We start from the raw sequence: 61,772 nt of genomic DNA on the forward strand, positions 1-61,772 counted from the left end.
GTATTTGTTCTTTTGTGACTGGCTTGTTTCACTTAGAAAAATGTCCTCAAGGGTAGTCCATGTTGTAGCATATGTCAGAATTTCCTTCCTTTTTAAGGTTAAATAATATTCAATTGTATGTATATACCATATTTTGTTTGTCCATTTATCTGTCCATAGACATTTGGGTTGCTTTTACCTCTTAACTATTGTGAATAATACTGCTTCGATATGAGTGTGCAAATATTTCAAGAGCCTGTTTTCAATTTTTTTGCACATTGTACCAGTCTGTTCTCACATTGCTATAAAGAAATACCTGAGACTGGGTCATTTATAAAGAAAAGAGTTTTAACTGGCTCACAGTTCTGCAGGCTGTACAGGAAGCACAGTGGTTTCTGCTTCTGGGGAGGCCTCAGGGAGCTTCCAGTCATGGCAGAAGGCAATGGGGGGGGCAAGGCCAGGTGACTTGCTCTGGCCAGTGAAAGGTGAGTGAAGGGACAAGTCTTAGGAGCCATGTGCACTGTTTACCATGTCCCTTCCACCTGCCTGGACGATGAGGTTCTCAAACTCCAGGGAACACTAGAATCACTCTAAGGGTTTGTTAAACAGATGCTGGGGTCCACTCCAGGAATTTCTAATGCAGTATTGCTGTGGGCAGAGGAGTGGAGGTGGGGGGGCTGAGAATTTGCATTTCTAACAAGTTCCAGGTGATGTTTATATTGTTGATCTCAAGAACACATTTTAGGAACTAGAGTCATAGAAGGATCCTCTCTAGGCCAGGGTCTCTGAGTGATGCCTTCCTATTGAACCATGTTTAAGATGAAGGTTGGGTGGGAAATAAACATTTTTTCTATCCCCATTTCATTGTGGGATTTTGATGTTTATAGGTGAAAGAACATATCCCACACAGAAGCATAAATCTCTCACAACCAGCCGGTCCTCAAGAAAGCAACACCATTTTGATTCGAGTGGCTTTAGTTTACCCCATGCTTTAGTAATCCCCATGGAATTAATGGTGCAGAGCTGCAGAGAGGCTCTCAGCCATATCCCAAGGCATAGTCTCCTCAGTCTTCTCCCACCTGGCACATAGGATACCTACTTCCCAGGGGAAATTCAAGGATTTCCTAGGAGTTCCTAGGTGAACTCCTTTCCCCTGCGCTTTCCATGGGTCCTGCCTAGAGCTTGAGCTGACTCACAGCATCTGGTTTCCTGTTGCTGGATGTCAAACACTGTTGGAGCCAACAGAGGGTGGGACGTGCTGAAACAAGACTCATCAGTGAGCTTCCTGATATCAGAGTCATAAACCTCTGGCCGGCAGTCAGCTGAAGGATTCAGGTAGCGCTGGGAATGGCCACTTCACCTAGGAACTTGGAGACAGGTCAAGATAAGGAGGGCTGTAAATCTAACCTGGGCTCAGTTAGAGTCCTGGCACGTATGAGTATCATTTGTGCTACCAGCTCGGTCACCTGCCAAGGCTTTCCTCTTCTTATCTCTGATGTCCCTCCCTCCAGCATGAATTTTCACGTCTCTCTTCTCTGCTGCTTCACTTTTTCTACTTTCTCCAATTCTTTTGGGTTTGTCTAGCTGTAGTTTTCTCTCATTCTCATCATTTATGGTTCCAGGTCAATTTTCCTGTCGTTCTTATTCTGCCTTTATCTCTGTCACATCCTCTCTGAATGTGTTGGTAAATATATATATATATATATGTGTGTGTGTGTGTGTGTGTATATATATATATATATTTTGGAGACGGAGTCTCGCTCTGTCACCCAGGCTGGAGTGCAGTGGCGTGATCTCAGCTCACTGCAACCTCTGCCTCCCGGGTTCATGCCATTCTCCTCCCTCAGCCTCCTGAGTAGCTGGGACTACAGGTGCCCACCACCACGCCCAGTTAATTTTTTGTATTTTAGTAGAGAAGGGGTTTCGCCGTGTTTCCCAGGCTGGTTGCCAACTCCTGAGCTCAGGCAATCCACCCGCCTCAGCCTCCCAAAGTGCTGGGATTACAGGCGTGAGCCACCGCGCCTGGCCCTAAATATATTTTTAACCAACTCAGAAAAAATTAAAAAGTATATCCCAGGTGGCAGGTGAACTAAATACTTGGTTCACTTTCTTTAACCTTGGGTTTGTTTTTGTTAGTGTTATGAAGACGTAGCTCCCCTCCTCCTAAGGGAGACCATCCTAAGGCCTCATGCCCTTTTCTGTTAACAGTCCCTTCCAATGGGGCAGCCATGGTAGCTATTGCCAAATGCAACTGTTTGAAGGGAGAGGATTGTAATCTGAGGCTTCTGAAATTCTACCCAAAGTGAGAGAGGGGATCTGGTAAAAGGGGTGAAGATCAGTTGGAGACAGGTCAGATGGGAGTACAGTAGGAACTGTTATATTCCCACCCTGGGCTGCAGAGGCAGGTGGGCTCCTGGCCACTCTTTCCAAGTTGAGTGGGAGGCTGAAACCATAGCAACACTGAGGTTAGCACAGAAGGGATGTGACATTAAGCAACATCCTCTCCTTCTTCCCTAAACCGCAGCAGCCCCTGAGAACCTGTACAGCTCCATAAGCCTCCTCCAGCCTTCATTCCTGCCCCAGGCCCCCAGTCCCTTAAGACTTCCTGCTGGAAAAAAGCAGGCCCTGGCACAACTTAGATTTCCTTGTGTCGATGGGAAGAGGATCCAGCCCTTCTGCATGTTATTGCAGAAATCACAAAGAGAGAGGAAGCAGGACGGGGTAGCCTAGAAGGAGCATGTAAGATGAAGCAGCAGCTGAGGAAGAAGGCAGCCCTGCTCCTCCACTCTATCCTAGACCAAGAAGGTTCCTCTTTTCTAAATGCAGAAGAAACTCATTTTGACACTCCCTTCCTCCTATGTTTGAATAAGTCAGCAAGTTTATCTGCACTGTGTAGCGAAAGCCACCTGCCTGCCTGGAGAAGGAGAAACTACTGCCCAGCACTCTGAGCTCTTCGACCTCAGTGGATGATCATCATCTCACACCCAAGCAGAAACATCCAGCAGCCCTCTGCTGCCTCCAGCCTGGGTCCTAACCAACTCTGGACTTGCTCAGGTTTCTCATGCTCCAACCCCTAACCCTCTCTGCAAACACATGCACCATTTCACATCATCCATCGAAACTCCTCGCATGGCCCAGCCTCCACTGCCCGCTGTATCATTTTAGGGCTTTAGATAACCTTAGAGATTATCTACTGAGGCTGGCCACACTTCTGGCAGATTGGAACAGTGAGGCCCAGAGGAGCTGAGTGAACTTTCCCTGTGCACACAACCCCTTGTGGCAGGGGCAGGCCAAGGACAACCCTCTCTGAAGAGTGTGGTCGGTGTTTTTAACACCTAAGCTCTCAAATGAACTAATGTTCACTGAGTCCCTAGAATGAGGGTGACCCTATATCCTAGATCACCCAAGCCAGTCCCAGGTTACACCTGTCCCCTTTCACACTCAGCTGTCCCAGTTTAGACTATACATCACGTATGGTCCCTGTGCATATGTCTATTGTGTTATGTGTTGAGTGAGACGGAGTCAGGGATGATACTGACCCCTTCTTCTGAGGACTCAGGACCAACAAGAGACATGTCTACAACATCGGGCCCATTCTTCAGTAAGTCAAAAGAGCCATGGGGAACTTGAGAGTAATAAGGATTAACTCGGACTACGCTAGAGAGCTGCCTGTGGTTGAATCCCAGCTCATGTGGACTTTTGACCACATGATCTGGTCCTCAAACCACAGGCAGCAGTTTGACAGGTTGAGACTTGTGCCAAGGGTAGCACAAGCAGAAGTCAGTCAGTAGACAGCTGTTCGGTGAAAATTTCCACATTCCAGGTCCTGAGAACACCAAGATGGGTGAGACACAGGCCCTGGGAGCTCAAGACAGATTTAGGAAGAACAAGGACTGGAGCTAGGGGCCACCCCTCCAGTCTGAGACCAAGGGGTTGCTTCAGAGCTTCGGAGAGCAATGCCCGGCTGTAACCTCCCGGATTTCTCCTTGACTGCAGCCCTCAGTAGTTATCTACTTATTTTTAGAAATAGGTTCTCCCTCTGTCACCCAGGCTGGAATAGTGGTGTGATCATAGCTCACTGCAGCCTCAAACTCCTGGGCTCAGGAGATCCTCCCACCAGCCTCAGGAGTAGCTAGGACCACAGGTGCATGCCAACACGCCTGGCTAATTTTTTTACTTTTCGTAGAGTCGGGTTCTCACTATGATGTTGAGGCTGGCCTCAAACTTGGGCCTCAAGTGATCCTCCCACCTTGGCCTCCCAAAGCATTGGGATTACAGCTGTGAGCCATCATTCCTGGTCTGGTTATCTATTTTTCACTGCCTTGCACCACCTGTGCACATCTGCATTCCTTACCTGGAAGACCCACTGTGGCATTATAGTTTATAGTGTTCCTAACAAGACCTACCACAGTGTTTGTACACTGAACCATCCTGGTGAACATTTCTTAGTAAACTACACATACCCATTTGCCAACCAGTGTATGGTCTCCTGGTTCCCTTATCCCAGGGCATGAGCAACGCGGTGCAGCCTGGGGCTCAAGAATGGTGAGCAGGCATGGGTGGAGAAATTTATAAAGAGGCTGTGGAAAGGGAGAGGGAAAAGACACTAGGGAGGCCCAGGAAGGAAGTGAGCTCTGAGGAGAACAGGCCGCATCTGCAGATGTGGAACATCTTACCTCCAAAGACCAGCTGCGCTGCAGACTCCAGCCAGCTCTCACACACAGTAGGCGAATCCGAGGACACATGGGAATGCAAGAGGCCCCTGAGAAGTACACATGGGGTTCCATTCTGATGTATACACACCCCCACCCTTCTATGTGCAGTTTTTCAGGCCCTTCTGCAAAGTGCCCATGAGGCTGACCACGCAGGCTTGGAGGGTCAACGCGCAGCGCGAGCAGAGAAACGCAGCGCAAGGCTCGGCGCACTTCCTGGCAGCTGCTGCCCCCTGCCGACACTGCAAGACCTTGACAGCCCAGGAAGGCCACCGGCCGCTCTTTCTGCCAGGCGGAGTAGGATCCTCTACAGGTGGGTTCATTCCACACCCCACAAACACGTGCAACTACAATATGTCAATCTTAAAAGATGTCTAAAGGCCGGGAGCATAACCAGGCATGGTGGCTCATGCCTGTAATCCCAGCAATTTGGGAGGCCGAGGTAGGTGGATGGTTTGAGCCCAGGAGTTTAAGACCACCCTGGGCAACACAGGGAAACCCCGCCTCCAAAAGAATACAAAACTTAGCTGGGCATGGTGGGAGGGACATACCTGTAGTCCCAGCTACTTGGTAGGCTGAGGTGGGAGGATCTCCTGAGCTGGGAAGGTCGGGGTTGCAGTGAGCCAAGATCACATCACTGCACTCCAGCCTGGGCTAGAACGAGTGTCACACACACACACACACACACACACACACACACACACACAGGCAAAGAACAGGGGTTCGCGCCTCTAATCCCAGCACTTTAAGAGGTCAAGGTGGGAGGACTGCTTAAGCCCAAGAGCTCAAAACCATTTTGGGCAACATTGCAATACGTCTCTACAGAAAAAAAAAAAAAAAATTAAGTTAAAAATTAGCGGGGTATGGTGGTGTGCATCTGTGGTCGTAGCTACTAGGGAAGCTGAGGCAGAAAGATTGCTTGAGCCCAGGAGTTCCACGCCACAGTGAGTTATGATTGCACCACTGCACTCCAGTCTGAGCAACAGTGCAAAACGCTGTCTCATAATAAAATAAAAATTAAAAATTAAATTTTTTAAAAAGGCAGTGGGGTTGTCATGCTTGTCAAAAATCACATCCAGACAAGGAGGGAAACACAACCCTTTTATAGAGTCCACGTGCCTAGGGCAAGATGGGATGAAGCCTCCGTAAGTTAAGCGCCCTGAGGCTGCAAAGAGTTGCTGCACCTCAGATCCACTGACGCAGCACGTGCCACAGGTGCCTCCGTGCTCCCATTTTATAGGCGATAAAATTGCAGGGTCACGAAATGTGAGAATTCCCGTAGAGATGTGACCCTGGGATTGTACATCACCAGGTCCTGACCTCCGAACTGCTGTGCTGATTAACTCACCTGATACAGCTGTGGGCTAAGAGAAGGGGCAAGAAGCCAAAGCACATTTCCTGAGCATCTGTTGGTGCAGGGCCTGTGTCAGGTGTTGGATAGACTGAGGCCCCAGCCCCACACTTAAGGAAGATGAAGATCAGAACAATTCATTACCAACCAGCCAATATGACATGTAACAGGACACGGTACAGGAATGGGGCATGAGGCCCTACGTCCCCTACACCTTGACCATCTCTTCCTCACCTTAAACAAAATTTCTGGACCCTCTTTGCTGGGAGAAGGAGCTAAGAAACAGTACTCCCACTTCTCAGCTCTTCTTCCCAGCAGAACCTCCTCGGAGATGACACCCACTTCCCCACCTCCTGTTCCTGTGAGCTCAAGGGCTCAACTGTTTGGACTCTAGAATCCAAGCGCCTAGAGCAGCTGCCTCCGTCACCTTCAGCAAGGCTGAGTACCCCCACTGTGCCTTATTTTCTCACTGTGGAAAGGAAATCATAGTGTTTATCTGTTCCATAACAGTCTTGTGGAGATTAATTAGGGGTGTCCCTGGTACGTGAAATGTATTGGGTGAGTACAAGCTACTATGACGAGGATGGGAGCAAGGGAGCACTGTGGCTTCTGTTTTCTTCTCCTTAGAAGGTTACCATTGGCTGTAACCTTCCTGGTCTCTCTTCCCGCCTGCCTTATCTTGTAGGTGGTTTTGTGAGGAGAAACAGCATGTGCATGGCACAGCCCTTCTTTTCTGGGGCTCTTCTGCACCAGGAGCCTCACAGGTCCTGCCTGCCAGACTGGGTAGGGAAGTCCAGCACTGTGTGTCATCTCAGAAAGCCCCTCATTAGGACTATACATTATCATAGACTGAAAATTAGCTGAGAGTAGATTTTAGGTGGTTTTACAACAAAAAAAAGGGGGAAGGTAACTGTGCAAAATGATGTGTCAATTCGATACCTATTTCATTACGTACATCAAAATACCATGGTGTACATCTCCTATACATACAATTAAAAAAATTTAAAGCCCACTCACCCAAAAACATAAGCCATGCATTTTCATAGCAGCTTCTCTAGTAATAAAATATTATGATACCCATCTGCCAAGTCAGGGAAGGCAGGCTCAAACTCCCGGACAGCACCCGTTCGAGGGCTCAGTGAGTGCTCAGTACACGGTGGCCCAGATGGCCCCTTGGATGGCGTCCACAGCCACCAGGGTCACTGCTCTGATGGTGTGCCTCCAATTCTTGGCCTTCATCCTGCCCCCTGACCTCCATGGTTTCCGGTCTTCCTCCCTGCCAGCACCTTCTTCTTCACTTGGCTGACCTCTTCTCAACAAAACTCCAAACACTGGCACACCCTAAGTGCAGCTCAGGCTAAACAAAGCCTTTGGCTCTTCCTCAAAGCTCCTGAAGTTCACATCCCTATCCGATCTCCCACCTGTGAGTTCAAGTGCCCTCAAACCCCTCCCACCCCTCAGCCAGTCAAGTCCTGACTTGGAAGTCACCTTTTATCTAGGTTTTAATTTCAGAGAAACAATGGATAATTCATAATGTCACTTACATCCTAAACACTGCAGTGGACAAAAATACCACCTACCTGAAATTTAAGTGGATACACTATATTGATAAATCTGGCATCACTACTTTTGTCCTTCCTCTGTCTTCATGCTCACATCCAGACACATCTAAGATTCCATCCCTCTGGCACTCTCATCTCTTAGCTCAGAGCCCACTCCACCCTGCAGGCCCCTTTCTACCAAACCCTCTCCTGGCACCCGTCACCTCACACAGCATGGCCCCACCAGGCACCAACTCCTCCCCTGCTTGTCTACACTTGCCCTGTACATGACCACCCTGGCCATGGGGCCTTGCACGCCCCCAAGAGCATGCATAGCGTGGCTCACTCAATCTGGTCCTTCACTTCCCTTCCCTGACCACACCATCTAAAGAGCCTGTCGCCTCACCCTGCTCTTTCCTCCCCCAACCCTTGCCTCATCTTTGCGCCTTTTCTCTTCCTCCAGCAAGGACAGTAGAAGTTAACTGTTACATAAACTACTTTATTTAAATAAAACCAGTAAAGACCCTTTCCCCCTTACACACCAGCACATGCACGCACGCACACCCACACCCTCCCTCCCTTTCTGCTCTCTGCCCATGGCCACCTCAAACCCCGAGGTTCTCATCGTGACCAACCTCCCTCGACCTGTAGACCCCGTGTGGAGTCCAGATGCCCACTCATCCCGGTCGCTGGCAGAACATGGGCCTAGACAAGAGCTCTCCACTATCCTGGGGTGGGTCAAAAGGAAGGACCGGTTCTCCCAAGGCACCCAGATCTGGTGTGGCTTCCCTACAAACGGGGAGCACGGTCCCAGGCAGCTGGAGCTGCTCCCCACGGACGGCAGGACTTTTCACCCCAAGCCAACCCCTCCCTGTAACAAAGGAAGTGAAGAGGGTTGGCAGCCAAGCTTGAGTGTGCCCCGAGGGATCCTGCGGTAGGTATTGAGTTTGGGTAAGAGCAAGGGAGAGCAATTGAGCACCAAATTCCCTAACCCCGCCCTGCAGGTGGGTGCTAAGTCAGTTCAGCATCCTCTGCCCAGAAAAAGTAAACACAACTGTGCAGCAAGTGAGGGTGGGAATGACGGGCCTAAGCCTTCAGGACCTCGTGACTTCACCCCCACCACGGGCCCTCTTAGGGACCCACTAGCACCTTGGCAATGTTGAGGACCCAGCCCAGCGGAAACACCGCACCCACAGGAGCCAGTCTGGAGTGGGTGATGTTCCCTATGTTGACAGTGGGGTTGGGTTTCTCTCCCTGACACCAGCTTCCTGCAGGTTCTGTAAGCTCTGCTTTGGGGCACACATTGCAGAGCGCCTCGGCTCATGAAAGGGAACGCTGAAGGGAAAGGTGGTGTCTTCCAGAGGCACACAGCACGTCTTACAGGTTACACACGCGCCGGCTGGAACAGGACGGGGGTGCAGGGCGCAGCAGCATATCCAGGGTGCCCTCCAGAGTTGCCTTGGGAAGGGGGGCGGGGCCAGAAAACCAACGGGAGGGGTGCTTGTCTGTCCCCTCCGACCGGAGTACGCAGGCCCAGCACCCATTTTCTCTGATGAGCTTCCCAGTGCCTTCCAGACCCAGTTCCCTGAGGGAAAAAGCCAAACAGATGGAAAGAGAGGGAGCAGAAAGGGAAAGCAAAGGGTCAATGCCCTGCAGATTGTGATGAGCCAGCAGCAGGGGCAGGCAGAGCGCCGAGGGCAAGCCTTCCGGACGGGTAAGGCAAACAGAGCTACCTGCTGAAGGGAAGGGGGAGGCTGTGAGAACGCCAGGGCAGGCACAGAGGACTCGACACAGCTGGCCTCTCCAGGGAAGCACTGGAGAAGGGGACCTCCGGGAAGCCAAGGCCCCAGAGGAGAGGGCGTGAGAAGCCTGGGGGCCCCAACCGGCCCAGGACAGCAGATTCAAGCCAGGAACGCCGGTCCCTCCACTACAGGCTGACACTGCGCTGGTGCCGACCCCCACGGACTCCGCCGTCGCTGCCCCGGCGCCCTCCACTCCGGGTTCCCAGCTCTTGGCCGTCCAGACTGACGTGGTCCGAGAGGCCTCGCAAGTGCTCCACGGAGTCGCACTTCTGCAGGTCCGAAGCCACCGTACGCAGGCTCAGCAGACTCAGGGTGTCGGTGTCGGGGGCGGGGCCGGGCCCCAGGCTGCTGCCCTCCTCCAGCCCCGCGCCCTCGGCCCCCTCAATCCCGCTGTCTCCGTCCTCTATGTCCTCAGGTCCTGCTTCAGCCCCCACGGGGGAGGAGCGCCGAGGGCCCAGCGGGTGGGGAGGCAGACCCCCGCGGCGCCGCGCGTGAATCTGCTCGCTGATCTGCTCCAGGTTGCGAAGGGCCACTGAGTAGCGCGTCTTGGCCTGAGCGACCTGCTGCTCCAGTTCTGTTACCTTGGCCTTGTGCTCCTGCAGAGGACAGAACAGAGTCAGGCGACCCGTGGTGCACGCCCCACCTTACCCAGCACTCTGCACTGAGGTCTGAGGGCCTGCTCCCCCCCACCCCGAGTACCTGGACAGCTGGCTCAGCACCCACCACAGACCCACCACACCCTTCCCAGCTCCACTGGCTCTCTGGGCTGTTCTTCCCAGCAATCCTGCTCCTGACCTGGGCCCCACCTTCCAGGGCCTTCCTCTCCACCAGCTCCTGCTCCTCATCCTCTCCCCACTGTTCCCCTTCACCCCAGGGCTGGTTCTTCTTCCCCATCCCTGGGTTTCTACCAGTTCTTTTCCTCGTTTACCTCCCTTCTTCCAACTACGTTCGCGCCGTCACCAGCCCCCATCCCTGCCTCCCACTCCTGCAAGGTCATCTGGAATATGTGTGCCACCACCCTTCCCCACCACTGGCCGCTGGCCTCACCTTGGCCACTTCACCAAGATGGCCCAGAGAGGCCGACCAGCATCCCCTCCAGCTGCCCTCACTTTCCATGCCTGCCCCTGCCTGCACCCCTACCTAGCCATTCCTCCTCCCCCTCACCCACTCAGCTACCTCCAGGATCTGGCTGAACTGGGCCTTGAGCTCAAAGTAGGGGCGGCTCTTGCCGATGGCCCTCCGGAGCGTCTTCTGCAGGGCTTGGACCCGAGCCTCAGCCTGTTGGCACAGCCGAGTCACTCGCTGGTGCTCCCGCTCACCTCGAAGCCGTTCTTCCTCCGCCTCGTTCACCTGGCCCAGAGGGACACATCACTGAGCCGGGACCCAGGCTTCAGTCTCTGGCATCTGCCCCAGGCTGCCAACCTGAACAATGCCCTGGGGGGAACCCAAACAGGAACATCCTCTGCAAACCCTCAACTGTGTACAGAGCCCGAGACACGCAGGGGAACAGAGCGTCTGTGAGCCTCCAGAGAGCTTATTTCTGTGTCTCTTGGATCTGCTGCCTGACCACTGAGGACCACATCACAGGCACATGCCTCTGAGCCACCTCTTCCCATGTTCTTGCCTCCTGTCACCTGCACCACTGGCTACTCAGCTTTGCTGCTGCCAGGAAAGGGACACTGGCGCCCACTCAACCACTTGAGCATCAAGGGAATGTGCCAGCACATCACACATCTGCAGCAGCCACTCTCTTCAGGGAGCCCTCAGTGCCAACGGTTAGGGATCTGGGAATGAGAAGAGCCCGTGTGGGGAGCCACAGCTGTACACTGGGTTCTCCAGGTTTCCACACCCTATGTGGGCACCGTCCAGGACACGTGGGCCAAGGCTGGATGGGGCTCTGGGGTGCTTCTGCTCAGGGTGTTCGACAGTTGGCCCACTTGTCCTGGTAGACAGGGTGGCTGGAGCCCTCACCTGCTCCCTGTTCCAGGGTAGCTCTAGACTGTACACCATCCCCTAACCCCTCCCCCAGTGCTGTGTGCTCTCATTTGCATGAGCTCTAGAGTAGAAGTGAGGTGCCTGTTCTGTGCGAGGGGCAGATGAAGAATCACAAGCCACAAACACCCCCTGAGGAGCTGACACCTGCCCTGTGCAAGCTGAAGGTGGCAGACAGGGCCAATGGCAGAGATCCTTCCGCTCCCCAGTTCCCTTTCAGGAGCTTGGAAATGATACATAAATTATACTTCAAAACTCGAAGTGTATTGTCAGAGCTCAAAAGCAGGAAAGGGAGCAGATTCTGAAAACAGACGCGAGGAGTCACACAGCTAAACATAACAAAATGTGAATGTTGAATCCAGAGTATCCACCAGGGATGAATTGTTTGGGTTAGTCCCACACCTGGAGGCGAACGTTCGAGAGCCCAGGATGACATTCTAAGTAAGAGGGAGATGGAATATGGGAGGCACTGGAGGCCAAACAGGACAGAAAACGAGGACCAGGTTTTGCCTGAAACAGAATCAAAGTTGAAAGAAGGCGAGAGTGGAGGAAAGAGTGAGGAGGTGAGGTGATAAAGACATAGCACAGAATGGATGAGAACCAGCGAAGGGGACCTGCCGGCACCGCCCACCTCACCTTGCAGGTGGCATGGTTCAGCATCTCCTGCCACGTGGGGTCCAGTCGGTTCTTGTCGGCCATGACGCCCTGCTCAGCCACAAACACCATTTCCCGAGCAGCGTTGTGCATGCTCACGGCTCGCTCATACCGCAGCGCTGCCTTCTGTGTCTCCTGCTGAGCCTGGGGGGAGAGGGATATCAGGACGGGGAATCCCGAGGGACCCCAGCTGCCCATGGAGACCCGTAATAGATGTGAGGATAAGAGAAGGAGGAAGGCCTACTAGCAATGTCGGCTTCATTTCCCAAACTGTGCTGAGGATAAATGCCAAGGAAGCAACATTCTATAAAGAATATTTCATAAGGATATGGACTAGAAGAAATAAAAAATTTGCCAGTGGAGGGTAGGTGTGTGAAATCCAGCACTCCCAAAGGCTGCTAGCCTTTTGCCTAGGGAAAACAAAGGAAAATACAAACCATTTTAGTGTAAGGTGGTTAGCAACATGGACAGAGTCTTACAGAAAAGATGACCTTGAGACCATCAATTCCATGTTCAGCAGGCAAGCTGAAGGAAATAATCGGACAAGTTCAGAGACAGTCATCACAGCCACACCAACCCAGCAAAAACCGAAACAAACCTAACTTTTCAGTTACAGGACATTGGTTAAATAAATAACAGTACATCTAATATAAGAAAATAAGCTGGGCGCAGTGGCTTCTGCCTGTGAGCCCATCTACTTGTGAGGCTGAGGGAGGAGGATTATTGAGCCTAGGAGTTTGAGGTTACAGTGAGCTATGATCACACCACTGTACTCCAGTCTGGGCAACAGAGCAAGACCCCATCTCTTAAAAAAATGAAATATTCACTAATCAGTCCTTTAAAATGACAGCATGGATGTACAGTGATTGACCTGGAACCATGTGATAATGCTAGTAAAAGAACGAAACAGCACACACCGTGTAATCTCATTTTGGCGGATATATATATATATATATACACACACACACACACACACACACACACGGACACAAGACATGAGCACATGGTTATCTGTGCTCTGTTAATCGTACTTTTATTTTCTACACTTTACGACGCGTTGATGTCTGGGGGACCTTGCTGGCCAAGGAGAAAAGGCCCCTTCCAGGGCTACTTTCTAGAGACAGCAAACCCCCCTGTAAGTGTGTCTTTCACATGCAAACCAACCAACCAATCCAAAGCCTGGATCCCCAACTAGCTCCTTTACCTACTTCTCACCCACCAAGCCAATATTTCCTCTGCCCTGAGTCATCCCAGGGCCAGGTACTAGACAATTAGAGGCCACCCCTATAGCCCAGGGCCTAGCAAAATTATTCCAACTATCCACTCCTAAGCTTATCCAAACTTGTCTACCCTGCCTCACCTACTCCTTTCCACAAAAATCACAATAAGGCTCCACGCTATGCTTTCTCCTTCACTTCTTCCGCCTCCTGAAGGACCCCAGTTGCTTCCCAGTGTGGCCCTGCATGGCATGGTATGTCCCCTCCTCTTGGGAACAAACTCTTCTTCCAAGGCAGTTGTCTCTGTATCTGTCACCTCAACATGCAGGATGAAAACAAATCCCAGGAAACAAAATGCATAAAACGTGCATGGTAGGATTTTGGGTGGTTTTTGTTTCCTTCTTATTTTATTATGTTTTTCCAAAGGTGAACACACACTACTTGTTAAAAATAATTTGTTACAGAAAAAAGGGGTGTGGGATGGGGAAAAGAGTGAGGAGAAAGCAAAGCAAAGATTCAGAAGAGAGACATGAACCAAAGGGAAGAGGAAATGGCAGTAGATGAAAACAGTAGGATGTTAGAACTGACATATCTGATATACCCTAAAGCCTGGTTCCTGATACGCAGAAGGCACTTAAATATTAGCAGGGCTGAACTAAATGTTCTCCCACACCCTCCCTCACCATTTTATAGACCATGAGCCCAGGGCCCACGGTGGTAAAGGAACCTCTGAGCCCACAGAGCTTGTTCCGACCAGCAGGTCTAGCCCAGGGTTCTGCCCTCAGGTCTGGTGCTTTGTCTCTCAGTTCACATAGAGACAGAAGAATCCACGGACAGGCTCAGCATGTAGCCTTCCGCAAACATGGGTCAGCCAGCCATACCTCCTTAGCCAGCCGCCGAGCCTCATAGTAGGGCCGGGCTTTCTCGATGCAGCTTCCCAAGTGGGAACCCTGTGTATTCAGTTTCCTCGCCGACTCCTGCAGGATCCTCCGATAGGTGGTCCTGGCCTCCTGGAAAGGAACAAGGCAAAGGAAAGGCACATGTTTGGGTCCCAGCTCCTCTCGTTTCTCAGACACACCCCTCCCACTGCCACTGCCTCAATCTGGGAAAGAGACAGAGATGCTTCCAAGGACCAGCCCAAGCACACAAGGAAGAAAACACTCACATCCAGCTGAAGTTCCACCTGGTTGATCTCCTCGCTGGCCTGGTTCAGGTGCTCCAGCTCCTCCTGCCACAGAGAGGGGTGGCAAATTAGTGCGGTGGAAGGAAGTAGCCTTGAGTGAACCGTGCAAGGCAGGAGCAATACAGAGAGAGAGCGCCCCACTTGCCCAGGGAAAGGAGGTGAGGCACTCAGGAAAGGAGAGAAGACATGGAGATTGCCACATACTTTCTTGTCTATCTGGGAGCTGACATATACAATCTCACGTAATCCTCACAACTCTACCTTGTTTTGGGTAGTAAAACCCCACTTTGCAGGATGAAGAAATTGAGGTTTGGAGAATGCAACACCAATATGCACAGCGTGCAGTTGTGGTGAGTCCTGACGCTCTCCATCAGATTGCGGCACTTCCTCAAATGGAGGGGTCTTCTTGGACCTGAGGGCTCTCTCTCTGCGAGAGGATGGCCACCTGGACCAGGGCAGGGCCACTCAGTCAGCACATGTCTACTGCATACTTATCACCTCTCGGGACCCTGACACCTGAGAATTCAGGACATAGAGGTGGCAGCTTACAGCCTGTGAGGAAACCCAGCAAGTCAGCCGCAGGCCCTGGGCAGTATGTGCAGCCTTGTGAGGGGTGGGTGTGGGTGCCCTCTGGGCAGCAAGGTCACCCACCTGGGTGGCAGCAGGTCAGGGTAGGATGCCTGGAACACTTGCTCCCCAGCTGGGAGGGCTTCATAGACACAAAAGTGCCAGTGGATGGCTGGGCGCGGTGGCTCACGCCTGTAATCCCAGCACTTTGGGAGGCCGAGGCAGGCAGATCACCTGAGGTCAGGAGTTCGAGACCAGCCTGAGCAACATGGTGAAACCCCGTCTCTACTAAAAATACAAAAATTAGCTGGGCGTGGCAGCGTGCACCTTTAGTCCCAGCTACTCGGGAGGCAGAGGCAGGAGAATCACTTGAACCTGGGAGGCAGAGGCTGCAGTGAGCCGAGATCGTGCCACTGCACTCCAGCCTGGGCAACACAGCGAGACTGTCTAAAAAAATTAAGTGCCAGTGAAGAACAAAGGGCCAAGGAACCAAAGGGGAGCAGGTACCCTGGGCAGACAAGTTGGCAGCTGAGAAGGTCAGTGAGGCTACAGCACCATGGGAGGTAGTACCAGGCGTTTTTGCAATGGCAAAAGGGTCTCTCAGAGCCTGGTGCCAATGTAACAAAAGCCTGGGGGAGCCAGGGAGAAAAAAGTGGAGGCTGGGACGGGCGTGGTGGCTCACACCTGTAATCCCAGCACTTTGGGAGGCAGAGATAGGCGGATCACTTGAGGCCAGGAGTTCAAGACTGGCCTGGCCAACAGGGTGAAGCCCTGTCTCTAGTAAAAATACAAAAATTAGCTGGGCGTGATGGCACACACCTATAATCCCAGCTACTTGGGAGGCTGAGGCATGAGAGTCACTTGAACCTGGGGGGCAGGGGTTGCAGCAAGCCCAGATCGTGCCACCGCACTCCAGCCTAGGTGACACAGTGAGACTCCATCTCAAAGAAAAAAAAAAATAGGTGGAGGCTGTCTGTAGTATTCCAGGTGGCAGAGGAGAGGGCAGATCCCAAGGAAACGCAGGACGCAGAATCACAAGGGCTTGGTGGATGACTAAGGTCAAGATTAGGAAAGTGTATAGAGTCCAAGAAGCCTTTGGCCTGCTTGGGCAATGGGTGACCATGACCACAGGTCCCCGCGGAGCAGATCCTGTGGGAGGGAGAGACCTGGGGAGAAGTCGCTGGACAAGCTGGTTTGAGTGTCTCCCTGGCCCCTGGAAGGACTGAAGAGAGAAGCAATAGAACCATCCAGGGCTTTCCATGAAATGGCAGAGAGCTGAAAGGGGTTCTGGCCTCAAGTCATCCTCCCTTGCCCGAGAAAACACAAAAGTTCCCAGAGCCCCTGGTGAGCCAAGGACACTACTGAGGAGCAGTGCTGGTCTGTGCCAAGGGCCTTGTGCCAGGAAATACCTGGTGCCGAGCTACAGGATTTGCCTTCACCAGCCCCTGCTGTCTCTGGACAGGAGGCTAGACAGGCCAGAGGGACCCAGCCCAGCAAGTGCCTGCTGCCCAGACCCATGACCTGCACTTGGCAGCAATCCCACAATCACTTCCCATTCACATGGCCGTGATGTTGGCCCCCACTCACCTCATTCAGGCCTTTCAGCAACCCAGTGCGGGAGTCAGGCTGACACGTGCAATCTTCCTTTTAGTCCCTTCTATCCCTTCTATCCTCCCCCCATCCCCTGCCTTGATCCTGCAAAGATTTGGGTCAGCAGGTAAGAATACAGGAAACCAGTGTAACATGTTAATTACAGGAAAAGGAAGAACACAAAGGTAGAAACCTGTCATGGAATGAGGATGAGGATATGAAACGCACACACCTGCAACAGTGTAGACCCTGCCTAAGGAGGGCCACAAATCTGGCTCTAAACTAGGGGTATCCAATCTTTTTGCTTCCCTGGAACACACTGAAAGAAGAACTGTCCTGGGCTACACATAAAATACACTAACACTAGCTATAGCTGATGAACTAAAAAAAAAAAAAAATCGTGGGCTGGCACAGTGGCTCACACCTGTAATCCTAGCACTTCAGGAGGCCGAGGTGGGCAGACTGCCTGAGCTCAGGAGTTTGAGACCAGCCTGGGCAACATGATGCAAAGCCCATCTCTACTAAAATACAAAAACAATAGCTGGGTGTGGTGGTGCACACCTGTAGTCCCAGCTACTGGGATGGCTGAGGCAGGAGAATCACTTGAATCTGGGAGGCGGAGGTTGCAGTGGTCCGAGATTGTGCCACTGCATTCCAGCCTGGGTGAGAGAGCAAGACTGTCTCCAAAAAAAAAATCGCAAAAAAATCTCATCATGTTTTAAGAAAAGTTTACAAATTTGTATTGGGCGGTGTTCAAAGCCATCCTGGGCTGCATGCAGCCCGCAGGCCACTGGTTGAACAAGCTTGCTCTCGACTCTCTTGAAGAGACCTACTCAACAGAAATGTAACAGGAGCTGCATGTGGAATTTTTAATTCTAGAAGCCACATTTTTTAAAAGTAAAAAATAAAAACAAAATGAGTGAAATTATAAAAATACATTTAACCCAATATATCCAAAATATCATTTCGACTTGTGATCAGCATAAAATAATATTATTATCCATACTTACACTTTTTTAAACTAAGTCTTCAAAATCCATATGCACTTGACTCTTAGGACACATCTCAACCTAGACCGTGGCATGTGGCTCCTGTGTTGGATGGCGAAGGTCTAGAAGTTGTTGTATTTGGGTAGATGCATCTACAGTGTCACACAACGCAGTGTCCATAAAATAACTATTCTGGAAGAACAGGCAGCCAACACAGCTCAGGACCCCAGAGGAGGCATAGGGTCAGCACCAGCACTACCAGACACATAGAACTCCAGGTTTCACTGTGCCTTCCTAACAGAGACACCACCATCCACTGACATGGTCACCCTAACTGGCCCTAAAAACGCAACGTCTGTCAAGGTGAAAGGCAACCTATCTCCCTGGGGGCCCAGCTTCCTGTGGCTTGACGTGGCCTACAGGGGCTTTTAGGCTATCTGGGAGACGAGTGACCAGTTCTTTCAGCACCTCCTCTGGAATATTCTTTCTCAGCTCCTTCGCATTTGATAGATGAGAAACAATCAGGCAGAAAATTAGTGACAGACTTGGGTCTGGATCCAGGACCAACCTTTGATCTCACTTTCCTTCCACTGTGACCACCGTCCTGGGACTGAGGACACCGTTGGAAGGACATCTCAGTACAGAAGGAAGTGCTGTCATCTAGGAAAACCACAGCCTGGGTAGGAAAAGGGCAGGGCTTGGAAATGCAGCAAACATTGACTGCGGGAGTTCAGTTGGTAAAGGCCACCCTGCAATGTTCATGTGGCAAATCAAAGTCCAAGACTGGACCCTCACTGGATTCCATGGCCTAAAACGCTCCCAGTCACCAACTTCCAGCTCCTGACAAGACAATCAACGCACCGGACGGCTCAGCATCGGCTGTGACTACTGGAAAAAGGACAGGAAGAGCTGTTGCTGTTTGCAAGTGGCAGCAATGGGCATTATCTTTCCATATGGGAACTAGCATCCCAACAGCACCTCCAACAATTTACAAAAAGCCATCTGCTGATGGGATCTGTCCCCTCAGAGTCACAAAGCTCTATCTAACAGGACAAGAAGATGCCTGGGGAGCAAAGCAGCCTGGAGGGCAAGGTCAGCACGGGAGGGAGGGGGAGAGCCCGCCTTGGGGATACCCAGGGAAAGGCTGAGCAGGAATCCACGGAGGACCTGGGACGGTTTTGGGCAGTCAGCAACACATTCCATTTGGCCTGCTTCACCAGGGACTCCTGGCACTCAGCTGAAATGGAATTCGAGGAGGACAAAGTCTGAATCAGCATGCATTATCCATCAGTGAGCCAGCAGCCAGCAGGGAGGGTGACCTTCCCAGGGCACAGCAGTCAAATTCCCAGGATGCCAGGACACTGAATCAAAGGCATGGGGACTCAGGCTGCAGATGCTCCCACCCCACCTCGTCTTTTGTGCAGACCATCAAAAGACTCAAGCTAATGGTAACTGGGGCCAGGGTGATGACTGTCCTGTGAAAGCTAAATCCATACTTCTAGATGAGGTCACAGAGGTTGCCAAGTCACCCTAAAGAGTTTGGAAAGGAGCAGGTAAACGAGTGCACTCACAGCTGAGGAAAGAACACTAAGAGGAGGCTCAAAAGTCACAGAACAGACCCAGGTCCATCCTAGATCCACGCTCCTTTCCTCTTCCCTCCACTGGAGCCCTCTCGGAAGTCTGAGGATGAGCCTGGAGGACTCAAAAGAACTCCACTAAGATCGTGACATGCAGACACAGTCAGCAGCCTTCCCTGGAGGGACAGCACACTCCAGGTAGGCACCAGCTGACTTTCTTCCAACTTCCAGAGGAATTCCACCATAAATGGCCATGGAGTTGCCTGCCTGCGAAGGATCCCCAGCCCCAGGTCAGAGAGGGCCTCATCCTAAGGACAGCCTTTCTGGGAGGTTCAGAAAATATCGAAACAGGTGCCCTACCTTTGGGATATACCTGGCCCAGTGGATTTGGCTCTGACTGCAACATTAGAATCCCTTCTCACCCCACCCAGACTAAGAGAATCCACGTGTCTAGAAAGGCTCAGGTAAGGGTATTTTGGAAGCTCCCTGGTGACTTTTTATGGACTCTGGATGGAAATCCAGTAAACGCACTGAGAATCCAGAGAAATGAACACCCACTTAAAGCACTGAAACACGTGATCAGAGCAATGTGCACGGTCTGGTGAACTGTCAACACTAAAAGGGACCTCGAAAGACGAACACCCCAATCTCCTCCTCATCTTGAAAGCCCAACCACAGAAAGGCAAAATGCCACCGGCCTCCTCCAGGAAGGGCTACCTCTCTCTTACAGCAAGAAGACACTAACTCCCTGCTGAGGTCAGAGCACTGGCCTAGCCACACCTGTGTCATCAAATGAGGGAAGCTATTACTAGACCTTCCCTTCCTATACAACCTACAACACTCCACAACGTGCTGTGCCGTTTAGGAAGAGAGACCAGGGTCTGGTTTACCCTCCTTGCACCAGTGACACCACAAGCTCAATGGAGGCAAAGTAAACCTTACGCCAGCTCAGTGTACTCCAACTCTCACAGAGCGCATCTGATACAAGAGTCAGTGATGACAGAATGTTCTATTTCTGCACTGTCAGTATAGCATTGAGGAACTGCTTTTTTTTTTTTCCTGAGACGGAGTTTCGCTCTTGTCACCCAGGCTGGAGTGCAGTGGCACAATCTCAGCTCACTGCAACCTCTGCCTCCTGGGTTCAAGTGATTCTCCTGCCTCAACCTCCCAAGTAGCTGGGATGACAGGCACCCGCCACAACACCCGGCTAATTGTTTTTATTTTTAGTAGATACAGGGTTTCACCATGTTGGCCAGGCTGGTCTCGAACTCCTGACCTCAACTGATCCACCTGCCTCTGCCTCCCAAAGTGCTGGGATTATAGGTGTGAGCCACCACGTCCGGCCGAGGAACTGCATTTTTACATGTTAATTTTAATCGATCGTGTTTCAGTAGCCACATGCAGCTAGTCCACCCTATTAAACAGCACGGTGCAAGTATGACTCTTCCCACTACTACCATTGCGGACACTGGAAAAATACACAGGAGTAGCAGAGGCCAAGTAAAGAGACCACAGTGGATTCTCCTCTGCAGAAACCGCCTCTGGAGCAGGGCAAGGAAGGCTGCAGGGAGGCACATAATGCACGTTACACAGCCCTCCTCCGCAAGCAACAGAGAGAGTCTTTCCCAAAGTGGTATCTACAAACTATCACCAAGGAACAAGCAAAAAGAGTTTGAGAAAGAACTGTAGACTTGTGTCAGAGCAGAGCAAGAATGAGTTGTGCAAATCAGCTAGACCAACTGCTCACTTTACAGATGAAGAAACTGAGGCTCACAAATGTAAAGAAACTTCCATAAAAATCATAAATCATGGGGTTGGAGGTAGCATGAAACTCAGCCCAAGGCTTTTTTCACTACAACTGATTTCCTCAGAGGATGATAAATCTGTAGAATTAGCAAAAGAAACTGGCTGTTTTCAATGCAATGTCAGGCACAGCAGAAATAAATTACTGACTCATGCCAGAAACGAATGGCTCACCACTGCTCCATTATAAGCATGGACACAGCAGAAGAGGAACCCACACACACACACATATCCCAGGAACCCACACAGAGAGAGAAGGAAGAATGCCAGGACTGGCTTTGATTTCTTCCCAACTCACTGGAGTAATCCCATAAAGGTTTGCTGACAGGTAAGCCTAGGAATTTGAGCCTTCGTACGTTCTTGCTCACCCATGGAAGAGTCACCTCCACAACATGAGAGTCTTGGAGATGTGACCGGACCAAATGGCAGACTCAAGCCCCAAACATGCAGAAGCATCCTCGTCATCACCTGCCCAAGCAGCTTCCTCAGGAAGTCCTTCTCAGCCAATCTCCTGAAACACTAACCCAGCTTTGACTGGCCAGGCATCTCTTCCACATGGAGTTGGTCTTCCTCACTTCCTCACCTTCCCCAGGTCTCCTACACAAAGATCTGCCTGTCCTACTAACTAGACTGTAGACACTCCAAGGCAATAAACTGCTCTTCCATTCCTTTAGGAGACCCACCATCCTGAGGGCCAGGTGTGTATGTTACTAAGGATTGGCCACAACAAAAGTTACAAATCCTTGAACATATGGGGTTTCTTTATAGATCTCAAGTTGATGCTACCTTTATAACACTGGAAAGGTCTGTTTACCAGAGTGAAACACATTATCAGAGCAATGTGGGCTGCACATCCCTGGAAGGTACTGCTGAGAAGGTGAGAAAGGGGAAAAGATTCTCTCACGCAGCCTCAAAACTGCCTCCCAATATCAAAGTCATCTCCTCTCACACAGCATCCCTAACTAAGGTGGCAGCCCCTCTGCTTCTCTGCAAAGTACAACACTCCTACCCTCCACTGACCTAAAGTGTGCCTCCCCCGTCTGCTGCCAAGTGACACTTTGCTCCTTCAGTGAAGCTTTCAGCAATGCCTGCCAAGCACTCAGGCCAGGCCTTTCTCTGCACTCCCTCAGCACTTCAGACACACAACTCTTTTGGAACTTGTCACATTACTCTGCAATGATTTGTTGACAAACTTGTTCTCCTTTCCTGCCCCAGCTGACTGGGGACAGAATAAGTCTAAGCTCTCATTCATCCGACACTCTTCAGGGAGGCTGGAATCAGGGCTCTCCTCCTCTCCCTGCTCTCAGTGTTCTCACCTGTATTCTAGGATCCAGTTCTTCCTCCTCTCTTGGGGACAATTTGGCCTCACTGCTGCTGCTTCCACCTCCTCCTGGCTCTTCTGCGACTGGGCTCCTAGGGACTTCATCCTCTGCCACTTCAGGCCGCAGTTCCCCCTGTGGGGTTTCCCGCCCTCCTGGAACCTGTCTGAGCTCAGCCATGCTGACAGGGAGAGGGCAGAGCCCTATGCACAAGAGAGGACTGACATGCTGGGACCAGGGCCCCAGCTTGGGGCTTCCTGGGTTCTAGATGGCCAGGAGAAGGGTTTCTCTCCTCAAAAGGCAGAAAACGTGGGCACAGGAAGAACCTCACACTAGGTTAGAGGTTGACATTCAAGTTGTCAGTGGGGTTCTTAGAGCTGAAGCCTTGTCTGTGCAAAAGTTCTTCCCTTCCCGCCACAGGGAGTCCACTATGAGAAACCCGGAGCAACAGCTCCAAGGCGGGGGGCAAAGGGGGCTTGGATCCTGGGCCGAGGCCTGCTAGGAGGAGCACCATTCGGGAGGGTGGAGGCAGGCGCCTCCAGGCTGTGGTGGCAGCTGGAGAGAGAAGGTTGGGCCCGAACTGAGGCTGTAGGATGAGCGTCTCTGGCGAGCTGCAGAGAAACAAAGGCCAGGTCATGTCAGCATCAAAACCGCGGCCACCAGCCCCTTCCAACTCTACATAGCCTCCCAAAAGCTACACTCTCACCACGCCCCCACCCATGTATTCCGACCAGTCCCTACCTCAACTTCTCTCCTTAGCCTTCAAGGACTTCAGATTCTACTCTTCCTCCATCCCAGCTCCTCTCGACCCAGCGCCTCCCCAGCCAGCGCCTTCGAGACTTTCCTCTGCACCCCTAGGCTTTCCTCCATCTCCTGCGGTCCCCCGCTCTTCCCACTCCACCCCCGCCCGGCTTTGCGATTCACCTTGTAACCCCGAGCCCCACCCCACCTTTTCTGTCCAACCCCAGCGACGATCTAAGCCTCCCGTCTCCAATTCCACACTCTTCTGCAATCCCAAGGACCCTACTCCCGGCCATTCTACCCAGCCATGCGCAAAACCCCCCTCACAGCCTTACCTCAGTTTACATTCCCGTCCGCGGAGCTTCTAGGCAGCAAACAATCTTCCCCCTCCCTCCCCGCAACAAGCCGATCCAACCACAAACGACCAGGCAGACCAGAAGCGGAAATACGTCATCGGTGAACAACGCCCTCCCCCCCACGCTCTCGCTCAAGCCAGGCCTCCTCGGGAGGCCTCACACGTCCCCGCCCTGCCTTCGGTTTCCGTACAAAATGGCGCCCCCCGCTGCTCAGGCTGGTCCTAGGTTGCCTCCAGACCATCCTCTACCAAGGCTGAATGAAAGAAAAACATGAATGTGGCGCTGACGAAAATTCAGGCGCGGGATGGAAGTCGAGAGTAACTGGTGAGAAGAGGAATACTAGCTATAAAATGGAGATAATAGCCTCAGAGAGAAGTGCCATCTTGCTTTACGGAGCTGCGGCGGCGGCTGTCCGGAAGCCACTTCCGGCCTGGTCCGGGAAGGCGGGCGCGGCGCCGAAAGGGAGCTGGTCAAGTTCCGGTGGCGGCTCCTGAGGCGACTCCAGTCCGGACCCTGGCGGACTTCGCCGGCGAAGCAAAGTCGATTTCCAAAAGTGACTTTCCTCCCTCCAGTGAAGGCGGCGGAACCCTGACTAACGGCGTGTGAGCGGACGGCTCCGATGGGTAAATTCCAGCCCTCGAGGCCTCTGGACCTCGCACTTGAACGACATTTTGGTGTGGTCACCAATTACTCCGTGAATACTCATCAGGAACGTAGTCAACGTTAACTCAGTTAATTCACTCGTGCACCCAGGGTCGGATGCCCGCGATGAGCAGGAGTTTGTTCCATGGCATTGTGTGTCGTTACCTGGGTCCATGAACGAGCGACCCGGTTGTCACCTCTACCTGTCGCTTGGTGAGGCGGGGGCCTAGGCCTAAGGGGAAGGGCTTCAGCGTGGCATGCTTTGTTTTTACAAAAGGCGTTAACTTCCTCGGAGTCAACTCAAAGTTTGCCCTACAGATGGAAAAGGCAAATGGGCTGAGTTCCCCTTCTTTTTGGATCCTGGCAAAGATAACCCAGCTAGACACTGAAGCAGTGGAAAAGACTTTATTCAGTAACCGCTTACAGAAAGGGAAAGAACTGACCTCTGTTCCGATTTCTACAGAAGTGATTGGGCATGTCAAAGGGAGAATGAAGGAAGGAAGGTGATCAGGGCCCAACAGTGTCAGAGAAGTGAAAAGTTACAGAGTTGATTGGCATAGATGCGATTAGGCCAGATGTGTCTGCTGGCTAGCAGCTGTAGAAGTTAGAGCGCTACTCTTATTTATTTATTTTGAGACGGAGTTTCACTCTTGTTGTCCAGGCTGGAGTGTGATGGCGCGATCTTGGCTCACTCCAACCCCCACCCCCGCAAGTACAAGAGATTCTCCTGCCTCAGTCTCCCGAGTAGCTGGGATTACAAGTGCATGGCAACACCTCTGGCTAATTTTTCTATTTTTAGTAGAGATGGGGTTTCCCCGCGTTGGCCAGGTTGGTCTCAAACTCCTGACCTCAGGTGATGCACCCGCCTAGGCATCCCAAAGTGCTAGGATTACAGGCGTGAGCCACCACGCCCAGCCTAGAGTGCTATTGTTGCACTGATATTGGGAGGTAGAGGCTCTGCCCTTCTTGACGATCCATTTCAGAGGAATGGCTCTCAGGTCCTTTAAAAGGACCTCTTGAGTTGTAGCAGACACATAAAACACCTTAAAGAGAAGAAAGAAGGATTCATAATTGTAAGCCCTTAATAAACGCCCTGAGAAAGGGAGATCACGAGCCTATCATCAGGTGTTGGCTAGAACAAACAGTAAATTCTCCTGTCTTAGCCTTGAGCTCTCTCAGGCAGGCATTTTCATGGGGGAGCTGGGGTTATCCTAGGGACGTGATCTTATACTGCTAGAAGGCATGCTAAAGTTTGTCTCTTAGTAACTCAGAGGTTTGGATGGAGTCATGTGCCAAGAGTTCTACAGTTCTCAGTCCATTTCTTCTATCCCTTCATCCCATGAATAACGATTTTTTTAACTGAGTAGAGCAAAATATATTCCTTTAAAAGAGGTGATTGAAAACAGAGATTTTCCATTAAATTGGAGGTTTTGTTTTTAAAATTACAAAAGTGATTTTTCTAATTTCAGTAAGTCAGCAGGACCTTGAGTAACATTGTCTAAGTGGACAGCTTTGATGGATAATAATGCCTCAGTCTTCTACTACAGTCCTTTTTGTTATTAAAGTGCCATACAGAAACCATAAAAATTAAATATAAGGTGATAAACATGATTTATTTGTTTTCTACCAGTCACTTTAATTTTGTAGAACTAGAATTTCACTGTAATAACCTCATTTTATCTAAGATGTTCTGTTTACCCTAGCCTGAATTCTCCAACCTTTCTTATTCAGCACTATTCCAGTACCTGTCATTCTTATACCCCACCGCATAGCTCCTTTTCTCTGTGTAATGCTTAGCAATCACAAACTGCTGCCACTTGTTACAGATCTTTGGTGGGAAAACATTATGAATACATAGAATGCCCAGACCTCTAGATCATGTCCTGAGCTTTAGCATCCCCTTTAAAGTCTCCACTGGCCTCTTCCAAGGTTGACTCTCACCCACTGAGACCAGATGTGAATCTATCATGTATAGATTGTAATATAATCCCACAAGAGTTTTTCTGCTGGGTTTGGATAATGGTTTAGGTAGGAAGAGATTGGGCGATGCTGTGCATTGATTTAACCTAAACTTGTTTATTGAAGCCAGCCACAAACATGATGAATTAAAACTTTTGTCTAGAGCTGCACTGTCCGAAAGAGCTTTAGGCAAAGAAGGAAATGTTAATCAGCTCTGCACAGTATGGTAGTCTCTAGATACATGTGGCCATTTAGAACTTGAAATGAAGCTAGTGTGATTAAGAAATTGTATTTTTTATTTTAATTTAAATAGCTATGTGTAGCTAGTGGCTCCTTTCCTGGGCAGCACGTTTGTAGAACCTACCTTTTCTATATAATTTCTTCAGAATACATACTGAACTTTCACATCTTCAATACAAAACAGCCTCTCAGTCTCCACTCTCATTTGTCTTTTCTCCACTTCCTGTCCCTTCCCATTCACCTCTACAGTCTGGCTCCGGATGCTGCCAATACATAGGAATTACAAAGATAAGGTGATCCATGCTCTCAATATTGTCACATCACTGACATCTGACACTGGGTTATTTCTCTCTTTTTTCTTGTTATTTAACTTCTGAGTCACCCTTATACTGGGTTTCCTCTTCTCTGGCTTGTTGATTCATTCCTTTATGCAATATGTCTTTACTGAGTGCCTAGTATGTGCCAGAATTTCAGGCAGTGTTGAGAAAAAGGACACTATCTCAGTTCCCATGTAGCTGATAGTCTATGGTGCTCATTTTATTTTTATTTATTTACTTACTTACTTATTTGTTTGAGATGGAGTCTCACTCTGTCGCCAGGATGGAGTGCTAATGGAGTGATCTCGGTTCACTGCAACCTCTGCCTCCCAGGTTCAAGTGATCCTCCTGCCTTAGCCTCCTGAGCAGCTGAAACTACAGGCACATGCCACCACGCCCTGCTAATTTTTTTGTATTTTTAGTAGAGACAGGGTTTCACCATGTTGGTGAGGCTGGTCTCCAACTCCTGACCTCAAGTAACCCACCTGCCTCGGCCTCCTAAAGTGCTGGGATTACAAGTGTGAGCCACCACACCCAGCCGATGGTGCTCATTTTATAAACTGGTGAGATTCAAACTAATTGGAAGACAACCCAGATACGTGTTTTACCTTGCAACCCAGTATACATATATGTGTGTAAATATATTCATTAAAAAGGTACAAGAAAAGATCTTTACCCAAATTATATGTAAAGCACATTAATATTTTTATACCATTTTTAAATGCTGGTGGAGATCTCTTTTGTTGATTTCATTACCTATTCACAGTTTGAAAACCCTGTCCTAAATGTTACTGTGCCCCAAGCCCTGATGTTAGCTTCTGACCATCTCATGCTGCCTACTTTCCCTGAGTGCCCTTACCCTAGTGCATGGCTGTAGTCCTTACCCATGGCTACTGTTCCTTCCTTGGAGCTCCGTCTCCACAGACTTTCCACAGATCACATTCTGAGATCCGTCAGCCTTTGAGATACAGCTGGCCTGTCCCAGAGTTGCCTGTCAGTCAATCCAAATCTGATTTCATCCCCTTTCCCAGATCCTGCTCTTCTGACATTTAATATTGGTAAATGGTTCTACAGTCCATCTCTTTACCCTAGGGGAAAACCTAGAAGGCACCCCCTACATTGCTTTTCATCACACTGAGTATCTCAGACAGATGCCTTCTGTTCATCTCATTGCTGTAGCTTCAGCTTAGACTCTCCTCATTTCCGTCATAGGTCACAACCTCAGAAGTCTTCTAAGTCAGCACTTAAGGTCGCACTTAAGCAATGACGGAAGTTACTATAGTTGCACTGTCCAACATGGTAGCTACTAGTCATGTGTAGCTCTTGACCGGGTTTAAATAGCCACATATGGATCCTGTCACAAGCATCCCTCCTAGTTCCTGGCACTAATAAACAAGCAACCCACCCCTGTAGCCTGACTTAGTGAGTGAAATGTAAAAATATGAAAGCCATATGAAGATGTTAGCAATACCGTCAATTACAATGTAATATCACAAATCAACTTTACTTCTTAGTTAAATAATTTTTTCATAAATTTTTACTTGCAACTTTTATTTCTAATTTTCTCACATAAGTACCCTAAATTGCCTCCATCATTAAAAATTACCTTTTTTAGGTTTTTTTGCCTACCAATATAAGCTATCTTTTTATAGTTCTTAACTTTTTTCCTATTGTCAATTATATATTTAATAAATACCACCATTAATTGCTGATTAAACATATTAGAGTTGACAAATATATAGTAATAGAAAGCAGATCAGTGGTTGCATGGTGGGGAGGTGGTAGAGATTACAAAGTGGCATGAAGCAACTTGTGGGTAGTGGATATGTTCTCCATCTTGATTGTAGTGAGGCTTTCTTGAGGGTATATATGTATATGTCAGAACTTTTCAAACTGTACATTTCAGTGTGTAATTTGTGTATCAATTATACCTCCCTAAAACTTTTTTAAAAATCCAGTTGAAGGCCGGGCGCGGTGGCTCACGCCTGTAATCCCAGCACTTTGGGAGGCCAAGATGGGTGGATCACGAGGTCAGGAGATCGAGACCATCCTGGCTAACACGGTGAAACCCCGTCTCTACTAAAAAATACAAAACATTAGCCAGGCGTGGTGGCAGGCGCCTGTAGTCCCAGCTGCTCCAGAGGCTGAGGCAGGAGAATGGTGTGAACCTGGGAGGCAGAGCTTGCAGTGAGGAGAGATCAAGCCACTGCACTCCAGCCTGGGCGACAGAGCAAGACTCCGTCTCAAAAAAAAAAAAAAAAATTCCAGTTGAAAACTTGCTCCCAGAAATATATAATGTAAAATCTACTAATAAATGTTAATGAAAGGGACAGCCTGTATTACACTTATTTGTTTAACTTTTTAGAGGCAGGGTCCTGTTTGGTCTCCCAAGTTGGAGTGCAGTGGCCTGATAATAGCCCACTGCAGCCTCCAACTCCGGGGCTCAAGCAATCCTTTTGCCTCAGCCTCCCAATTAGTGAAGACTACAGGCCTCCACCACCATGCCTGGATAATGTTTCGATTTTTGTTTTTGTAAAGATTGGGTCTTGCTATTTTGCTCAGGCTGGTTGTGAACTTCTGGGCTCAAATAGTCCTCCTGCCTCAACCTCCCAAACCATTAGAATTACAGATGTGAGCCCCCATGCTTGCCCTGAACCTATATGACTAAAAATCTTTATTTTTACCCTTGTTAAATCTGCTGAGTTTTCCAGAGGTAAATTACTTCCCCGAGTTGCTCATTACATATCATAATAAAAACAGCAAACACTTAGGCAGTGTATGCCTTGCACCAGGCACTGTTCTGGTTTATTCATTTGATCCTCACAAAAACCAACTACAGCAAATTGTACCTTCATTTTACATTGAGGAAATTGACAGACAAGGAGATTAAATAACTTGTCCAAGGTCATACTGCTACTAAGTGGTGGAACCAGTCTTTAAACACAGACACAAGTATTTAAGATTTTTAAAAATAACTTATAGTGACACATCATATGTTACGTTTAAATGTATCTACTTACATTTTAAATGCTCTAATTTGTGAAAATAACCAAAATCAAAATACTTTCTAAAGATCTGACAGGTTTGCATGTGATACCATTATTATTTATACTACTGTTCTTTTTTATTTTTTTTTATTATTATTATTATTTTTTATTTTTTTTTTTGAGATGGAGTCTCGCTCTGTCGCCCAGGCTGGAGTGCAGTGGTGCTATCTTGGCTCACTGCAAGCTCCACCTCCCGGGTTCATGCCATTCACCTGCCTCAGCCTCCCAAGGACCTGGGACTACAGGCACCCACCACCATGCCCGGCTAATGTTTTCTATTTTTTAGTAGAGACAGGGTTTCACCGTGTTACCCAGGATGGTCTTGATCTCCTGACCTTGTGATCCGCCAGCCTCGGCCTCCCAAAGTGCTGGGATTACAGGCGTGAGCCATAGTGCCCAGCCCCTATACTACTGTTCATAACCTTTTAAAGTGGTTTCAATTATAAAAACTGATTTTATCCTACCTTGCATTTTACTTTGAAACTGATTTTTCCCCTGAGAGTTCTGCTTTGTGATTTTAATTCTGTATTTTATTTTGTGAAACACAGAGTCTAGATATGACTTTTGAACATAATTTTTATATAACATAACTCAAAAAAAATTGTCGTTAAGGACTAGGAAGCAATTTGTATTTTAAAGGAAGTTGATCTTCAAATGTCCTCTCAACAAATATTCTACTTTTGTGCTATTTCAATTTTATCTAGTTTACTGTAGCTCTTCACAATTAGTTTACCTGTACAAATGTAAAAATAAGTAAAGTAGCAATCTCTCCGATGGAATCGGTGTTTCAGTCCTTGAAGTTGACCACAGACTGTAAGTAGCACAAACTCCAATCGTTTTCTATTAAGGTTACTGTTTAATTTAAAAGACATTAAATCCTCTGTGTCAACCCATTAAGATTAATATGTGTGTTATTGATTCAATTTATGTTTTCACTTATCTTCTTGTTTCCTGAAATCCATTTTGATATGGCTTTACAATATGTTTACAACTTGAAATTAATACAAACCCTTATTCCTTAAACACCAAATAAAACCTTCATTTCAGGATTTAATCAGTATAGTCTTTCTGGTTCTTATTATTCTAAATTGTTAGATTTCACTTTTCTGTGCTTGGTTCTTTCCTCTATTTGAAAACTGTGTCAGTTGACATCTGTGGAGTTATTCGGGGAAGAACTGGGAGCTACCGTCCTCTAGAAGCCAGTATTTTTATTGTAACTGAAATTAGAATGTTTGAAGAATGGAAAACATTGTATTTAGCAATATAGGAACAAGATGAATGAAACCGAAACAGTCTTCTCAGTCCTTATACCACTAATAACATGGTAAGGCTTCAGCATCTGATTTTTGGCATTGTGAATACCCACTGGGCTCACACTTCAGACAGGGATTTGAAATAGTGGTGTATACCTTAGCCCTACTTACTTGCCTTTCAGTTGCCCCCAACTCACTCTCTCAGTCTGGATTGAGTGCATGCTCACTCCTTTCCTGTTCATCTAATCCCTCTGCCTGACCCAGTCCCATCACTTATATTGCAGAAATCTCCCAGTGGGGGTGTGTGTTGGGAGATGAAAATCATTGTCACCTCCATCCACAGACCCCTATACAAAATCCTGGCTACATGCTGAGCCAATGAAGTTTACTGATGACCTACTGCAGAATTACCCTATTCTTCCTCTTGTGCCTTTACACCACTTGGCACTTTGCATATGATGGGATGGCAAGGTCTGTGGGGGCGTCTGCCCTCCCTCAGCATGTCCTCAAAGGACTCAGTCTCCATTTCGTCTCCAACACTTAGCCCATTTCTTTGCACATACCAGGTGTTCGGAAATGTGCACCCAGCCTCTGACTGACTCTGCCCTCAAGCTTATAATTTAGTAGGAAAAATAAAGTATGCACATTATTCTAAAGTACATGGTGGCCAGTCATGGTGGCTCGTCATGGTGGCTCTTGCCTGTAATCCTAGCACTTTTGGAGGCCGAAGACAGATCACTTGAGGCCAGGAGTTCAAGACCAGCCTGGGCAACATGGTGAAACCCCATGTCTACTAAAATTACAAAAATTAGCTAGGCATGTTGGTGCGTGCCTGTAGTCCCAGCTATTTGGGAGGCTGACACACGAGAATCACTTGAACCCGGGAAGCGGTTTCAGTGAGCCGACATCATGCCACTGCATTCCAGCCTGCATGACAGAGCAAGACTCTATCTTAAAGTACATGGTAAAGGATGTAAATAACAGAGAAAGTGTCTTATGTGTCTTGTGGCTTGCAAAGACAATAAATACTTTTACAATTTCTGGATGAACAATACTAGTTGTCTTCAGAAAGAAGATACAGTTTTCACTTTGAGAGTGGGTTGGCATTTGAACAGAAGCCTGAAGGATAAGTAGGTCTTTGGCAGACAAGAAAAAGTAGAGGAATAGAAGAAATGTATGCCAAGCTGAGAGAAATGCAGAAGGTAGGTGGGGAGTGATCCGGTTTAATGAAGAGTTTAAGAGAACAGAATGGAAAGACAGGTTGGAATAGGTGAAAGAGGGTCTTGAATATTACACCAGAAGAGTAAACTTCATTTGGTGGCTGTACAGACTTTTTTGACTGTTACTGAGCAGGAGTGTGATGCAATCAGAACTTTAGGGAGATTCATCTAGTAGGTTCACAGCTGTTATCTCCAACATCTAGAATACTACCTGGCATACAGTAGACCTTCCATAAATATTTTGAATATTTACAGAACCACATTAAGAGTTGTCATTTATTGATGTAGATGTGTAGAGAAATAAAACAATTTGGATGTGATATTTTTAGTTGACAGATATACACATAACTTCATCCTTGACCTTTCTTTCACTACCTTTGGCATTCCTGTTACAATTATCATCCCCCAATGTGATGACTTCCATAACATAGGAAACCTAAATCCAGCTTCCTGTTCTTTCCCGGCGTTATTTGAGTTTTTCCCTCCAAAGCTACACAGAAGAAAGTCATCTAATCCAGGCCTCTTTCACGTGAAAGTTTGTTAGAATTTGTGTACAGTCATTATGTGCACAAAAAAGGTTTCTCTTTCTAGGTTAAATATCCCCAGCCGCTTTAATTGTGTGACCATCCTAGTCACCATCCTCTTCATGTCTCTGGGATTAGCCAAGTGTGTCAGTGCCCTTAAAAACATGACATCAATACTGAGCAATGAGTCCAGAAATGTCTAAATTAGTACATTTCTCTGGCTTAAAGACTCTGGAAATATCCTCAACTAATCATTCTCTATATAATACTACCTTATCTGTGTATGATTCTTTACAATAAAAATATATATACTTCAGGCGCATTTTCCATGTCTCTCTCAATGTTATCGCTTCCTGGTTCAGGTCCTCATCACTCCAGACCTGCATCCTGTGTCTTGCTTTTCAGCTTTCTTGCCTGCTGCTACCAGATTTGTGTTCCTTAATCCGTGTTGTCATATGCAGGTCAGCAAGCACTCATTGATCATCTGTGGTGTGCTGGCCCTGCGCTCATGCCTCAAGGGATCAATTGTTCATGAGTAGGACAAGGCCTGTCCCTTAAGCTATGGGGGAACAATATTCATCTGACTATAACAACAGTAACAACATGCGGGAGGTTGCGCTGCAGCATGGATATATCCCCAGGACTGAGGACAGAGAGGGGCATTCTAGCATAGGTTTATGGAGATAGCATTTGACTAAGCTTTTACAAATTAAAACAGAGAAGAGGGTAAGAGTTATCCAGTCCAAGCATAGCAGGTCTAAGTGTACACTAATTTAGGGGACCCCCTGAGCAGAGCTCAGGATGTGTAACAGGAAGACTGGTACTAAGTGACCTGGAAAGGAAGATTAGAGCAGTAAGGAAGGACCTTGAGGGCCATCCCTGGGCGTCTGTTCTGATGATATAGGCACACTAAAGGACGGCCAGGCTCCCAAAATGCATTTCCGGAAAACAACACTAGTAGCATTTCCTAGTAGAAGACATTAGGGTCAACATTTGGACAGGCAGTTCAACCAGCAAGCTCATGGAGAGGCAGCTGGCAAGCCGACCAGGAGTAACCCCTATCCCTGCCATGGCAACTTTGGGCGTATCATTAACTTGTGGGGTCCTCACCTAAAATATAGGATAAATGCTCATATTTCCCCTGGCAGGGTTGTGGTGAGGTCTGAGAGATAATGGGTATCCAGTCCGGCCTCGCTTACAAGAAGGCGCTGACTTAACTTCGGGGATGGCTGCCGCGGCCCTGTCCGCGCCGGGCACTGGCTACCGCGCCGGCAGCACCGAAGGGTACACGCGTCCGGGTCCCGCCGGCGGCCGCGGGAGGAGCCGCTGGAAGACTAGACGGTGGGCCGCCTGGCTCCCGGAACTCCGCGGCTGGCGGCTGAGGCGCGCGCCGGGCTCGGCGCCCTTTGCTCTGATTGGGCGGGACGAGGCCCAGGGGTGGGCCGACAGACAAAGGGGGAGGCAGGAATTGGTCAAGTCCGGAGAGAGGGCGGGGCCTTGGCGCGCGCGGGAGGCGGGAGTGGAGTCCCCCGGGCTTTCTCTCTTAGCCCCGCCTCCTTCCCGGCTCCAGCTGGGGCCGGCGAGGCTGAGTGGCCGCTACGCTGCTCGCTGGCCTCCCAGTCTTCCCAGCAACCGGTGACACTGCCCGCGCGAGACTGACCACTCGCCGGCGCGGGCGAGAGGGACAGGAGCGTGACCTCCCCATCCCGAGGGGCCGGACGCTCGGGCGCCTCCGCGCTCCCCCAACTCGGAGGCCGCGCGCGCCGTTAGCCCCTTCCTCGCTCCCCCGCCCCAGTCCCGCAGTGCGAAGGCGGGGGTCGGCGCCGGCTGAGTGGGAACCGCGCGGTGTCTGAAGAGCCAGTCGGCGACCGGTGAGGGGACTGAAGGGCAGGGGAGGGCACGGGTGGCGCGGGGCAGCGGTCCTCAGCTGTGGCTATTCTCCTCCCACCCGCCTCGGGCGACTGTTGTCAGCGGCGGTCGGCAGCGCCGCCCGGGCTACGAGTGACGCGGAGACACTGCGGAGCGAGCGATTGGCCGGACACGTCCGCGCGGCCTGCTCCTCCCAGGCCTTCCCCTCCGCCTGTCCTCACCGGTGCTCCCCGGGTGACCTTCGGGGCTGGCGTCACCATGCCGAACGTCGCCAGGCTGAGCCGGCTTAAGGGGGCAACGGCCGGCACCGAGTTCTGGCAGCGTTAGACGCTCCCCACTACGTCTCTGGGGCCCGGTCTCGCCCTCCGAGTGGGCGGGCGCCGCAGGCGAGGGTCTAGGGTAGGCTCGGGGTTGGGGAGGGGCTCGCCCGAAGAAAGTTTGCCCAGCAACTTGTGACGCGCGCCGCCTGAGGCGCCCCCGGATTGGCTGCGCTACTGTGGGTCACGGAGAGCGACCTGTTCAGGTGCTGTGTTCCTCCTCCCGCGAATAGCTGTGCCCGGCTCTTAAGTACCAGGCACCAAGTCCCAGATGAGTGGCCAGCTTCCCTTCTTTCATGTTGGAGCGCACAGTTCGCGCAAGTGGAGCTATGGAAGTCCCATGCTGTGCTGCTCTAATCCTGTGAGGGATTCTTAGGGGTTGAGCGGGGAAGGACGGAAAAGGGCTGCAGACTGTTTAGGATGCCTGGAGTGGAGACGGGAGTTAAGCCCCTTACTCAGAGGCCCTCTTAAGAACTGTTCAGGGCCGGGCACAGTGGCTCATGCCAGTAATCCTAGCACTTTGGGAGGCCAAAGTGGGAGGCTCTCTTGAGCTCGGGAGTTCAAGACCAGCCTGGGCAACATGGTGAGAACCCTCGTCTCTACAAAAAAAAATAATAATAATAATGATAATTAGTCGGGTGTGGTAGCACCTGCTCATAGTCCTAGCTCCGCAGGAGGCTGAGGCTGGAGGGTTGCTTGAGTCCAGGAGGGCGACGCTGCAGTGGGACAGTGATCAAATCACTACATTCCAGCCTGGGTGACAGCAAGACCCTGTCTCAGAAAACAAACAAGAAAGACTGTCCTAGGGAGAGTAAATCCTAAGCACCGGATTTCTCAGTGTTAGCAATTTATTTTTTTATTTTTTTTCTGAGACGGAGCCTTGCTCTGTCGTCCAGGCTGGAGTACAGTGGCGCGATCTCGGCTCCTTGCAACCTCCGCCTCCTGGGCTCAAGTGATCCTCCCACCTCAGCCTCCCCGGTAGCTGAGACTACAGACGAGTGCCAGCACACCCGGCCGATTTTTGTATTTTTAGTAGAGACAGGGTTTCATTATGTTGGCCAGGCTGGTCTCGAGCGCCTGACCTCAAGTGATCCGCACCTTGGCCTCCCAAAGTGCTGGGATTACAGACATGAGCCACCGCGCCTGGCGAGACTTAGCAATATTTTGACCTTTCCATATGAAACACTATAATAATAGCTTTTTTTTTTTTTTTTTTTTTTTGAGATGGAGTCTTACTCTGTCGCCCAGGCTGGAGTACAGTGGCATGATCTCGGCTCACTGCAACCTCTGCTTCTCAGGTTCAAGTGATTCTCCTGCCTCAGCCTCCCAAGTTAGCTGGTACTACAGGTGCGTGCCACCGTGCCCGGCTCATTTTTTGTTTTTTTAGTAAAGACAGGGTTTCACCATGTTGGCCAAGCTGGTCTCGAACTCCTGACCTCAGGTGATCTGCCCCCCTCGGCCTCCAAAAGTGCTAGGATTACAGGCGTGAGCCACCGCTCCTGGCCAACTTTCTTTACTAAAGTTTTCCCAACCAGGAGGATCAGACACTCCAAGTCTGCTATCGTAAAATCAGACAGCTAGTAATGGGAAGAACCAGAATTTGGATGCCTGCCTCTCTGGTTCTGCTACACAGGTTGCAGGCTCAACCCAGTAAACCAAAGCAGAGTATTTGTATATGTAGTGGGTAATGCTATGGAGGATAGGACGACTGTAGTCAGGTCCTTTCCTCCAGGGACCTAACATTTGGGAAAATTGGATTCCGGACTAATACATCACTTTTAAAAAGCACTGAATACCTTCTGTGTGCCCAAGTCCTTGCTAGGCCCAGGGAAGCTGCAAAAGATCTTATAGTCCATTCTCTCTCATCGGGGATGCTCTGGCCACTCTGGGCTTCAGTGTTGCCTGTGTCTCAAAAGGACAGGACAAACTCCCACTATGTATGTTCTCTCCTTGTCTACATCCATACCTTCTCTATACTTCCCAGATTTCACAGGAAAATCTTTGTGAAACCAAAACTTCCAAAAGAATGTATTTGGACTGGGCATGGTGACTCACACCTGTAATGCCAGCACTTTGGGAGGCTGAAGCAGGAGGATCACTTGAGGCCAGGAGTTCGAGACCAACCTGGGCAACAGGGCAAAACCCTGTGTCTACTAAAAATACAAAAATTAGCTGTGGTAGCTCGAGCCTGTAATCCCAGCTCCTTGGGAGGCTGAAGCACAAGAATCACTTGAACCTGGGAGACAGAGCGAGACTCTGCCTCCAAAATAAAAAGAATGTGTTGGCTCATGATCACACTTAAGCACTTGAGCTGAGAGCGAACTGTCATTCCTATTTCCACCAGCTCCTTAGACATAGACTGAATCTGAAGCTGGAAGGAGCAACTTCTTCTGAAGTATTGGATTTTGTTTGTGGGGGAAGGAAGCAAGGAGTGGCAGTTCTGGTGCTCTGAATTCCGTTCCCCATCCGCACCTCCTAGAATAGGACTTAAATCTTTGTGGAGTCGACAGGAATCCCTGTGTCCTGTTACATTCACTGATTAATATATGCTCCTTCCAGCTTCAGATTCAGTCTGACATGTCTAAGGAGCTGGTGGAGACAGGAATAACAGTTCGCTCCTACCCCAAGTGCCTAAGCCTGATCATGATCCAAATACATACTTTTGGAAGTTTTGGTTTCACAAAGATTTTCCTGTGAAATCTGGGGAGTATAGAGAAGGTATGGATGTGAACAGGGGAGAACATACATAGTGGGAGTTTATCATGTCTCGTTGAGACATGGGCAATGCTGAAGCCCAGAGTGGTCCCAGCACCCCAGATCAGGGAGAATAAAGCTGAGCAATGAGTAGGAGGGAGGTCTGCAGGCAGCGGGAGCCTCTCTGAGAAAGGGTAGAGAGTCCTGAATGAAGGAGTGAGAGGGCTTTGCCAGTAGAAGGAACTGTAAGTGGCAAGGCCCCAAAACTGCCTCCTGAAAGCCAGGGAAACTTCTACTCCACACCTATCTAGAGTGGGGAATGGATAGTTTGCTTCTATCTCATCCAGATTTCAGGGCAGTCTAGGGGTATCACAGAATCCTGGAGACAGCAGCATCACTCAGGTCCTGAGGGGTAAGAATACAAGGAGAAGCCAGCAGAAGAATCACCGCTCCTGATGCAGCTACAACTCCCACCCTCCCACCGCCAGATCCTGCCCCTCTTCTCATGGAGACCATTCCATTCCTGGGTCAGGGCCCCAAGATGAACACAGTGCACACGGAGCATTCCCTGGGGCCCCAAGTGCTGGTTCTTGGGGTTGGCATTTTACCCTCTTGTCCCCTGGCTGCCTGGTGCTTCCCTGTGAATTTCACAGCCAGGTCTTTCCCTGCTGCTCAGTGAGCTGCTGCAAGCCTCTTGGGGCCTTTACGAAGGGGTGGGGCTGCCCTAGGGAGAGTGAGAGATGGGCTACGTGGCCTGCTGACTTACTCCTGTCCCCAGACCCACCTGCCCACTTGTGCTGGATGACTGGACAAGCCTGTATAGGAAGCCCAGGTCACATCGGGGTTACTAATAACACCCACCTCAAAGGACTACTGGGAAGACAAAAGGGAAACACATGTACAAACATGTGAGAGTTCTTGTGTGTTAATACCAGTAACAACTGGTATGGTTTCACCTTCTGAGAGTCGCAGTGAGAGAAGGTTTTGCATAAGTCACAACCCCAAGTCCCTACCAGGTCTAGATGTCTAGTTTCCAAAACAGCAGGTAGACTTTTCTGGAGAGGGTGGCTAGGAACTAGGGCCTTGGAAAATGAGAGGAACAGCTCCCTCTATGCTTACTGAAGGTAAGGTCAGACAGGGTGAGTGACCTTTCCTCAACTAAAGCCCTCCAAGGACTGAGGTGGGCTAGCCTCCCTTCAAATGTTCCAGGATTTGGAAAGGCTATTTGGACAAGCACTATTCAATAAAAATAAAATATAAGCCACATTTATCATCTTAACTTTTCTTTAAAAATGGGTAAAATGTATTGTGATTTATTTCATTTAACCTAATATATCCAAAAATATTTCAACATATAATCAATGCTAAACATTATTAATGAGGCATTTTCATTCTTTTTAAATACTAAGTCTTTGAAATGAGGAGAGTATTTGGCTCTTACAAACCAACTCGGTTTGAACCAGCCATGTTTCAAGTGCTCAGTCACCACATGTGGCTCTGGGCTACTGTAGTAGACAGCATAGCATGGAACAGTTCCCCTCGGCCCTATTCCCTGCTGCCCAGACCAGGTTTACCAACTCTGACTTCAAGATGACCACTGGTGTCTTGTGAATCTTGACTTTTTGAGGTCTTTTGTCCCACCCCAGAAATGCTGGCATGGCAGAACAGATAACCAGGGCAGAAACATCTTTATTCTGATTGAAAATAAAGATTTTCAATTATTATTCAATTATTCAGAAACAAAATGACATATGAAACTCAGAAGTTTATCTTGCCCCTATTGTAAAGTTTTTCCATTAGCTTATCTTCCTTCTTAGTACCTGTTTTGTTTTGTTTTTTTAGTTATATGTATAGTATTTGTATTAAATGCTTGAAAGGTACTTACATTATTCAACAATGAGAATTTTCGCCTATTTGTACATATTTCCCCCTTCCCTCTTTCCGAACTTTCCTGTACTTTTTTTCCAAAGTGAAAGAAATTTGGTGGTATAGCAACTTTAAAACTCACATTCAGTCAGGAGAGTGGGGATTACAATGATCTAGAAGTCACTCTTTTTTTTTTGCACAGGAATAATTTTTCTTTCAGGTTTCTACTTCAAGCGTGATCCCTTTGCTTGCGGGATGAGCTCCAGCATGGGGTGAGGTACAGAAGAGAGACTCGAAGAGCCTGCCTTGGGACTTAAGCGCCAAACCTGTACCCTAGCAAGTGTCTTACTCCACATCCGTAATGGAAGGAAATGGTACTGTTGTGTATATGCCGTTTAAGTGTTAAGTGTGCATGTTGGTATGTGTGCATTTGTCTTCCTTGGGCATGTGCCCTGGGAGAGGGTGGGCTCCTAAAAACATGGTTTGAGAGGTGCCATGGTCTCCAGATACCCAAGGAGGAGGCAGAGCACTCAGTGGGGCATGAGCATTGCTTTCTTTGGCATTTGGGATCAGCCACTGAGTCTCCAGGGAAGTTTTTATTTTCAGGAGGGCAAACATTCCTCTGAACTGACATCTAACCAGAATCAGCAGCCAGTGTCTGGATTGAAAGTCTGTCTGGAGGAACCAAGAATCTCTAAAGTCTACTTCAGCCTGGGTGTGATGGCTCACGCCTGTAATCCCAGCACTTTAGGAGGCTGAAGCAGGTGGATCACCTGAGGTCAGAAGTTCAAAACCAGCCTGGCCAACATGGTGAAACCCCATCTCTACTAAAAATACAAAACTTAGCCAGACACACTGTCATGCGCCTATAATCCCAGCTACTCGGGAGGCTGAGGCAAGGAGAATCCTTGAATCCGGGAGGCGGAGGTTGCAGTGAGCTAAGATCGGGTGACTGCACTCTAGCCTGGGCGACAGGGCAAGACTGTCAAAAAGTCTACTCCAGAGCTCCTGCTTGCATTTTTTTTAAAAAATCATACTAATCATACTCTTTATATAAAATGTCTGGAATTTAAAATACTCTAGAGCTTCCCCCAACCAAAAAAAAAAAAAAAAAGTGGAGTGGTGGTGTGGATGAAACAAGAATGGTAAAATGGTGAGTGATTTGTGTACTATTCAGTTTTTTGTATTTTAAAATGTCCATTAAATAAATACCCTCCTCCTGAAAACATTTCCCTCCCTTTCTTCCCCTGCTCAGTTGTAATTCACATTTTCCCTTTTACTTCATCTCTGCTGGGCACAGCACATCCTACTCCAGAGGCACAAGAGGACGACATCCCATGCTGGCTACTCCTGCCCAGCGTGGTGGGGGAGCAGAAGCTCCAGAGCCCAGACTTGCAGGTTTGCTGTTTTCACTTTACCCCATTTGTATCCAAAACATAAGGACCCTGTCTATGGGGGTATTTTAACCAAAGGTCTGAGTATTTATGATGAACTTTCATCTGCTAAGAAGAAAGTGACAGCTGACTAATTTATTTTGCGTCCTCTCCCTGATCTGTTGAGCAACAAGGGGCTATACTGTACTAGCAACTAGACCTAATCTCCAGTAAGGCTGGAGACTGACCCGTGGGCCTTGAGAGAAGTAGTCAGTGCTGAGGCTAGCCAGGTGAGGAGGGCAGCCACATTGTGCTCTTGACTAGAGGGCAGGTGAGGTTCTGTGCACATACTACAAAGGCTGACCCTGCTCCCAGACAGCTGCCCGGAGCAACTTGTCAGAAGAATTCAGGGATATCATGTGAGACAAATAGGATAATAGAGCAGATTTGGTCTCCATAAAGGAGTTTTTCTGCTACTCCAGATTCTCAGATTCCTGTGGCTGGGACAGTGAGGAAATGCTGCAGAATGTTCATAAACAATATGTTTTTCTTGATCAGATTCATCATATTCAAACCTTCACAAACAACTTGGATATCCTGACAATTAATTATAGAAAGGATGCCCCTTCCTTCTCTCCAGCCTTTCCTGAAAACGGGAAAAGTGTTTCTCAGATAATGCCACCAACTTCTAATAATGTTTTTTGTGAATTATCTATGCTCCCGTTTTACCCCTTCCCTGGGTCCTGAGTTGCTTTCTCAACTTTGGGGCTGTATACTGGCATGGGGTAGTGTGTTTATCAAGTGCTGTCCAAAGCCAAGGAACAATATTTTGGAGTTTCTCAGATACCTTCCCTTGGCCAGGCCCCAGCCCCTTCTGTAACTTCAGGGTCTGAACCCTTTGCTTAGGCTGTGACTGTGCTTCATCACATTACCCGCTTTGTTCTTCCAGCCCAAGCCTGGCTGGGTTCATGTCAGTGACTCAGGAAAGCTGGGTCTTGGAGGAAGGCGTTGGTATAGTCTAAACGCAGGGGACTTCTCACTGCCCCATCCCGCCTTGGTCATTTCCTAATGTATCCCCAGACAAGGATCCCCATCTAAGGCCAGCAAACCGGCTTGGCGTTCCCTTCCCTCAGAGCAGTGTTGATGGTTCCCATGCTAATGCAAGCTCCCCTTTGAATCCATTCCTGTTTGTTCTCCAGGACACTTGTAGTTTCCCTCCTGCCCTTCCAAGTGGTTCAAGGACACCCCCTCCGTATTTCCGGGATGCCCATGGCTTTGCTTTGTCTTGGGGAAGGGAATCCTGGAGATGGACTACCTAAAGAAGTTATAACAAATAGGGAGTTCGTGTTCCCCTCTCCATTCCTTAGGAGCTGCTGCAGAGGCTCACAATGACCTTCTCCCCACAGGCTCACGGTGCAGGGTGAACCTGGCCACAGCTTACCTCTGGAACAGCCGCAGTGTCTGCCCTTAGAGAAGAACCCTGAAATCAGACCCGTTTTTGCGGCCTCCCCGTTTCCTCTCTGTTATAGTGCCCTTTCCAGGCCTTAAGAGAAGTAAAACTTAGCCGCAGCGTCAGGCGGTGGACCCCCGAATGTGAGCGGCACGGTTCCCTGTGAACCCATCCTCACCATGTTTGCCGCATCTGGGGCAGTGGCAGCGGAGAAGCCTTACGCGTGCAGCGAGTGTGGCAAGAGCTTCTGCTACAGCTCAGTGCTGCTGCGACATGAACGAGCTCACGGCGGTGACGGCCGCTTCCGTTGTCTAGAATGCGGTGAGCGCTGTGCACGGGCTGCCGACCTCCGAGCGCACAGGCGCACCCATGCCGGCCAGACCCTGTACATCTGCAGTGAGTGCGGACAAAGCTTTCGCCACAGCGGCCGCCTTGACCTACACTTGGGTGCACACCGGCAGCGATGCCGCACTTGCCCCTGCCGCACATGCGGCCGCCGCTTCCCGCACCTCCCGGCGCTGCTCCTACACCGGCGGCGTCAGCACCTGCCAGAGCGGCCCCGCCGCTGCCCGTTGTGCGCCCGCACCTTCCGACAGAGTGCGCTGCGCTTCCACCAGGCGCGGGCGCACCCCCCGGGCACAACCTCTGACCCTGCCGCCCCACCCCACCGCTGCGCGCAGTGCCCGCGAGCCTTCCGGAGCGGCGCCGGGCTGCGGAGTCACGCGCGCATCCACGTGCCCCGGAGCCCCGTGCGCCCCCGTGCCTCCGACGCCCACCAGTGTGGCGTGTGCGGCAAGTGCTTTGGCAAGAGCTCTACGCTGACGCGACACCTGCAGACGCACTCCGGGGAGAAGCCCTTCAAGTGCCCGGAGTGCGGCAAGGGCTTCCTGGAGAGCGCCACGCTGGTGCGCCACCAGCGCACACACACGGGCGAGAAGCCGTACGCCTGTGGCGACTGCGGGCGCTGCTTCAGCGAGAGCTCCACGCTGCTGCGCCACCGGCGCAGCCATCAGGGCGAGCGGCCACACGCGTGCGCCACTTGTGGCAAGGGCTTCGGGCAGCGCTCCGACCTGGTGGTGCACCAGCGCATCCACACGGGCGAGAAGCCCTTCGCGTGCCCCGAGTGCGGCCGCCGCTTCAGCGACCGCTCGGACCTCACCAAGCACCGGCGCACGCACACCGGCGAGAAGCCCTACCGCTGCGAGCTGTGCGGCAAGCGGTTCACGTGCGTGTCCAATCTCAACGTGCATCGGCGCAACCATGCCGGCCACAAGCCACACAAATGCCCCGAGTGCAGCAAGGCCTTCAGCGTCGCTTCCAAGCTTGCACTACACCGCAAGACGCACCTGGGCGAACGGCCAGCGGAGTGCGCAGAGTGCGGCAAGTGCTTCAGCCACAGCCGCTCGCTGTCGCAGCATCAGCGGGCCCACACGCGCGCCCGCACCGCTGCCGCCGTTGCCATCCAGTCCGCAGTGGGCACTGCCCTCGTCTTCCAGGGGCCGGCTGAACAGGAAAATCCAGGGTTCTTTGTGTCCTAGTTGAGGGAGGCTTGCTGAGGCTTCTCTAAAGGTGGTTGGGAAGCACCTGTATAATACCATGGGGACAGCTGAGGCAACGTGTAGATGGAGGTTTGGGAAAAGACGATGTGGCCTCCCGCCTTTCCAGTTTCTGTTGGCCGCCCTTCACTTGGCCTCCTGCCTCGCCTCTACACCTACTCCCTGTCCGCCCTTTTGCCATCCTGTCCTCGTATAACTCGGATTCTCTCCTCAGGTGTAGGTGCAGGGAGTCCAGGAAACGGACTCCCCTGAGTGCAAGAGCCCAGGTGTTGGTGTGTCCCTTTAACGCCACTGTGCTCTCTGGTGTTTCCGATTTTCCTGCCTTTGTTCTGTCTTCTTTTGTCCCATCTCCTTATTCCAGCCCGCATCTTCTCCTTTCCGGATTACTTTTGTTGTCCTGCCTCTTCAGGTAATGGTCACAGATTTGGCTGTTACCAGCCCTGTGGCTTCTTAACTCTTGGTTCCCTGTTAACTCTCTGCTTCTGAGAAATGTGGGTATGGAGGTGGGAAAGCTCACTTCCAGGCAGGATGTCCCCATGCTAGGAGCTGCCTGCACCCTGGCAGAGGTGGCCACTCACGTGAAGGTGGGCAGGGCCCTTAGCATGGCCACACGTCCCCCAGGCAGATCAAGGGGCCTCTCAGAACAATGTTCCCCAGCCAGGTGAGGAACATTTTCACTGGGACTCAGGCCAAAACCACATGGGTCCAAAAAGCCAGGCACTGCCAAGTGGAACATGAGGTTATTTCCAAATCATGGGAGCCACCAGGAGAGAGAGGGCAGAATGGAAAATCCCCTGGAGCTGGTCAACAACCTTTTGCTTATGGCTAGTGAAATAAAGTTGTTTGAGTTCTAGATGCCAAGCGCCCCCTTTGTCAAACCTAAGGCTGCTGACCAGAGTTTGGAAGTGATCCATTCAGTTCCAAGGTCTCTTGTACCTTCCCAAGGCAGCTCAGTCATCTTGTGTGGAGGACCACTGATTCCACACTAAAAGGTGAGACTTCAAGGCCTACACATGGGGTTTTCTCTGTTAATGGCAAGTACAAGATGGCTCAGAATCATGTCTTTCTGCTCCAGCCAGTCTGCCAGGAGTGACCCAGCACTCTCCAGATTATCTCTGCCTGCTCTATTTGAGTGTGAGGGTGGGTGTCTTACTCCTCAGGAAAGGGCTGCAAAGTGTCAAAGTGAGTCTGGAAAGTGTCAGCGGTGAGGACCTGCACCTAAGCTGCATTCTGGTACATGGTTTCAAAGGGATCCAGGATTTCTGCACCTCAGGTGCCAAAACACTCGCTCTGCCCACACATGCCTGCATAAAATACTCTGTTTATTTTGTCCTTTAGGAAGACTAAAGTAGTCCAGCTCCCCTACAGCCCAGTCTTGTCCCCATCCTACACTCTGTCCCCTTAGTTCCTGGGGACCAAGCATCTGGTGTTTCTCAAGCAGACCCTCTCCTCATTGCTCCTTTTCAGTCCCTGGAGTCTGGCTCCCCCAAGCCAAAGCTGGAGAGCTCATTGCTGAGGAAGCAGGATTGGAGCCTGAGGAGATGCAGAGGGCCTGGACCCCTCGCTGGATCCCAGAGGCCCAGGGGCAGAGATACTGGGACAGGGCTCTAGGGAACCACTGGGTGACTCTTGAGGGGCCAGGAGCAGGACTGGGTGACTTTTGCTACGGTGGGCTGCAACACTGTCTGGCTTCTCAAAGCGCTTGCCGCAGAATTCGCAGGGGAAGCGCAAGGCAGCCACTGTCTCTGCATGCTTGCGCTGGTGCCAGTTCAGGGAGGCCTTCTGGCGGCAGGTAAACCCACATATCTCACACCTGGAGTTAGGGACAGAGGAGGGAAGGAACAGACCTCAGGCCATCTTGACTTCCCTAGGGGGTTCCTCCTGCTCCCCAATGCCTAGGTGTCCTATATATGCCTAGCTTCCAGACTCCACCTCCTCCCTTCTGGCCCCTGGCCCTCAGACCCCAATCCAGCACTCACTGCAGGGGTTTTTCTCCAGTGTGGATACGTCGGTGGATGACAAGGTTGCTGCTAGTGCGGAAAGACCGGGCGCAGAACTCACAGATGTAGTCCCGGGTGTCTGCAGGCATATGAGGAACACTCCAGCATCTGCCCCCACCCTGTGGCCCCTCCTTGGCCCACCCCACCCACTATCCCTCACCGGAGTACACCAGTATCAGAGGTCAGGAGGCTCAGGTTCTAATCAGTTGTTATCTGATCATGGAGCCCGTCTGGACCTCCCTTACCTGACGGGTCATGAGGTCCCTTGACCTGATGGGTCAAGTAAGACACGAACCCAGCTAAAAGACCTCATTATTGTCCACCCCACCCCCTGCCCGCCAATCACACTCAAACCAATGAACTCCCGATGGAGATGCACCACCCCACCTCAGCCTCTAGGCTGGTTCTTTCTCAAAGGAGACCCATGCAATGGAGAGCTGGGTCCTTATGTATAACCTGAAGGCCCTGGGCGGCAGCCAAGCAGAAGCTGGGAGTCCACAATGGGAATTAGGATTGAAGCTCAAAGCCCAAGGACAGACTCTGGCACCTGGAATCATCTACCACCTATTCAGGCTTGCATATCCCACCTGTCCCAGACCCTATCAGTGCCCAGTGGAACTACCTGTCTGCAGGCAGCCAGTCCCCTCTCCTCTTTTTTTTTCCTGAAACTGCACTCCCTGCTTGTTCCAATAGCACCTGCCTGTTGCCCATGGTCAGTGTTGCCAGCAGCTCTCACAGGCTGCTGTGGCTTCTCTAACCCACCAAACCTCAGGGTCTACAGTAGAACAGGCATCTCTGCTTTTCATGGTGCCCTTTAGACCACCTCTAACATCACCACCTCTCTGAAGACCCCACCATCAGACCACACACACACACACCTGCAGCCTCTTCCTTCGGCCCCATCACTCCCCATCCACGTAACTCTAGGTTCAGCCCCTCTACTCCTGTCAGCCACTACTCCTGCTGTCGATCAGCACTCCAGCCCTCTGTTCCCTGACCTCGCTGACCTCATCGCCCACCCTCCTTAGTCACCAGTCTCAGGTCACACCCGTGCACTGCACCACTTCAGAAATTGCTATTTCTTCTAAGATACAGTGGGTTGGGGGGAGAAAAAAAGAAAGTGTGATTTCAAACATCCTGGTTCCTGCCAGGGCCTCCTAGCTTGTGCTCTTGCTATGATAATCCCATGACTCCAGGCCAGTCCACTGGCCCCACCATCTTCCCTCTGAGCCCCATCCCCGCTCACCTGCATTTCCACAGCCATCTTTGTTGCCTTCTTTCATTCACACTACCAATCTTCCTGTCCCTCTCTCCGTCCACTGTACCTGCTTGGTTAAAGCCCAACTCAGGATAAACACAACTTTTGGTCTGCTCCAGGCCTGCACGTGTGTACTGTAGGGGGCACAGTCTGCCTCTTGGCCACTCTCTTCATCTAGTCACAAATCTTAAGGCCCCCTTCTTGCCCTACTGTGTCTGCATTTCCCTCATCAGTTTACTTTTCCAACTTTCTAGAAATACAGAAGACATTTCACACCACCTCCTCTCTCCACCAGCCTCCAACACCCCCAGCCTACCAGCCTTACTCAGCAGGGCTCGTTTCTAAAGTCGCCAAGAAACTAGAACACCCACATCTTCTGCCCACCAAATCCACTATTCAACTTGCATCTGTGCCTATATAAACAACTACTCAAACTGTTCCCCCCGGCAGCCCTCCACTGTGCCCCTCAAGACTGACCCCTTCTCACTTGAGGTCCCCCACTCCACTCCAGCATCAGCAGTAAGCCTTTCTCTATGGAATCATTCCCATCTCTGTGCCCTGAGCCCACAGCCTTCCAGCTAAGGCTCCATTTCTCTGCCCATCCTCACAGCAAAACACAGAGCTGTCCATACTTGCTGTCTCCACTCTGCCTTGAACGCACATCTGGTCACCTGTTCTCAGCTCACATTTGGCCTGTCGCACTGGCAATCATCCCCCCTTCCTCCCTGAAGCATTTTCTATACTCAGCTCCTCAGATACCACTCTCTCCATCTTCCTCACTACTCACCTGGCTTGTCCTCTGATGGCTGGAGTGCCATGACACTCACTTCCTCTATCTAGGGACACTCTGGCCTCATGGCTCTAAATACCCACCCATATGCTCATGACCCACACATTTATATTTATATTTTTGTCGGACATCTTCCCTGATCTCCACATTCACATCTCCTGGATGTTTAATTAGCACGTTTCAAATCAAATTTCCCTTCCCAAGACCATTTCTCCCTTGTTTTCAGAAAAATCACATCACCTTCGGCATGGTTGCTGAGGCTGGAATCCTCCAAATTACCCAACTCCTCCCTGCCCGCTCGGCTGTAGCCAACCCATCCTTCCCACAGCAGCCCATTTGGCTCCATCTGCACACACACTGGCCTCCAGCCACTCCTCACTGACTCAGCTGCTACCAGCAAATCCAGGCACCACCTTGCCCTCTTGCGCATCTCTGCAGTCATCTCACAGTTGAGTGCCCTGGTTCTGCTCATCTGAGGTCCCCCTATTCACACAGCAGCCACAATGGTTTTTTAAAAAGTCAGCCATGTCCCTCTGCCATTCAAGGCTGCGATGGCACCCATCTCACTTAAAGCAGACGTCACACTGTCCTGTGGATGGTCTCAGAGGCATCCACCAACTATGTGACTTCTCTTCCTTTCTCAGCTCCTGGCCTTCCTATTCCTGGAACATGTCACCCAGATACCACCTAAGGGCCTTCCCACAGGCGCTGTCCATAGTCTATAAGGTGCAGGTCTCCATTCCTCACTTCACTTAAGTCTTTACTCAAAGCATCTTCTCTTTCTACAATAGCAACTCCTCCTTATGCTCTCCTCGTTTCCCTAGCTTCCACTTTTCTTCATAGCCCTGTATCACTAAAGTGGATGTCTCAAGAGGGTTAGCGCTGCCTACTCTGTTCATTGCTGTACCCAGTACCCAGAACAGTTTAAAACAAGCAGGTGTTCAACACACAGGGCATGCAGGATGAGTGAGAGTCATCCCTCGGAGGGAGGTGAAGAAACCCACAGAGTGGGAGCTGCCAGGACCCCGTAGAGGGGGAGGTGAAGAAACCCAGAGCCCAGGGTGACGGGGCCCAGAGGAAGGTGGAGCTCCACCACTCACCACTGTGCAGCTTCATGTGCTCCTTCAGGTGTTTCTTAAAGTTGAAGGACTTCCCACAGGCTGGCTCTGGGCAGGAGAAAGACTTCTGGTGGATGTGCTGGTACTTTTTGTGGTGCTAGAGAAGGAAGTGGGTGGTAGGGAGAGAAGAGGCAAAAGGATAGCCACCCCCCACAGGGAGATCAATTGAGCTGACCCAGCAGGCATGCCCCTCTGTCCCCTTCCTGGCCCTGTGCCCCAGCAGTTCTCCCTGTCATGGCTCATTTCCTTGAGGCTCAGTCCTCACCTCCACCATGAGCCCCACGCCCATCCCATCCTGACCACTCAACTCTCCTGTCACCCTGTTCTGTGCTTGACTTCCATGATCTCAGCTCCTTGTCACACTCTCACCCTGCAATGTTCCCTGTACAAAGTATCACTCTGGGTGATACCCCTGGTTTACCTAATCATGAATGCACTACCTGCTGCGGAGGGGAAAGCAGTTTGGGTAAGTATGATGATCCTATTTAATGTCAATATTCATGTGCAACAGTATCTCCCCAACTGCCTGCTTTTTAATACTTTGCCATGGATATTTATATGATTTTCTTCTAAATCTGCTTGGGAAACACACACACACACACACACTCTCAACCTAGAACACTATTAAGGGTAACAGGCTCTTCAACCTTAACTCCTAAATATCGAAGTTATTTCTCTTTTCACTGGCCTAAGTTGGCATCCTCGCTCACTAAACTGCATGGGCTGTCCCCTTCTTTAGAATCCCGTTTTTCCACAGTTACACTTCCAGGGGCTGCTTTGGTCTCCTCCATAACAGACTCCAGAAGGTCTGACATGCCCTGCTGAATGCTCTTCTCAGCCTAGAGCTGCCCTGTCATCCCGGTCGTTCTCCCTTTTCACTTGACTCCTCTGTCATCTCCTGTGGGCAGCACTCTCCCCGTCTTCTACCCTCACCTCCATCCCAGTGTCTGTGGCCCTCCCCAGCCTTGGCACCTGCTGTTCCAAGTGCTCCGTCTGACTGTAGGGATTGGACCCTTCCCCCTCTGTGCCTCAAATTTCTCAGCCAGCGAGTAAGATTGGGGACAGGACCATCTCCTAGCCCACTTCACTCTAGGAATATCCTCTCAAGCCAGGAGATGAGGCAGCCCAGGCATGGACTCTGAAGCCAGGCCACCAGGCTCAGAACCCTAGCACTAAGACACACTAGCTGAAGAGCCTTGAGCAACGCCTAACCTTTCTGTCTGCAAAGTGGGAATAATATCAGCACCTAATCCATGGGGATATTGTGAGAACCAGAAGACTTCACACATGTCAAGTGCCCAGGACTGTCAGCACCTCCAGGGGAGCCTGATGCATGCCACTTCATCTCTGTGTGGCCTCCACGGAACAAGCAGTAGAGGGCCGTGGCTCCGTGCGCCTGAGGCATGGTTTCATCTACCAGTTGTCTGATTCAATGATTACTAATTATAGGAAAGCTCTGCATGTCCATCATAACCCTCTGCTTCCCAGTTCTGAATCCTCCCATGCCTTAAGATCCTTTTCCTCAGTTTCTCTTTTAGCCCTTTTCCCCTCACCCCAGCAGCCACACAGGCCCCAACCTGTGCCCCTCACATTCAAATACTGCCGGTTGGAAAAGATCCTTCCACAGCCAGGGAAGTCACAAGGCATCAGCTCTCTTTTGGCAGCTTTCCTGGGGAGAAGAATGGAGAGGAGCAGGATGACTCCTGCCTGCCCTTCTCTGCCTCCCTCCTGTGGGCCCTCCCCAGAACCCCATCTCCCCAAGTCCTACCTAATTCTCTTGGGGCCAATCTGTGCAGTGTCCTCATCCCAGGCCGGGGTTGGAGCAGACTGGGCCTGACTCCCAGTGCTATGGGCAGCAAAGAGGGAGCAGAGGGCCTCGAGGGAGGGCCACATCCCAGAACGCCCCTGCCCTTTCTGTCTCAGCCATCAGGTTACCTGGCCAGGGCCTCAGTCTGCTGGGCCGCCTGAGGGGTCCTGCTGAGCTCTGGCTGCACCCCGGCTTCTGCAAGTGGAGGAGCTCTGGAACCCAGTGAGGATGCTGACAAGGACGGCACAGCAAGAGGAGTGGAGAGTGCTGCAGGGGCTGGTGGTGTCTCCCCCTCTTTAGGCGTGCAGGTGACAGGGGAAGGGAGTAGTCTGGGGGCATCAGGCTCACTACTGAAAGGAGAACAAAGAGGAAGATGGCATTAACTCTCTGGGCAGTCAGCTAGCCCCAGCCCGACCCTAGCCCCTAAACTGAAAAGACCTCAAACCTGAAACAACCCTACCCCCACCCTAGGCTCCCCATTCATATCTGCTTTCAGCCCTCAATCTCCCTGCGCCTGACTTCACCCCTTTTCACCCACGCAGTTCAAAGCCCCTAGTTCTTTTTGCCTTCCTCAAAACCCACCCTTCCCTCCACACCAAGCCCTTCCCTCTAGTCTGTAAAGCTATGAACTGCCAGGCCAGCTGCCTCCCTCTCTTGCTCTGCTCAGCATTCTCCCTCAACCCCAACTTGCTCATCTGGGGAAGAGCTGTAGGTCCATAAGCTGGCATCACTGAGCATCTCCTCTTCATCCTCATCATCGTCCTCTTCTTCCTCACCCTCTTCCTCTCCTGGAGGTGGGAAGGTCTCTGGTGGGGGTCCCACCCTCCTGCAGGCCCAAAGAAGAGAAGTCTGAGGTCCTGCTCCCTCATCCTACCATCTATGCAATTCCGCCCTTTCCCTCCTACCCACATCCTCACCTGGGCAACCTGGCCTCTTGAGTCCTCTCATCATGCTCAGATTCCAAATCTGTGGGACAGGCAAAGTCAAAAGGGAAGGAACTCTGGACTCAAGGGATGAGGACATGTAAAGTTCTAAGGTCTGAAGTGATGGGAGACTCCTCTTTTTTTTTTTTTTTTAATAGAGATAGGGTCTCACTGTGTTGCCCAGGCTGGTCTCAAACTCCTGGGCTCAAGCAATCCTCTTGCCTCAGCCTCCCAGAGTGCTAGGACTATAGGTGTGAACCACTGCACCCAGGCAGAGACTCTTGAGGAGGAGGGAGCAGAGGCTATTGGAGTAGGAGGAGTTGTTCTATTTCAGAGATGATATTCACACAGTTCACAAAACTATACAGTCAAAAATCTCCTTTCCAATACTGTCCCCCCATCGCCTACTTCTTCCCACAGGCAACCTGGTTTCCTATGTGCCTTCCAGAGATATGTTATACATTCACAAGTACTTACACACACACACTCATTTTCCCCTTATTTGTATTTTTCACCAATGATAGCATACCATACACTGTATTTTGTTCTGCTTTTCGTGCCCAACAATGTATTTGATGATATATTTCTTTGTCAACATAGAGTTTTTCCATTGAAAAAGGATGATTTTTAGAGAACAGGGTTCTGAGCTACAGAAAATGGGAAACCTCTTTCCTCCCTTTTCGCCACAACTCTGCTTTTTCCCAGCCTACCTGCAAGCTCCTGCCCACTCGTGGCCTCAGAACACCAACTTCTCCGAGTAGTGTGTGGAAGGGAGGCTGGCTTGGGTGCCTCTGAAGGTGTGGGGCTCAAAGAGGGTCCCCAGGAGAAGGTATGGCCTGCTGAGCACTCCCACACAAGCCCCCCATCTTGGCCGCCAGGCCCCCGAAGGCCGGGCACCAGGCTGCACTCTCGGCTGTGGGCGTGAGACAAGAGCACCAGATACTGCAGACGTTTTGGAGGCAAAGGCTCAGGACCTGGAGGGGTGGGGGAAGCAGTCAGGCTGAACTGGGAGGTCTCCTCCTCTCACCCTGGAAAGCCATGCCCAGGGAGCCCTGTTCCCTCAAACCCCAGGGCAACCTCAGCCACAGTCCAATTTATCATTCTTCAGAACCTAGACACACTGGATCCTGAGACATTGCTCCCTTCCCCACCCAGAGGTTGCTCCCATCAAACTACCCCGTGCTCCCCAACTCACCCCACCCTTCCCAAACTCACTCAGGGCTCCCTTTGAAAGGAGGGTGTTTCTGGGTCACCCTGTGGCCCCTCTTCCCTCTGGCTCTCACCCCCTGCCATCCCCTACCTACCTGCACAGAGGACACAGCCTGAAGAAGTGTACCTGCCAGGAGGAGAAGAGGCAGGTCAGGACTCAGGTGGCCAGCCACCCTCGGCCCTGGGCACTCACACATGTAAGGGGCCAGCCCTAAGGGCCGCTATTCGCTGAGACCATGAGGAGGGGAGCAGGACCCTGGGAGGCCACAAGTCACACAGGCCGTGCTGGTACAGGGAGAAACCTGAGGGTGGAAAAGAGCAGCAGGACAGGCCCTGGAGAGGAGGCTAGGGGCTGCTGCCTGGGTACCCTCCCCCAAGCCCCTCTCCCGGCCCCTAACCGGTCCAACAGGAACTTGGCGAGCTGCGAGTGCAGGGAGAAGCCCAGCCGCTCCTTGAGGAGGCACCACTGCTCCATGTGGCCGCCCAGGCGGATGCGGCACTTGCTGCGGCGCGCGTCCAGCTGCCGCCGCTTCTCCCGCCGCCTGCAGGACACGTCCACCGCCGGGGAGGAAGCCATGTGCACCAGAGGCTGGAGGGTGGAAGTCTTCAGCGCCCAGCCGATCCTGGGGGTCGAGGACCCGGCTCCACCTGTCGTTGGGGCCTCAGTTTCCTCATCAGTGAGGAAGACTCACTGATCTATGCAATTCCGGGGCAAGACTAAACTATTTCAACAGCAGTGGCAGGTGTGGAGCAAACCCCGTCCTTCTGTGCTACAGGGTGTGGAAGCTCAGCGCTACCATGTGGGTGTCGTCGGGGGGGAGGCCGGCAGACACAAGCAGGCAGAACAAAGGCCTGCGCCCTCCAGTCCACTGAAGTGGAGCCGTGGGGAAGGGGCGAGAGACTTTCACGGGAAATTTCAACTGGGCTGGAGGGGTCCACACATTTCATCTTGAAGGGGGCAGCGGCCTTTACTGCTTTGTAGGGGAAGGAAAGGTCGCGTCCTGGCGTGCTCCTGGGAGCGCTCTTCACAGTTGGGACGAGTGACGGTGGGGCCGGGGTCAGAGGCCTGGAAGGCGCCCCCCACCCCGCCTTGGGCACCCCCACTTAATGCTGGCAGTGAGTGGAGCGGACCAATCCCAATGGCAGCTCCCAGGTTGCCCAGAACCCCGTCGCGACCCACCCCCACCCCGACATTACCTGTGCGCCCCCACTCGCCCTCACCCCGACTGCGCCTGCGCCTGCGCCTCCCGGGCGAGGCGAGCAGGCCCGGAGCTGCTGGAAGACAGGGGCCCACCTCGCGCGCGCAGCGTTTCTCTTTTAAGAAGAAACGGTGCTTCTCCGCGTCGGCTGCGGCATCCCGGAACTAAGGCCCGCGCCCCAGAGGGAGGGGCGAGTCGGAGGCCGACGGCGTGCGCCTGCGCACTGGGTGCCCCGCGCAACGCCCGCCGGGAACCGTGGTTCCCCGACTCGAGTCGCCCGCGCGTGTCACGGAGCCCCGCGGCAGTTGTGGTTGCGTCGCTTCTGTGGTGAGCGTCTGCGCTTGGTGACCAAAGGTTTGAGGGAAAGTGGAAGAGACAGGGTCAGGCCTCCTGCGCTCCAGCCCCAGCCCATCGGCCTGTCTGGGGCGTTGCCTCTTCGCTTGTTCCAGTTTTGCATTCACCTTCCATTTCCCCCTCACAGTTGCCGCCCGCAAACGTGATGCAGAACCAGCCACTTTGAAAGCCAGCTGGAGCCCTCTGACCGCAGAGTCCCACAGTCACAGCCCACTTCTATTAGCATCAGGATTCCTCCTCAAAGTCGCCTACATGCTCTGTGGACTCTCGCTTCCCATCCTCTTCTCTTCAAACGGCCCTGATGGAGCTTTCCTCCCCGCCCAGCCACTGCAGTGGCGCTCCACAGGGTCACTGGCGACGGTCATCTTGCCACATAGCAGCTGTCAGTTCTGTCCGCCTCCCTGCCCTAGAAAGAGCGCGACCATGTAGCTCGCGTCTTCCTCATCCTTATGGCTCCCTCTACATTTTTTGGCCCCAGTTTTACTTCTGTGACTTCCTATGCTCCTGGTTTTCCACCCTCCTCACTGGCTCCCTCTTTCCTTTTTTTGGATCCATTCCCTCTGTTCTGCCAAAAGATGAAGTGTGCCCTGGCTCAGGCCTTGAACCAGATCTTCTCTCGTCTGCAGATGTTCTCTTGGGTGATCTAATTAGGTCTGTGGATTTAAATACAGGATGGCTCCTAGCCTAGCCTTCTTTCAGCTCCAGTCATATATCTTACTGCCCACTTGACTTACCTGTGTTAACTGAGCTAACACATGTAACGAATTTAGGACAGTGCCTGGCATGTAGAGAGCACTGACACATGATAGCTGATATTTTCTCCAACATAAATATGGCAAACATGTAACAATAACGCCTGTACCCTCCACCATGTCAGTAAACGATGTCATCATCCACCCCCTTGCTCAGAAAAAAAGGGAATCAGTCTTGATTATTTGCCTTTTATGACACCTAAACTATATACATCAGCAAATCTTGTTGATCCTGTCTCCAAAAATTTATCTTAAATCCAATCACTTCCGACCCTCTCAATTGCTAAAACCCTACTCCAAGCGACTGGTATTAATTTTCTGTAACTGTTGTAATAAATTGTGTTGTTTTCAGCCACAAACTTGCTCCCTTTAGGCAGATTTATTTTCTCATGGTTCTGGAGGCCAAAAATCCAGATCAAGGCATCAGCGGGGCCACGGGCCATATAAGGGCTCTAGAGGAGAACCCTTTCCTTGCTTCTTCTGGCTTCTAATGGTGGCCAGCATTCTCTGACTTGTGGCCACATCACTCCAATCTCTGTCTCTGAGGTCACATTGTCTCCTTCTGTGCCAAATCTCCCTCTGCTTCTCTCTTACAAGGATGCTTGTGAATGCATTTAGAGTCCATCCTTATAATCCAAATAATCACTTCATCTCAGTATCCTAAAGCAATTACTTCTGTAAAGTATTTGCCATATAAAGTAATTGGCTGCACATGGTGGCTCACGCCTGTAATCCCAGCACTTAGGGAGGCCGAAGCGGGTGGATCACTTGAGGTCAGGAGTTCGAGATGTGCCTGGCCAACATGGTGAAACCCTGTCTCTACTAAAAATACAAAAAATAAAAATAAAAAAATTAGCTGGGCATGGTGGCATGGACCTGTAATCCCAGCTATTCCGGAGGCTGAGGCAGGAGAATTGCTTGAACCTGGGAGGAGGAGGTTGCAGTGAACCGAAATTGTGCTACTGCACACCAGCATGAGTGACAGAGCAAGACTCCATCTAAAATAAAATAAAAGTATTCTCCACATGTTCTGGGGATTAGGACACACATATCTTTTCCAGGACTATTTTTAAGCCTATGATACCACTATCATCTCACCTGGTCTATGGCTACATCTTCCTAATGGATCTGCCTCCTACTTTAACTTGTACCCTCACAAAGCAGGGATGATTTCCTCAAAGATCAAATCTTTTGCTTAAAATCTGTAAGTGGTCTCCAGTGCAATCCAAAACCCTTATCGTGGCCTCAAGGCCCAACTTAATCTGGCCCTTGGCTTCTTCTCTGGCATCATCCCCCAACTTTTCCCACTTTGTCCTCCCACCTTTTTGCTATTTCTCAAGTGTGCCATGTATGCTGGAGGGAGTTCTTTTGTCTCTGCAGCACTCATTTCTCCCCACAGCCCCCACCCCGTCCCCCAGCCCACCACCCAACTTTTCATCTGTTTGCTCCCTTATTGTCATGTGAATCTCTATATAAGATCACCCACTCAACTATGAAATCCCTTATTCAGAAAGCTCCCTTTCCTCAGTCATGCTCTACTTCACTGTGCCCTATTGTATCTTCTTTGTGGCACTTACTTTCTGAAATCATCTCAGGGACTTGTCTGTGTGTTTGTTATTGGTATACGATGATTGTTGACTAGCCCAGCCTTCTCCTCTGCAGCCTAAATATATCAAATGACATGGTGTCCAAACATGAACACCCTTAGGGTGAGCCCAGTGTGTGCTGTGCATATTCCTTTTGATTTGTGGTATCAGTGACTCAACCTACTTGTCTGACTAGTGTAAGGTAGGAAAGAAGATGTCCCAGCTACTTTACTCATTAATGAAAGTGTAACTTTTACATCAAAAGAGCAGGACTCCATCAAGAGCAGACTTTATCCTTTCCTCAAGGTCCCTAAAAGATATCTGCAAAATCCTTGTGATTTCATCAAAGGGAATGAAAGGTCTTATAACTCTTGGTTACTCTTAGAATGTTGGGTCTCACTTTGAGGTTCAAGAACATTCTTGATTCTCTTGGTTTGATCTTCTTTAAAATAATAAAATGAGGCCGGGCGCGGTGGCTCAAGCCTGTAATCCCAGCACTTTGGGAGGCCGAGACGGGTGGATCACGAGGTCAGGAGATCGAGACCATCCTGGCTAACACGGTGAAACCCTATCTCTACTAAAAAATACAAAAAACTAGCTGGGCGAGGTGGCGGGCGCCTGTAGTCCCAGCTACTCAGGAGGCTGAGGCAGGAGAACGGCGTAAACCCGGGAGGTGGAGCTTGCAGTGAGCTGAGATCCGGCCATTGCACCCCAGCCTGGGCGACAGAGCAAGACTCTGTCTCAAAAAATAAATAAATAAATAAATAAAATAAAATAAAATAATAAAATGAAACTACTGCCAATGCCCAGCTCTTCAATAACCCTCTCCAAATAAATCTCTCAGCCTCTTTTTAATTTCTTATATCATCTAGGTAAGGAATGAGCCAACTCTCTCAAAAACCGTCACCAGCCCCTTCCTTTGTAATTGCTGCAAAGGAGTGCTAACATTCTAAGGAGGGGTTATCTGTAAACATTGGTTCTCTGCCTTTAGTGACCTCATTGCAGTCTGAGACCTTGAATTCCATCTTAGCATCCCATTACAAAGGCTAAGATTAAATGCAAGCTATCGATAATGTTATGACCGTTGAGCTATACAGTTTGCAGACTGCTGAAACTGCCAATTCTTTTATACACATCAAAGGCTCCATGTGGAGGACACATTTATCTTCATAACATTTATTTTTCCTGGACTACGCATGGCACCATAGCACTCTTCTTATCTCCTGTCTTGGCATAGCCACATCTAATATTGCTGTACCCTCTGAACTGTTAGTATCTTCTCTCCAAAGAGGAAAACTACTTTCCATTCCCCGGGTCCAGGGAGGAATGAGCCAAATTGCTACAGAAGTTGAGTCAACCCACTGCCCTCAAATCCTGAGAGGTATTCCCAGTGGGAAAAGGAACACTCCTTCAGGACTTTGTGCCCCAAATTCCACGAGCCCCACAGACGCCCTCCGCCCAGCCCAGGCTCCAAGTATTTGCATGAATTCTCTCTCTTTCTCAGCTCTCATCCTCTCAGTGACTGGTGTCTTCATCCTCCAACCAGTCATCATTGCTGGGAGTGCAATTCCGTTTCTCCTGAGCCCCTGACAACTGAAGGGTGATGCCTCTACCCTGAGTCTGATGACGCCCTAGTGCGGCGGACCTGGGCCCTCTGTGATGCCCTGTGGCCCAGGTAGGGCGGAGTGGTATATAAGAGATGCCCTTGGCCGGGCGCGCTGGCTCAAGCCTGTAATCCCAGCACTTTGGGAGGCCGAGACGGGCGGATCACGAGGTCAGGAGATCGAGACCATCCTGGCTAACACAGTGAAACCCCGTCTCTACTAAAAAATACAAAAAAATAGCCGGGCGAGGTGGTGGGCGCCTGTAGTCCCAGCTACTCGGGGGGCTGAGCCAGGAGAATGGTGTGAACCCGGGAGGTGGAGCTTACAGTGAGCTGAGATCCGGCCACTGCACTCCAGCCTGGGCGACAGAGCCAGACTCCTCTCAAAACAACAAAAAAAAAAAAAAGAGATGCCCTTGCTCCTGGCTGGCCCAGCTGCCTGGGTTGGTGCTGTTAGCTTTGGCTCCGGGCCGGAGGGCAGACGACGTGAAGGAGGAGGAAGCCAGCCGCCAAGAGACTGGCCGTGGGAAATTCGGCGTCTGGGGGGTGCTTGCCGCTGTGGAGCTCGCGACGCCGGCCGCGGAGCGACACGTTGCTCCTGGTGCTGAAGCAGCAGCTGCGCCCCTCGCTGTGGTTGTGCTGATGGCAGCAGCAGCCCGTCTAGAGTGGCCACTGCCGTGTGCTGGCTGCGGTGGGGGAGGCGGCCCGCTGCAGGAAGCAAGTGGGAGCCAGGAACAGGCAGAAGCCCCGCCCGCTCCTGAGTTGACTGGGTGGGAGCTTGGCGCTCCTGGGTGCAGCTGCTGCCGCCCTGCTGTGGCTGCGGACCCAGGCCTCCCTGTGCTCTTGGGGGCCAGAAGCAGCCAGGAGCCCCGCCCTCCCAGGCAGAGCTACTGCGGCTCAAGCTGTGGCTGCAGACCCAGGCATCTCTTCAGTCTCCAGGGGCGGCCCCTCTGCCCGCGCAGGCCCAGACATGCCTGGCTGTGCTGCCTGGTCTCTCCCCGCTCCTGGTGCCTGCTCCACGGGCTCTGAAATGCTTGCTCCCACTGCCTGGCTGCTCCCCGTTCCCAGTGCCCAGTCTGATCTCAGAGCAAAGTTGAGGCCAAGGCCGGCGCTACTGCAACCGGGCCAGGTGTGCGCACACTCGGGCAGCACTGACATGCCAGCCGCCTGCTGCCTCGGCCAATGGGCACAGGTGGGAGGCCGAGATGAGGACTGAGGGCAAACCAGCATTGACCTGCAAGTGCCCCTCAGCACGAACAGCCTGGGTGCTCTAATGTTGTTCCTTCTGTTTTACTTCTAACTGCCCTTCCTCCTCCTCCCCTCTGACTCTCTCATTGCATAATTTTGCCCCCTCTTTCTCTCCTTCATCTTCTCCCCTTTTTCTTGCCTCATCTCATTTCCTCCCTCTGTACCTAAAAAGTTTTGCATTTGGGCTAAAAAATGAACCCAACCATTTCTCTTCAGCCATCTTCCAGCATTAAGCTTCTAATACAGAAGAGTTTGTGAGCTACCAACAATTTGAAGACATTTCTTCTAGTTCTACTCCTGCTGCATTCCCCTCCTGTTTAGTCCACTCACCAGACTATTTTTGGGTTGTTCTCTTGCTCTCTCTCCATGCTTCCACCCACCAGGACCTGGTAGATCTTACCCTCCTCACACTGCTCATTCAGCTGGTTAGAAATGAAGCCCTTCCCACCAGTGAGAACTGGGAAACATGGTTGGGACTAAAGAATTCTCTGTCTCCCCTTTCCTCATTGTTAGTCTTCAGTTCACTCTCTCCAGGAGCACCTAAAACAGCTCGTGACTAAACATCCCATTTGCAGCCCTGAGCAGAGACTGTGATCCACTAGATTAGGGCCTTGGGCTTCAAGCCTGTATTTATTTCAAGCCTTTGGACTATATTAGGACTTTCTGGGTACTCATGCAGAGGCTAACCACACCATGCTTTTTCCCCTAGGCCAGACCATAATGAAAGATGCTTTACCTTGAAAACTAAATGGACAGGACTTGATCACAAAGCATCACCTCTGCCCTGGACTCCAGAGGATTGTTCCTCACTGCTTACTTGACATATCTATTAGGTATCTCAAACTGGAAGGTCAAACTGAACTCTCTCTCCTCCATAATCTGCCTCCCCTTAGCCTTCCCTTTTTCAGTAACTGATGAGGTTTTTCCTTCTATTGCTCAGGCCAAAAAATCCTTTTTGTGGCTCATTTACTTCTTGCACATCAACAAATCCTATTAGCTCTACCTGCAAAATACACCCAGAATTCAAGTCTTGCTCACCACCCGGCCTGCTTCCATCCAGTCCAGACCAATGTGGCTTGCAGCACCTCTCAACTGTTCTCGCTGCTTTACTCTTGTATTCTGTAGTCTACCCTCCACACAGCAGCCAGAGGATCCTTTTTGTTTTTCTTTCTTGAGACAGTATCTTGTTCCATCACTGAGGCTGGAATGCAGTGGCACAATCACAGCTCACTGCAGCCTTGAAGTCCTGGCTCAAGCAATCCTCCCATCTCAACCTCCCAAGTAGCTGAGACTATAGGTATGTGCCAACATGCCCAGCAAATTCTTTAAATTTTTTGTAGAGATGGCCTCCCGCTATGTTGTCCAGGCTGGTCTCAAACTCCTGGCACAAGTGATCCTCCCTCCTTGGCCTCCCAAAGCTTTGGGATTACGGCATGAGTCAGGATTGCAGGCATGAACCACCATAACCAGCTCAGGGGATCCTTGAAAAGCAGGAAAGATCTTATCACACAGCTCAAAACCTTCCTTTTCGCTCATTGTCAATCCAGAGGCTAGCACCAGGCCCTCTCACTCAGTTTCAGCATATTGTCTGTTTTGCATTCCTTGTTGGCATTTTCTTCTGCTCTTCTCTTTCCCTGGAGCCCTCTTCCCTCAGATATTTTATCTAGTCACTCCTTGACTCTTGAAATTTCTGCTCAAATGCCACATACTGAGAGACCTTCTGAAGCACTTGCATCTCTCCCTAACCTCTTTCTATGCGTTATTTTTCTCAACAGTACGTATCACTACCCATCCCCACCAAATAATTATTTTATTTATTCTAGGTCTTTCTGCTGGAATCTGAGCATCTTGAGGACAGATAATTTGTTTTATTCTCTGCAGCATCCCTGGTCCATGGGGCTCAGCTAGAGCAAGGGAATTTTCTGGGCAAGGTAAAAGGAACAAAGACAGATCAAGCACCTTTAGGAAAAGGCACCAAGCTTGCTGGGGCGTATGGGAGACAGGGAGGTGAGGTCAGGCTGGCCAGCAGGGTTTGAAGGCCAAATAGGCCACCAGAAGCATTAGGATATGAGGGTAATAGAAAACAACCCTCCTCCATTTTTCACTTTCTCCCTTCAGACAGGACTCCAAAGTGATAAAAAATTGACCACCTTAGGGATAGAACAAGATGACAGAAAAGGATTCTCCATTTCTTTCTTTCTTTTTTTTTTTTTTTTTTTTTTTTT

At 50.6% G+C, this 61,772-nt stretch overlaps 3 protein-coding genes and 1 long non-coding RNA gene across 16 annotated transcripts; 2 read left to right on the top strand and 2 right to left on the bottom strand.

Annotated features, from left to right (window-relative positions):
* Window positions 1–8,061: 8,061 nt before the first annotated feature.
* SH3BP5L (SH3 binding domain protein 5 like) lies at window positions 8,062–24,282 on the bottom strand. Of its 4 annotated transcripts, XM_031660495.1 has the most exons (8): window positions 18,745–20,227; window positions 18,146–18,465; window positions 17,599–17,729; window positions 14,414–14,476; window positions 14,130–14,258; window positions 12,014–12,175; window positions 10,562–10,735; window positions 8,062–9,981 (listed from the first exon to the last, which is right to left on the bottom strand). In XM_031660495.1, exons 6-8 carry the CDS (start codon window positions 12,122–12,124, stop codon window positions 9,511–9,513), a joined length of 756 nt encoding a protein of 251 aa, XP_031516355.1. In that variant the 5' UTR covers window positions 12,125–12,175; window positions 14,130–14,258; window positions 14,414–14,476; window positions 17,599–17,729; window positions 18,146–18,465; window positions 18,745–20,227; the 3' UTR covers window positions 8,062–9,510. The 4 variants fall into 4 exon arrangements, with proteins under 4 accessions (XP_031516355.1, XP_003893676.1, XP_031516352.1 ...); XM_003893627.5 differs by lacking the exons at window positions 17,599–17,729; window positions 18,146–18,465; window positions 18,745–20,227 and adding exons at window positions 22,274–22,887; window positions 23,353–24,282; XM_031660492.1 differs by lacking the exons at window positions 18,146–18,465; window positions 18,745–20,227 and adding an exon at window positions 22,274–22,385.
* Window positions 24,283–33,878: 9,596 nt separating this feature from the next.
* On the top strand, window positions 33,879–44,555 carry ZNF672 (zinc finger protein 672). Of its 3 annotated transcripts, none has more exons than XM_021932415.2 (4): window positions 33,879–34,446; window positions 39,542–39,695; window positions 40,577–40,719; window positions 42,101–44,555. In XM_021932415.2, exon 4 carries the CDS (start codon window positions 42,324–42,326, stop codon window positions 43,680–43,682), a length of 1,359 nt encoding a protein of 452 aa, XP_021788107.1. In that variant the 5' UTR covers window positions 33,879–34,446; window positions 39,542–39,695; window positions 40,577–40,719; window positions 42,101–42,323; the 3' UTR covers window positions 43,683–44,555. The 3 variants fall into 3 exon arrangements, with proteins under 3 accessions (XP_021788107.1, XP_003893672.1, XP_003893673.1); XM_003893623.5 differs by having other exon boundaries at window positions 40,622–40,719; XM_003893624.5 differs by lacking the exon at window positions 33,879–34,446 and adding an exon at window positions 34,469–34,967 and having other exon boundaries at window positions 40,622–40,719.
* Window positions 44,556–45,001: 446 nt separating this feature from the next.
* Window positions 45,002–54,493, bottom strand: ZNF692 (zinc finger protein 692). Of its 8 annotated transcripts, none has more exons than XR_002519412.2 (12): window positions 53,204–53,984; window positions 52,901–52,932; window positions 52,307–52,570; window positions 51,591–51,639; window positions 51,365–51,499; window positions 50,802–51,023; window positions 50,635–50,712; window positions 50,457–50,535; window positions 48,849–48,963; window positions 46,947–47,025; window positions 45,680–45,779; window positions 45,002–45,513 (listed from the first exon to the last, which is right to left on the bottom strand). XR_002519412.2 is itself a non-coding variant. In XM_009195168.4 (12 exons), the coding sequence occupies exons 2-12, from the start codon at window positions 53,380–53,382 to the stop codon at window positions 45,207–45,209; spliced, it is 1,557 nt and encodes a 518-aa protein (XP_009193432.2). In that variant the 5' UTR covers window positions 53,383–53,394; window positions 54,003–54,493; the 3' UTR covers window positions 45,002–45,206. The 8 variants fall into 8 exon arrangements, 6 of the variants coding, with proteins under 6 accessions (XP_009193432.2, XP_003893669.2, XP_021788083.2 ...); XR_002519411.2 differs by having other exon boundaries at window positions 46,947–47,028; XM_009195168.4 differs by lacking the exon at window positions 46,947–47,025 and adding an exon at window positions 54,003–54,493 and having other exon boundaries at window positions 50,802–51,020; window positions 53,204–53,394.
* Window positions 54,223–55,469, top strand: LOC116271812. Its single transcript, XR_004180571.1, has 2 exons — window positions 54,223–54,331; window positions 54,486–55,469. It is a non-coding gene; the product is annotated as an uncharacterized LOC116271812 (long non-coding RNA).
* The last annotated feature ends 6,303 nt before the right edge of the window (window positions 55,470–61,772 follow it).

This window comes from Papio anubis, chromosome 1 (genome assembly GCF_008728515.1).
Source record: "Papio anubis isolate 15944 chromosome 1, Panubis1.0, whole genome shotgun sequence".
In the NCBI taxonomy this organism is placed as follows: Eukaryota; Metazoa; Chordata; class Mammalia; order Primates; family Cercopithecidae; genus Papio; species Papio anubis.

Excerpts from the sequence above, each read along its gene's own strand:
- SH3BP5L (XM_003893627.5), bottom strand. The coding sequence starts at position 22,456 with ATGGCTGAGCTCAGACAGGTTCCAGGAGGGCGGGAAACCCCACAGGGG. Across the intron at positions 14,259-14,413 it reads AGGTGGAACTTCAGCTGGAT|GAGGCCAGGACCACCTATCG; the intron begins GTGAGTGTTTTC and ends GTTCCTTTCCAG. Across the intron at positions 12,176-14,129 it reads CTCGGCGGCTGGCTAAGGAG|GCTCAGCAGGAGACACAGAA; the intron begins GTATGGCTGGCT and ends CTCTCCCCCCAG.
- ZNF672 (XM_021932415.2), top strand. The coding sequence starts at position 42,324 with ATGTTTGCCGCATCTGGGGCAGTGGCAGCGGAGAAGCCTTACGCGTGC.
- ZNF692 (XM_003893620.3), bottom strand. The coding sequence starts at position 53,382 with ATGGCTTCCTCCCCGGCGGTGGACGTGTCCTGCAGGCGGCGGGAGAAG. Across the intron at positions 51,640-52,306 it reads GAGTGGGCAGGAGCTTGCAG|ATTTGGAATCTGAGCATGAT; the intron begins GTAGGCTGGGAA and ends CCTGTCCCACAG. Across the intron at positions 50,713-50,801 it reads CAGACTGAGGCCCTGGCCAG|CACTGGGAGTCAGGCCCAGT; the intron begins GTAACCTGATGG and ends TGCTGCCCATAG.